At 45.3% G+C, this 72089-nt stretch overlaps 1 long non-coding RNA gene across 1 annotated transcript; it reads left to right on the forward strand.

The window, feature by feature from the left end:
* Positions 1-21160: 21160 nt before the first annotated feature.
* Positions 21161-54392, forward strand: LOC141056731 (uncharacterized). Its single transcript, XR_012221913.1, has 3 exons — positions 21161-21291; positions 22428-22577; positions 52663-54392. It is a non-coding gene; the product is annotated as an uncharacterized lncRNA (long non-coding RNA).
* Positions 54393-72089: the final 17697 nt, after the last annotated feature.

The following is a 72089-nucleotide window of genomic DNA, read 5'->3' on the forward strand; positions in this document are numbered from 1 at the left end:
GAACAGAATACCCAACAGGGTATTACCGCTGTCTGCCGGACACCCTGGTGTGAACAATGTCCGACATGACACTGCCACCACCGAGCATCATCATCAGAGGGATGACCCTCATTCCCTCTTTTTTGATTCAAGGCAAAGGTCCAGCAGCTCCAGGCGGTCAAGTGATTCCAGCCAGGAGACTCCAGTGACAAAGAAAATAAAAATAAAAATAAAGACTTTGTATGTGGCTCCCCCCTCTCCTCCTAATGTGTCTCACCCTGCCTCCAATTCTATCCCTGAGCTCCCTTCCCCCACTACATTCATTGCCCCTTCCCCTAGAACCCCTTCTTCACCTTCCAGCCATTCCTCATCTCTCCACACCCCCAAAGTGCACCCATCTTCCCCCAGCCATCATTCACAATAACCCTTTTTTTTATTTTTTAAAATAAAAGTCAAATTATGGTTTACCATAATACTGTTTGGTTACTGAGTCTTTTGCAGCCTACACACTGCGCCGTACACTTTGCGTTTTTGACACAACATAACTCCAGGAATGACACATGTTTCTTGTGTCATTCCTGGAGATATGTGTAGTCGAAAACACAAATATATGACTTGTATTTTCACCATCATTAATGTCTTCAGTCTGCTAATATTGCACAGACTGAATAAAGGATGGTGTTGAGTGCAAGGCATATCTATTGTTACCTTGCCAGGTATTATAAAAAAGTTAATTGAGGATGGTGTGTTTTACCATTATCAATTGACTATTTGTGACACAAGGCAAGGGGATTCTAGATATACCTTGTAATTAACCACATCCTCTATTCAGTGTGTGGTGAATGAACTGAGGAGATGATGGGGAAAATACACGTCATGTCATATCTACAATACCGTGGCCTGCTATCATAACTATTTATCACACCTGGGAAGGTGAATACACATATGAGTTTTAACCTGCAGCGTGGCTTCAGTCTGCATATATTTCATGCAGACTGTAGCAGTGCTGCAGTTTACCTCATGTGTATTCACCTGCCCATGTGTGATAACATTCTGAAGTCAGGATGCGTTATTTTGGGCATCCTCACTTCAGCATGACACCAGGCCTGGGTATTGTAGAAGTTGTATAACCTTTATAATCGCTCTAGTCTGCGTTCAAAGTCAAGCCACAGTAGTGATCCTACAAATAATATTTATAGTCACATGGTCAGGTGTCATGAAGAGTGAAGGATGCTAGTGCATCCCCACATCACTATTTGTAACATCAGGCCAGGTGACACAAATATTAGTTGTATCATCTCCACCGTCGCTATAAATTGAACACAAACTGTAATAATAATAATAATAATAATCTTTATTTATAAAGCGCCAACATATTCCGCAGCGCTTTACAGTTTAACAGTTTCAAAACACAAGTCATAAGTAACAACATTAACAATACAATAATTAAAGCAAAATAAGACGAAATAAGACCACCCTGCTCATGAGAGCTTACAATCTACAATGAGGTGGGGGAGATACAAAGTACAGGTGTGTATTTACAGTGATGTATTTACAATGATGGTCCAGCCATCTTAAGGGAGTGAGGAATGGATGGAGATAGTGAATGTGCTACTCATGCACACTTACACATAGAATGATTTTGATTAGTGAACGTGATAGGCCGCTCTGAACAAATGTGTTTTGAGGGAGCACCTAAAACTATGCAAATTGTGGATAGTCCTAATTTCTTGGGGTAGAGCATTCCAGAGGATTGGCGCAGCGTGGGAGAAGTCTTGGAGTCGGGAGTGGGAGGTACGGATTAGTGCAGAGGTTAGTCGAAAGTCGTTTGCAGAGCACAGCGGTCGGTTAGGCCAATAGACAGAAATGAGGGAGGAGATGAAGGGGGGTGCTGCACTGTGGAGAGCTTTGTGGGTGAGAACAAGTACTTTGAATTGGATCCTATAATGAATGGGCAGCCAATGTAAGGGCTGGCGAAGAGCAGACATGTCTGAGTACTGATTAGCCAGATAGATGACCCTGGCTGCTGCATTAAGTATGGACTCGAGAGGGGATAGTCGAGTAACGGGGAGGCCAATTAATAGAGCATTGCAGTAATCCAGGCGGGAGTGGATCAATGCTACAGTGAGGGTTTTTGTTGTTTCCATGGTGAGAAAAGGGCGGATTCTAGAGATGTTCTTTAGGTGTAAGCAGCAAGAGCTGGCAAGAGATTGTATATGGGATGTGAAGGAGAGATTGGTGTCAAACATAACACCCAGACAGCGTGCCTGCTGCCGGGGTGTTATTATAGTGCCACCCATGGAGAGGGAAATGTCAGATTTAGGGAGGTTAGTAGACGGCGGGAGCAGAAGAAGCTCAGTTTTGGAAAGGTTGAGTTTCAGATAGAGAGCGGACATGATGTTGGAGACTGCGGACAGACAGTCACTGGCATTCTGTAGTACAGTGGGGGTAAGGTCGGGGAATGACATATATAGTTGTGTGTCATCAGCATAAAGATGGTACTGAAAGCCAAATCTCCTGATAGTCTGTCCAATTGGGGCTGTGTAGAGAGAGAAGAGAAGGGGGCCAATGACTGAGCCCTGAAGTACCCCGACAGCGAGAGGAAGAGGAGATGACATGGAGCCAGAGAACAAAACACTGAAGGAGCAGTCAGAAAGATAGGAAGAGAACCAGGAGAGAGCAGTGTCCATAATGCCTAGTGACTGGAGCCTAGAGAGTAGGAGATGGTGGTCAACAGTGACGAAAGCTGCAGATAGGTCAAGAAGAATGAGCAGAGAGTGGTCACCGTTACGTTTTGCTGTCAGAAGGTCATTGGTCACTTTGATGAGTGCAGTTTCAGTCGAATGTAGGGGGCGGAAGCTGGACTGTGAAGGGTCTAGGAGGGAGTGAGTGGAGACATAACAGGTAAGGCGGGAGTAAACTAGGCGCTCCAAAAGTTTAGAGATGAAGGGGAGATTGGAGACTGGTCTGTAGTTGTTTGTGCAGGATGGGTCGAGAGTGAGTTTTTTTAGTAATGGAGTAGCGATGGCGTGTTTGAAGGAGGATAGGAAAATGCCCGAGGAGAGGGAGTTAGGTGAGTTGTGACGACTGGAGAGAGAGACTGGAGGAGATGTGAGGGAATGGGGTCGATAGTGCATGTGGTCGGACAAGAGGAGTCTGGAGACTTCTTCTTCTGTGATGAGATCAAATGTGGAAAGTGAGCCAGGGGAGATGCAGGTAGGGATGGGAGTCACAGCACTTGGTGGTTGGGAGCAGATTTCCTGACGGATATTATCTATTTTTTCTGTAAAGTGGGAGGCCAGGTCATCAGCACAAATGTCTGTGATAGGGGCTTGTGCTTTTGGCCTGAGGAGGGAGTGAAAAGTGTCAAAAAGTTTCTTGGGGTTGTTGGCTAGTGAGGAGATCAGGGTGGTGAAGTAGGTCTGTTTGGCGAGGTGAAGGGCAGCGTTACAGGTTCTTAACATGAATTTGAAGTGGATGAAGTCTTCTGATGTGCGGGTTTTTCTCCATAGGCGTTCAGCACTGCTAGAGCATCGCTGGAGAAGTTGAGTTTGCGGTGTGAGCCAGGGCTGTTTTAATCTGTGCTTAGAGGTTCTGAGGCTGAGGGGAGCTACTAGGTCAAAGGTGCTTCTAAGAGTGTCATTGTAGTGATGAACAGCCAGATCAGCACAGGAAAAAGAGGAGATTGGGGACAGTGATGAGTGTAGGGAGTTTGAAAGTGTCTGAGGGTTAATGGCTTGTAGATTTCTGATTGTGTGGTAGGTAGGAGTGAGCTGGGGTGGGCAAGGATTTGTGAGCGTGAAGGAGAGTATGTTGTGGTCAGAGAGTGGAAGTGGTGAGTTATTTAGGTGGGAGATTGAACAGAGCCACACAAAGACCAGATCAAGGGTGTTACCGTCGTTGTGTGTCTCAGAGGCTGAGAGCTGCCAGAGGCCTAAAGAGGTGGTTAGTGATAGAAGCTGAGATGCAGATGTGGAAGTAGGACTTTTGAAGTCTCCCAGGATAAGAGTTGGTAGTTCTGAGGACATGAAGTGCGGCAGCCAAGCAGAAAAGTGGTCAAGGAAATGGGTGGGTGAGCCTGGGTGCCAGTATAGGACCGCTGCTCTGAGGGAGAGGGGACGGAAGAGCCTGATGGTGTGGACCTCAAAAGAAGGGAATGAGAGTGATGGAACTGGTGGGATGACCTGGAAAGTGCATTGTGGGGACAGGAGTATGCCGACTCCACCACCATGTCTGTTTGTGTGTCTCGGGAATGAGAGAATTGTAAGCCACTATAGGAAATGGCAGCAGGAGAGACAGTGTCAGAATCCTGAATCCAGGTTTCAGTGAGAGCCAACAGATTAAGAGAGTTGTTCAGAAAGTAGTTGTGCAGGAAAGGAAGCTTGTTACAAACAGACCGTGGATTCCAGAGTGCACAATTAAAAGATGGAGATGAGGGAGTGCAAGTAATATTAATAAGATTATTATGGTTTCGATAGGAGGTAGGGTTGGGGTTGAGGTTGGGGGATGGTGGACCAGGGTTGGGGGAGATGTCCCCTGCAATCAGTAGGAGTAGGAAGATAAAGAGCAAATAGTTGTTGGAATTACAAGTAGTTTTTTTCTGCGATGTGTTGGGGCAAGATGGGCTGAGGTTTCTCAGGAAGGTGAGAAGTGCATGTGAGCTGTACATGGGAGAGGGAAGTGTTATGAATGGGTCACCGAGGAGGATAGCAGGCCCAAGCTAAGCAACAGAAAACCAGAGAGGTTGGTAACTAAGCGGATTGCAGATCCCTGATCCTGTCCACACAACTAACAGTAGCCATGAAGCGTACCTACGATGATCCTAGACGTCTCGGCACAGCCGGAGAGCTAACTAAGCCTAAAGCAAGAAAGGGGAAATCTAAACTGCCCCGGAGCAGACCCCAAAGGAATAGATAGCCCCCAAACATATATTGTCAGTGAGACAAGATGAAAATACAAACACAGGCAGAAAAATAGACTGAGCAAACGATGGGGCCTACACTGACTAGACAGGACAGGAAAGGAAAGACACTGCCTGCAATCACGCAAAAAACCCTGCAAAAAGTCCAGCACATCTGATGCACAAAAACACTGAAGTCGCACGACTTCGCCCCCACTATATCAGCATTCAGGTATATTCTGAAAGCAAAGCAAAAAGAGACCAATATAACAGGGGACAAAACAAACTGGCACATGCAGTAATATATGGGAGGTGATTCAGCACAGTCCCAGCCGGAGCTGGCTGACCCGCACAAAGCAGAGATAGACAAAACCAGATCAAATGCAAACAGAATAGCAAATGAACCACTTAGCTGAACATGCAGGGAAAGAGCAGGAGACATCAGAACTCAGGAGGCACAGGAAGAAAATCACCAGCAGGGATAGAGGGAGTCAGCTGTCTTAAATCCCAATCAGAAACCCCAAATCTCCAATCATCTTCCTCATTATCAGGTGGCAAGCCTCTGCCAACCAGATCAGCTCCACTACCTCCAGTAACCACCAGAGGGAGCCCAGAAAGAGAACTCTCAATCTGACCAGCTCCACTATCTTCAGTAATCACCAGAGGAAAGCGAGAGAGAGAATTCACAACAGGGAAGTATAGAGGGGCTTATGTGTATGTTGTGATGGAGGGGGATGGGGTGGTGAATGTGGATGGCAAGGGAGCACAGGAGGATAGAAATAAAGCACATGGTTAAAGCAAAGTGTGGGTTACCTGATTCCTGCCCTGATTAACTGTCATGGATAACTGTCATTTTCTTGATGCTTAGCTTCTGTGATGCTTTGCCTATGGGATGCCTGCGTGCACCCCACACTGCGTGCTTCCCCTTAGGAACTACTACATATATAGGCCACACTACAAGGTCAGGAGAAAGGGATTGTGGTTGCTGGTTGGGGATAATTTGGCAGCTGGGGCCAGCACACCAGGGGGTGGTTAGATGATCAAAGGCAGGAGACCGGGTTGCATCTATATGCTATAGAACCTTACACCTGATAAGATCTAGAGAGGCCCCAGTCACGGATATAAAGCAGTAAGTATTAAATACAGTGCAACAAATGAATTATACCAAAGCTTTAGCAGGCACATTAAAATATGTAGCAAAATGGTAAAGCATAAGAAGACAGACAGCAAGCTGAAGTATGGAGTTGTACCATTTGGTTTGGATATATTGCAGCAGAAATGACAGCCAGCAGAGGTGGGGCGTTCTACCATTCAGGCTGCTTGCTAACAGTGAATGGAGTGAATACATGCAGGTTGGATCAGTTCAGAAGTTCAATTATTTGAGTTCTACCATTCAGGCTGCTTGCTAACAGTGAATGGAGTGAATACATGCAGGGTGGATCAGTAGAGATGTTGGGATAATAAAGATGTAGAGATGATAAAGCTCATACAACTTGTGTGTATGTATAGTCACCTGGTTAGGAGTACTAGTAAATTCATGATGCAAAAAACACAGCATCATAAATTCCCTGGTACACCTGGGCAGTTGATTATTGCATTGGAGTGTATACAAAAAGAGTGCACTCGGTACAGGTATCAAAACAGGATTTTTATTAACAAACACACAAGAAAAAATCTTTACAACATTTGATCTTGCCATTCCACCCGTCCTACATCTGGGATAAAGTAGGCCACAAATTGGTCCCTCATTTGGCCAACTTCAACGGAAGAACTGAGAGGGTGCTGATTGAATTCAGGCAATGGGTTTGCAGCAGGTTCATCTAGTTCAAAGTTATCGTGCTCTTTAGCCATCACAAAATTATGTAGAACCACACAGGCCTTCACCACCTCACCCACTGTTTCCAGTTTCAGATTAATGGCTGTGGCGAGAATTCGCCATCTGGATACAAGAATACCAAATGCACACTTAACAGTTCTTCTTGCCTTGGTCAGTCTGTAATTAAAGATTTTTTTGGTGTGGTCCAAGTTCCGGCTGGAGTAGGGTTTAAGCAGGTTTTGGCACATTTGAAAGGACTCATCCCCAACCATTACAAATGGCTGTGGTGGACCTTCAGTGTTGGGAAGAGGCCGTGGCATGGGGGAATTGAAATGATTGCCATACAACCTCCGGCCCATGTCCCAGTTCATAAAAGCCTGAGAGTCATTCCCACGGCCAAATGCCCCAATGTCCACTGCAATAAGCACACAGTCTGCATCCGCAATGGCCATGAGCACTGTAGAAAAGTACTTTTTGTAGTTGTAGTACTCAGAACCTGTTCTTTTGTGTTTGATTATCCGGATGTGTTTCCCATCAACCGCTCCCAAACAGTTGGGGAAATTGCAGACTGTCCAGAATTTTTCAGCTATTTCCATCCACTTTTCGGCAGTGGGCAGGGGCATAAATTCTGGACAGAGAACGTTCCTCAAAGCCCTGCAGGTGTCTGCAACAATTACCGACAAGGTGGAGATTCCAATCCGGTACTGGAAGTGGAGTGAAGATAAGGTCTCTCCAATAGCCAGGAATCTGTGAAACAGAGAAGAAACAAAAATTAATATTTATGTATATGGTTTTTTGAAACAATAAAAGAAATAAAAAATAAGCACATGGCATAAAAATAATTCTGCAGACTTTTGTTTACTACATGGCAGAACAATAATTCTACCAGCTTTGGAATAGTAGATGTCACAGCAAAGAAAATTATGCAGCCATTGGTTTTGCAATATTACGTACCGCAATGTGACCAGGAGCCGTTCCTCAGGAGGAATCGCACGACGGAGCTGTGTGTCCTGTCTCCGGATGGCTTCTTGGACACGACCAAGCAAATCACTTTGTTGGGACATCCGGGTATAATGAGTAAATTTCTCCAGGTTTGCCTGGAACTCGCTGTAGAGGGTGTGGTACACTCCACAGCTCTCCCGGAGTTCAATAATCGGATGTATCCACAAACGCCGCTACCATCTTCGCTGTCTCTCTCTCTCCCTTTGTTGATGGCAAGCAACTGCATAAGCCTGAGCCATCCTGATGTCCAGATCCAAGTTGAAGTCAAAACTCTTCCAGCGCAGATCCATGTTTCACAAAGGAAAATGCAAGAAAATGTGAAGAATTCGGCTGTAATCGGTATATATAAAGAATTCCCATAACACCCCCCCACTGCTGTCCCATTGGTGGAGTCTGTTGCAAGAATTTTTCAAGGATTTTCCTCCTGTGAAATGTGACACCTAGACAACCCATGCGCATAAAAACCGCAAGCGCATGGAAAAACACTTGTTGTAATGCGCACGATGATGCAACGAAAAATCGCAGCGTTTACAAGCGTTTGCAAGCGTTTTTGCATGCGTTTCATGTGCGCTCAAAATGCTGCACAAAGCGGCGCAAGTGTGAAACTAGCCTTACTCTGATTAAATTCAACAAGGACTGAATAGCTGCACAGTTTGCAATCCCTCCAGATGACAGCAAGCCAACCTAAATTCTCCAAAAATGCTGATTCATGCTAGTGCTGTTAATGTCAACTCTTTCCCATAAAAACCCGTTTCCTTCCTTCGTCAACCATGACTCAGCCCATAGAGCCAATTTTTGCAAACCCTATGCACATTGTGCAGTGTACAAACCAGGACAGCATTCCTACTCTCCAGCCTAACTACTATTTGTGATTGGAGGCCCTTGGGATGGTGGCATCCTGCGTCAACCATGACTCAGCCCATAGAGCTAATTTTTACAAACCCTATGCACATTGTGCAGTGCACAAACCAAGACAGCATTCCTACTCTCCAGCCTAACTACTCTTTGTGATTGGAGGCCCTTGGTATGGTGGTTTCCTGTGTTAACCATGACTCACCCCTTGGAGCTAATTTTTACAAACCCTGTGCACATTGTGAAGTGGACAAATCTTGAATGTAGAGTGGTCCTACCAAACTAATATTTGTCATTGGAGGTCCTTTTGACAGGTTGTCCCACATTGTGACTGAGATAGGGGATACACATTCAATAGAAATCTAGGTTTGGTAGTTGTTCTTGTGTATAATAATAATAATCTTTATTTTTATATAGCGCTAACATATTCCGCAGCGCTTTACAATTTTGCACACATTTTTCATCACTGTCCCCGATGGGGCTCACAATCTGAATTCCCTATCAGTATGTCTTTGGAGTGTGGGAGGAAACCGGAGTACCCGGAGGAAACCCACGCAAACACGGGGAGAACATACAAACTCCTTGCAGATGTTGTCCTTGGTGGGATTCGAACCCAGGACCCCAGCGCTGCAAGGCTGCAGTGCTAACCACTGAGCCACCGTGTGCTGCCCTAATGTGTATCTGTAAAAGTGGCGTAATACTGCGACAAACTTATTCCCAGAAACCATATGTGAGTCAAAAATGCATGCAGGCATATTCTCAAGGCTCTTCCCATTCTGTTTCATCACTTTCCCATCCATTTCAGCCTTTTTCTCAGGTCCCCATAACCCTTTGTAGGATCCAGCAGAAAATTACTTGCATTTCCCATTGACTTGTACTCGCTATTTGGAACGAATAAGCAATTTTTACAAAGAACTTGTTATGAGAGTAACAAAAACTTGATTCTAGCCCACCCAGCTGCTCCATGCTCATCCACCTGGGGCTCAGGCACCAGCCTCGCCCTGGCCTCCCATCAAGGACAATAGAAAAAATTGGAATCCGGCTCAACAGGTCTGGACCCCTCCCTTCTTCCCATTTTTCAACAGAAAATAGTGTGTACAAAAGAAAATTTTCATTGTCGACATCACCCAGTTGACACGTTTCGACTGCACTAAGCAGTCATACTCAGTCATACTCGTTATGAGTATAGCGATTACGAATATTGCGGTACTCGCTCATCACTATTTATTTGTGATACTATGTCTCACCAGGTAGAGTTGAGTGAAACAGGTCGGTCAGATTCAAAAGTCATGGACTTTCGCCAAAGTCGGGTTTCATGAAACGAAACCCGACCACAGTGTGAAGTCGGCCATGCGGTTGGCGACCCAAGCGCCAAAGTCGGGTTTCGCGAAATGCTTGCACATGACTTTTTTCAGCCAGTGAGAGAAGCGGAGCGCAGCGTAGCGGGAACGTAGCTGGAGTGGGAGTGGGAATGGGAGAGAGAGAGGGAGACGGAGATGGAGAGGGATAGGGAGAGGGAGAGAGAGAAGAGAGAGAGATTTCACAGCCTCTAGGGTTAAAATTCATGCCAGGTGTGTTTACAGCCCTCCATTCACTGCCGACTTTTCTCCCCATTAACTTGCATTGGGTTTTATGTTTCACAACTTTTCCTGACTTTTCCCTATAGTTGGCCGATTTCGTTCAACTCGACTTTTCAGAAAGTCGGGTTTCATGAAACCCGACTCGACCCTAAAAAAGGCAAAGTCGCTCATCTCTACTCACCAGTAGAGTTGAGCAAAACAGGTTGGTCAGATTCAAAAGTCGCCGACTTTCACCAAAGTCGGGTTTCATGAAACGAAACCCGACCACAGTGTGAAGTCGGCCATGCGGTCGGCGACCCAAGCGCCAAAGTCGGGTTTCGCCGAATGCTTGCACGTGACTTTTTTCAGCCAATGAGAGAAGTGGAGCGTAGCGTAGCGGGAGCGTAGCTGGAGTGGGAGTGGGAGTGGGAGAGAGAGAGAGAGGGAGAGGGAGAGAGAGAGGGAGAGAGAGGGAGAGAAGAGAGAGAAGAGAGAGAGAGAAGCGAGAGAGATTTCGCCGCCTCTAGGGTTAAAATTCATGCCAGGTGTGTTTACAGTCCTCCACTCACTGCTGACTTTTCTCCCCATTGACTTGCATTGGGTTTCATGTTTCACGACTTTTCCCGACTTTTCCCTATAGTCGGCCGATTTCGTTCGACTCGACTTTTGAGAAAGTCGGGTTTCATGAAACCCAACTCGACCCTAAAAAAGGCCAAGTTGCTCATCTCTACTCACCAGTAGAGTTGAGCGACTTTTGGTTTTTTAGGGTCGCGTTTCGTTTCGTGAAACCCGACTTTTCCAAAAGTCGGGTCGAGCAAGATCGTCCGATTATAGGGAAAAGTCGGGGTCGTCCCGAAACACGAAACCCAATGTAAGTCAATGGGGAATAAAAGTCGGCAGTGAGAGGAGGACAGGAAACACACCTACAGTGCCCATTTGAATGCCAAAAGCATCAATTCTTCTTACTTAAGCTTGTCAACCTTAATTAACTTCATAATACAAGTTACGCACTGAAAAATGGGGGTTATTTGGCTAAAGTTGTGGGGGGGGGGGGAGGGCTGGCTGCAGGTTTTCATGTGCCCTGGGCGAAAGAGCGCCCCTTTAACACATACCACAACTCATCATGCTCCGATACGGCAGAGAAATAGCGGTATAGTACAATGAAAAATACCTCACTTTTTACATCTCATGACGAGGCCCATCTATTTCTCCATACAGAATTCTTGGTCCCATATAATGTTTGAAACAGTATATGATGAGCTCCACATAATGCTACAGTATATGTTGGTCCCCATGGATGAAGCTCCACTGTCTTATGGGCCCAAATAATTCTCCAAACATAATGGGCCCCATTTCTAATGCTCTAGTGAATAATGGGCCCTGTAAATGCTGCTCCAGTGTCTGATGTCCACCTTTGGAATGTTCCAGTGTATGGTGGGCCCCATCTATCATTCTCCAGATTATAGTGCTCCCCAAAAATTGCTGTCCCAACATTGAAAACAATCAAATAAGTCTCCTCGCTAGGGAATCCCTGTACTTGTCTGGACTCCTCATCGTCCCCATCTTCCATCTCACTGCACAGTATTTCAACTTTGCAAGTGCTGTGATCCTGGGCAAGCAGGGGGGGCCCACTCGTTGGCGACGGCACTGGCACAGGGCCCCTGATAGTACGGTGGTGTGTCTGATGGCGGGTGGGCCGAACCTGCACTTTCATCTGCAGCTTCCTCTTTGTCACCGTGTAAGATGGAACTGTATATGGGAAGGGTAACCTGAGTTTCATCAGGGTCAGATTCAGGTCGTGTAGCGTGCGAGGGGAATGTAGTGGTCTGGGTCAATGTACCAGCAGATTCATCGAGCAGTGGCTGGGCATCAGTGCACTTGTGTCGCCCCCAGGAGTACGGTCGCCACAGTGGCATTACCTTCTTCCTAGGGAGTGTGATGTCATGCTTGGGAGCAACGAAGGATCTCTCTAGCAGGTTAACTGATTGGGCGGCGTTATTTCCACGAGTCATGACCCTCCAAACAGCGTTCTTGAAGGCAAAGTGTTTGTTTTACGTGGGCAGTATGGTTGCAAAGCTGAACCTTAAAGGAATGTCCAGAAGGGCACCACCAGGAGTGGAGCCTATGGTTAAATTCGACTCCACCTGGGAAACCTCAACCATGCCAGCTACAGAACAGATGCACACATTGCAAGCTTAATTCCGTTAACGAACGAGACTCAGTCATGCCCCGCGGTCCGAGTCTGGCTTACTAGAGGGACACGTGAGGCTCTGGCACATGAGATTGGCCAATAACTGGTGTGTCATGCCCTTACATGTCCGTGGCTGCATGTGCGCTACACTGAAAAGGCCAGCGTTTGTCGCTTACAGGTGCAGATAACCCGCTGAACAACGTTAGTGATGGGGATCACTGATTACAATTATTACCCGCGAACAATGATTTCCCAGTAAGTGCAGGTCAACCGCAGTTCCGGAATTAGGCCTAACCGTCATTCCTGAAAAAATGAAAAACGTACGTGTGCAAACCACAGGTGCTGTAGCTTGCTTAACAGCTCGCCAGCCGTTCTCACGCCCAGTATGGATTACACGTGATTGCACAAAGGTGAGAAAGGGTACCGTATCCCCAGATAACATGTATGGATAGCGTACACATTCAAAATATATGTCTATACATCAGGAGGCAGGCTCAGATGGTGTTAGGCCAAGTATGGATTGCACGTGATTGCACAAAGGTTAGAAAGGGTACCGTTTCCCCGGATAACATGTATGGATAGCGTACACATTCAAAATATATGTCTATACATCAGGAGGCAGGCTCAGACGGTGTTAGGCCCAGTATGGATTGCACGTGATTGCACAAAGGTTAGAAAGGGTACCGTATCCCCGGATAACATGTATGGATAGCGTACACATTCAAAATATATGTCTCAGGAGGCAGGCTCAGACGGTGTTAGGCCCAGTATGGATTGCACGTGATTGCACAAAGGTTAGAAAGGGTACCGTATCCCCAGATAACATGTATGGATAGCGTACATATTCAAAATATATGTCTCAGGAGGCAGGCTCAGACGGTGTTAGGCCCAGTTTGGATTGCATGTGATTGCACAAAGGTTAGAAAGGGTACCGTTTCCCCGGATAACATGTATGGATAGCGTACACATTCAAAATATATGTCTCAGGAGGCAGGCTCAGACAGTGTTAGGCCCAGTATGGATTGCACGTGATTGCACAAAGGTTAGAAAGGGTACCGTTTCCCCGGATAACATGTATGGATAGCGTACACATTCAAAATATATGTCTCAGGAGGCAGGCTCAGACGGTGTTAGGCCCAGTATGAATTGCACGTGATTACACAAAGGTTAGAAAGGGTACCGTTTCCCCGGATAACATGTATGGATAGCGTACACATTCAAAATATATGTCTATACATCAGGAGGCAGGCTCAGACGGTGTCAGGCACAGTATGGATTTGACGGCCCAGATTACACAGCGGAGGAGCAGGGAGAGGTAAAGATTGCAAATGCTGGGGCCCTGCCCAAGCAAGGGGGGCCCACTCGTGGGCGTCGGTACTGGCACTGGGCCCCTCATAGTACAGCGGTGTGTCTGACGGCGGGTGTGCACCACCACCGTCAGAGACACTTGATTGCACTATGAGGGACCCTGTGCCAGTGCCCGCGCCCAAGAGTCGGCCTACCCACCTGTCCAGGGCAACGGCACTCGCACGGTGTCGTGCGCTAGGTGGTGACCCCGGCCATGGGGGGGGAGGCAGCACAGTTAGGGAGTTTTAGAAAGTGGCATATGTTGATGTTGGACATTCAGCTGATGCAAAAGGCGAAATAGGTGAAGTCCCAGGAAGAGGTGGACCAAAGCAAGCCATTTTTCTGTCACCCTATGTGTCATCAGGGGAAGGTGGGACAAAATCCTTGGAAACCCATGCATGGTTCATTTTAATGAAGGTTAGATCATCCACATTTTGGGTTGACAGACGGGTCCTTTTTTCTGTCAGGATTGATCCAGCTGCACTGAAGACTCTTTCCGATAGCACACTTGCAGCTGGGCAAGCGAGCTCCTGTAAGGCATATTGGGCCAATTCAGGCCAGGTGTCCAGTTTAGCGGCCCAATAGTCAAAGGGGAATGACCTGTGTGGGAGAACATCGATATGGGAGGAAAAGTAGTTTGTAACCATAGTTGACAACTGCTGTCTCCTGTCACTTTCCATCGATGCAGTATTACCAGTTGTGTAAGCGGTATTTGAAAAATCAGTCCACAACATTGTCATGAAACCCCTGTCTCCAACGCCACTTCTGCTGTGTGCACCACGAACACCTCTGCCAAGCTACCCCCGGCCCGTACGGCTCGTGTGAGAACCATCACCGCTGCTGTGTGCTGGGAATGCCTCAAGCAACTGATTTACCAGAGTTGCTTGTTTATTAGCCAATATTAGGTCAAGGTTCTCCTGTGGCATGATGTTTTGTAATTTGCCTTTATAGCGTGGATCCAGGATGCTGGCCAACCAGTAGTCGTCATCGTTCATCATTTTGGCAATGCGGGGTCCCTTTTTAGGATCTGCAAGGTATAATCTGACATGTGGGCCAATGTTCCCGGTGTCAATGATGCACTGCGAGTGCTGGGTGGAGGAGGACTTTCTGGCAAATCCACATCCCTCCAGTCATGCAAAAACCCTGTACCAGACCTTGCCACGCCAACATTTTCACTTGCCCCACGAGATGCATCCTCCTCCCCTAAGTAATCATCCCCATCATCATCCTCCTCCTCCTCTTCTTCCTCCACCTCGTCCAGGAGAGGTCCCTGAGCAGACAATGGCTGAATGTCATCAAGGATTCCCTCCTCCTCTTCCTCCTCATCAACATTGGCTGCAGACGCCTGCTCCTTAAGGTGCGTCAAAGTTTGCATGAGCAGACGCATAAGTGGGATGCTCATGCTTAGGATGGCGTCGTCTGCGCTTACCAGCCGTGTGCATTCCTCAAAACACTGAAGGACTTTACAGAGGTCTTTCAGCTTCGACAACTGCACACCTGTCAACTCCATGTCTGCTCTCAAAGTGCCTGGCCGTGTATCCTCCCACAAATGCATTATGGCCTGCCTCTGCTCGCACAGCCGCTCCACCATGTGCAGGGTGGAGTTCCACCTTGTTGCAATGTCGATAATGAGGCGGTGGTTGGGAAGGTGGAGCAATCGCTGCAGCTTCTGCATACGAACGGAGTGTACAGGCGACCGGCGGATGTGCGCTCACAGTCTTCGCACCTTCTGGAGCAGGGCTGTTAACTTCGGATAATTTTTGAGGAAGCACTGCACCACCAGGTTCAAGGTGTGAGCCAAGCAAGGTATGTGGCTGATATTTGAAAGGGCTATGGCTGCCACAAAATTACGGCCGTTATCACTAACTACCTTGCCTGCCTCAAGATGTACACTGCCCAGCCATGACTCAGTTTGTCGCTTCAAGTACTCGGCCAGCACCTCGGCGGTGTGTCTGTCGCCCAAACACATCATCTGCAACACAGCCTGCTGACTCTTTCCACTAGCTGCTCGATAGGGGGACACCTCGTGTGCAACAGTGGCAGCTGCAGATGGAGTGCTCGTACGACTGCGCTCTGTGGACGAGCTTTCGCTTCTGGAGGAGGAGGAGGAGGGTCGAACGCCTACAGCCAACTGTTTCCTATACCATGGGCTAGGCAGCACTGTCCCACCACCGCTGTCCCCTGTGGACCCTGCATCCACCACATTAACCCAGTGCGCAGTGATGGACACGTAACGGCCCTGGCCATGCCGACTGGACCATGCATCAGTTGTGAGGTGCACCTTTCCGCTCACTGACTGCTTGAGTGCATGGACAATGCGGTCTTTCACATGATGGTGGAGGGCTGGGATGGCTTTGCGAGAGAAGAAGTGGTGACTGGGTAGGTCATAGCGTGGTACTGCATAGGCCATGAGTTCGCGGAAAGCTGTGCTTTCCACCAACCGAAAGGGCATCATCTCAAACGAGATTAGTTTGGCAATGTGGGCGTTCAAACCCAGTGTACGCAGATGAGAGACTGAGTACTTTCTTGACCTACTCATAGTGTCTGGGAGGGTGAGCTGGACTTGAGAGCTGCATATGGTGGAAGTAGCGGTGGACAGGGCGGACTGAGAGAGGGTTGATGATGGTGATGGAGTTGGTGTTCTTTCTGATGGCCTAGAATCAGTCTTTCGTTGATATAACAGTGGGATTCCCTGACTGCTGTGGCCTTGCAACGACACCTCAACATTTGCTGCTGTGCTAACCGGTGGGCTTACAGTGGGGGAAACAATGTAGCGTTGCTGACTACCTTCGTTGTGATCAGTTGCACATGTGGCACTTGAGGTTTGGTGTTGTGTCCACGCTTGCAAGTGCATGCTGGTTCAATGTCTAAGCATGCAACTGGTATTCAAATTTTTCAGATTTTTCCCTCGGCTAAAGGTCTTTGCACACTTCTTACAGAGAACCTTGGCCTGATCATGAGGATTTTGTTCAAAAAAGTGCCACACTGCACTCTTCCTACTTTGGCAGACATTTTGTGGCCTAGCACGCTGTGATCTTTTGACCCTCTGGACAAGCTGTCCAGCAACTCTTTTGATGTTTGGAACCTGTCTTTGGAGTGCTCCGGGCCTGCCAGATAACAGCTGTTGCGATGTCGATGTCTGCTGTGGATGCTCCTCATCTGAGCTATTGGAAGCAGCACCCTCTTCCCCCAATGGATGCCAATCTGGGTCAACAACTGGGTAATCCATCACCTCCTCTTCTATGTCATGTGCACCTTCCTCTGTGTCACCGTGTATGGTGGTATAGTGTGCGGGAAGGGGCACCCGAGTCTCATCAGGGTCAGAATCTGGCTCTGTACACTGCGAGGACAATGTAGTGCTCTGAGTGAATGTACCAGCAGAATCATCCATCAGCGGCTGTGCATCAGTGCACTCCATGTCAGATTCATCTTGGCCTGGGTAATTCACCATTTCACTTGATAATCCAGGCATGGTATGTGAAAACAGCTCCATGGAGTAATCAGTAGTATGGCCTGCGTCATCCTTCAATCTTGGTTGGGGTGAAGGACACAAGGAAAGGTGTGGTTCATGAACATGAGCCTCCAATGACGACTCAGTGCTTTTACTTTTTACAACTGAAGAAGAGGAGGCGATAGACCTGGAGGCTGAGTCAGCAATGTAAGACAAAACTTTTTCCTGATGCTCTGGCTTTAAAAGCGGTTTGCCAACTCCTAGAAAACTAAGCGTTCGAGGCCTTATGTAGCCAGACGATGACGCAGGCTCAACACCTCCTGCATTCGGTCCTATTTTGCTCTTGCCACTACCATCAGATCCACCACCAACACCATCATTACCAGCTGCCAACCCCCGCCCAATTCCACGGCCTCTTCCACCAGCCTTCCTCATTTTTGGTAGAAATGTAGACAAAATCCAACAAACTATATAGTAATGTAAAACAACGTACAAGGTGTCTATAGGACAGGGGAGATTTTGAATTTCTGCAGACACTTGTGGACACTGGATACTTTTGGATTGTGTGAGGCCCACTGATATCTGAGCGCTATGTGACAGGCTTGATGGCATAGCTGTGACCAAAGTGACTAGAGGATAAGGGAGATTTTGAATCTCTGCACACACTTTTGGACACTGGACACTTTTGGATTGTGTGAGGCCCACTGATATCTGAGCGCTATGTGACAGGCTCGATGGCACAGCTGTGACCAAAGTGACTAGAGGATAAGGGAGATTTTGAATCTCTGCACACACTTTTGGACACTGGACACTTTTGGATTGTGTGAGGCCCAATGAATATCTGAGCGCTATGTCACAGGCTCGATGGCACAGCTGCTGTGACCAAAGTGACTAGAGGATAAGGGAGATTTTGAATCTCTGCACACACTTTTGGACACTGTACACTTTTGGATTGTGTGAGGCCCAATGAATATCTGAGCGCTATGTGACAGGCTCGATGGCACAGCTGTGACCAAAGTGACTAGAGGATAAGGGAGATTTTGAATCTCTGCACACACTTTTGGACACTGGACACTTTTGGATTGTGTGAGGCCCAATGAATATCTGAGCGCTATGTCACAGGTTCGATGGCACAGCTGTGACCAAAGTGACTAGAGGATAAGGGATATTTTGAATCTCTGCACACACTTTTGGACACTGGACACTTTTGGATTGTGTGAGGCCCAATGAATATCTGAGCGCTATGTGACAGGCTCGATGGCACAGCTGTGACCAAAGTGACTAGAGGATAAGGGAGATTTTGAATCTCTGCACACACTTTTGGACACTGGACACTTTTGGATTGTGTGAGGCCCAATGAATATCTGAGCGCTATGTCACAGGCTCGATGGCACAGCTGTGACCAAAGTGACTAGAGGATAAGGGAGATTTTGAATCTCTGCACACACTTTTAGACACTGGACACTTTTGGATTGTGTGAGGCCCAATGAATATCTGAGCGCTATGTGACAGGCTCGATGGCACAGCTGTGACCAAAGTGACTAGAGGATAAGGGAGATTTTGAATCTCTGCACACACTTTTGGACACTGGACACTTTTGGATTGTGTGAGGCCCACTGATATCTGAGCGGTATGTCACAGGCTCGATGGCACAGCTGTGACCAAAGTGACTAGAGGATAAGGGAGATTTTGAATCTCTGCACACACTTTTAGACACTGGACACTTTTGGATTGTGTGAGGCCCAATGAATATCTGAGCGCTATGTGACAGGCTCGATGGCACAGCTGTGACCAAAGTGACTAGAGGATAAGGGAGATTTTGAATCTCTGCACACACTTTTGGACACTGGACACTTTTGGATTGTGTGAGGCCCACTGATATCTGAGCGCTATGTGACAGGCTCGATGGCACAGCTGTGACCAAAGTGACTAGAGGATAAGGGAGATTTTGAATCTCTGCACACACTTTTGGACACTGGACACTTTTGGATTGTGTGAGGCCCAATGAATATCTGAGCGCTATGTGACAGGCTTGATGGCACAGCTGTGACCAAAGTGACTAGAGGATAAGGGAGATTTTGAATCTCTGCACACACTTTTGGACACTGGACACTTTTGGATTGTGTGAGGCCCAATGAATATCTGAGCGCTATGTGACAGGCTCGATGGCACAGCTGTGACCAAAGTGACTAGAGGATAAGGGAGATTTTGAATCTCTGCACACACTTTTGGATACTGGACACTTTTGGATTGTGTGAGGCCCACTGATATCTGAGCGCTATGTCACAGGCTCGATGGCACAGCTGTGACCAAAGTGACTAGAGGATAAGGGAGATTTTGAATCTCTGCACACACTTTTAGACACTGGACACTTTTGGATTGTGTGAGGCCCAATGAATATCTGAGCGCTATGTGACAGGCTCGATGGCACAGCTGTGACAAAAGTGACTAGAGGATAAGGGAGATTGGATTGCTTTTAAAAAAGCAGTTTGCGGAGCAGTGGGTAAACAGCAATGCCAGCCTGTCAGGAAGCCTTAAAAGGCAGCCCAACAACCAACACCACTGATACACCACAATATAGCCTCCCCTTGCACTGCACACACAGTGACTGGTGTGTTGTACAGGCCAAATTGCTAGCAGCAGAAGCAGTTTTTTTTTCTTCTCAGCAGGACAAAAAAAAAAAATTGGGATTGCTTTTAAAAAAGCAGTTTGCGGAGCAGTGGGTAAACAGCAATGCAGGAATGTCAGGAAGCCTTAGAAGGCAGCCCAACAACCAACACCACTGATACACCACTATATAGCCTCCCCTTGCACTGCACACACAGTGACTGGTGTGTTGTGCAGGCCAAATCGCTAGCAGCAGAAGCAGTTTTTTTGTCTTCTTCCCTGCCTAACGCTCTCCCTACAGAATCAGCAGCAACCTCTCCCTATACTGAGATCGGCAGAAGTAAGATGGCGGTCGGCGTGCACGCCCTTTTATACCCCCTGTGACGCCCACCAAAGCAAGCCAATCACTTGCATGCCCTTCTGAAAGATGGTGGTGACCCCTGCCTATGTCATCACGTTGCCCACAGTGTCCGTGGATCCTGATTGGCTGAAAAAGAGCGCAAAACAAACTTTTGAAACGCGACTTTGGCGCGTAAGTCGCCGACCTCGTGGCCGACCTCATCCTAGGGTCGGGTTTCGTTTCATGAAACCCGACTTTGCCAAAAGTCGGCGACTTTTGAAATTTTTCGACCCGTTTCGCTCAACTCTACTCACCAGTGCTATGGTTCCTGTGTAGTTTACAGTCTGATAATGTTTGATAACAATTCCCAACATCTCCTTACCATTGTTAAGGGCATACTGGGAGTTGTAGGTTCATGCGATACAATTGTATAAGGGGCTGACTTGACACTAAAATTGATTGCTGTACTAAATTTAGTTCTTGCATTCAAGTACCTATGATGGTTCTGGTGATGCATTCATGTACTGATTGTGGTTCTAACAATGCATTCATGTACTGAAGGTGGTTCAGGTGACATTCATGTACTGATGATGGTTCTGGTGACATAGCCATATACTGATGGAGGTTGATCTTGATTCCACAGCTTATACCATGTTGGGACTTCATCCTTATTGTCTTTCCCTCCTGGCACATTAGTAACTTGCATTATAACTGGGTAAACAGCAGCATTTGTTGTAGGAATTATTTTCCTGTTATGTCCACACTGAACACACCTATCAGTTTCTTTACTTTGAGACTGATTGCAACCACCACAAACCCTTGTTCTAGATCGGAGTGCTCTTGCAACCTATCCCTCAATTACTATATCCACCCCTGAATCACTGCCTGCTCCATTTGTATTTGATTCGGTTTCTGCAGACTTTGTTTCTCACACATCTCATTGTTTCTTCAAATTGAAAACAGAAAGCCTACCATGATCTGTGTGACATTGAGGAGTTGAGAATATTGATATTTTTAGTCTGAGGGCAGGCAGATCATTAGGAGTTAAACTCTGTCTGTGTGAACTTTGGCTGCACTCCCTCTTACTTCCCTCCTTCTTCCTTTAGCAGAGAAACAGTCCTATCCTCTGGATGGTAATCTGTGATAGTAATTTGTAACTGTATAATCCAGTGGGGTGTCAAGCGGACTAGTTGGTGCATATGAGAATGCCTGCTCTGGAGGCCACAGGGTAACTTGTCTCTTAACAGGTAAAAGTTGAAGCTTCCTGACTGTGGAGAGATCTCTGATCACCTGCTTCTGGTTGCCTTTCTCTATATCTTCTCCTTCTGAATTTTACTCCATCATCTTGGTCAATGCTATTAATAAGGGGATCATGTCTCTCAGAAGTTCTTTTCCACGCTGCAATCTGTGCACCATAGTCATGTTTCTCTATCCATCGGTTGTGATCACGATTAAACCGTTTCCATCTCTCAGCATCAATGCATTCTCTTTCCGGCAAACTTAAGCTTTTTAAAATATTAGCTGTATCTTTTACTGACCACTTTCATCATTTTAATTTCACCAGGTTTTGCATTTTAAGTCTCGGATCTGTGTTCTGCTTTGGTTTGGAGAAATTACGGTAGTTCCCGAACACTAGCCAAAAAAGCCTCCTTCCTGGAGAGAAAGTGTGAGTTAAAGGCTCACATACCCCAGGGATTTAACTTTTCTGTTAGGGATGAAGGGCTCTCTCTTTTTCAGTCCAGGACCAAACTCAAACATGAAAATATCTCGCTTCAGGAAGGAAGCGGGAAGTTTTTATATATCTGTTTGCTAAGTCTAGAAATCCATTCTGTGAAGCTCCAAGCGCACAGGTTTTGTGCTGATGTTAATGACAGAGAAGGCATCGCGTTTCGATCGCTTGTCATCTTCTGTCATCTGATCCTTCCCGGAGCATTCACGTTTTAAATAATTTTTCCAATAAAGGATTTACATTTTTTTTTCAATGAGCTGGAACACTACTTTTTTTCTATGGGATTATCTACGTCTGACCAGGACGGAGTTCCGTGCACCTGCCTTGAATCATGGGTGAACTGACTTTTCTCTTGTAAGTTAAGGCTGACTGCATGGCGAGGGGGTGTATTTTATACACAAGTATCAGAGAGACAGACAGAAAAACTGAAATTCATTGATTAAGACTTGTGATCTAATACTTTCTTTTTTTCGCATAGTGTACATTTGACCTAAAACCTATATTTAAACAATAAATCATTGTGTGATGACAAACTCCCTATTCAGCTTCTTTTACATGGTCCTCCGTACTCTAATGAGGCATTCTGTACTTTGCTAGAAAATTTACTTTTTTGGTATTGCTTATAATTGTATTTTCCTTTCTGCTTTCCGGCAGTGGGAGTATGAATATGAATATTATAACCTCCTTTCTCCGGAGCAACTCCACAGTGTGACTGAAGAAAGTGAAGTCCACAAGCTGCAAGTAGTCTTATTAGCAACAGCAAGCTCAGACGTCTGATTCCTCCAGATAAGGGGACAACATTATGTTAGTGTTTGTATTTATTTTATTTTATTACTTTTTTCTTTTATTTAACTCTGACTTATTTTTATTTAAATGTAGAAAAAAAATATAAAGTCTGCATTTGTGTGCTGTACAACAATTTCTATGGAAATGTCACTAAAAAGTTGCATATTCTATATGGATCAAGGCTGCCATGTAAAAGGCATGGAACAAAAAATTCATCCTGTACCCAATTTTTAACATGCAGAAAAGTTACAATATGTAAGTTTTAGGTTAGGACTGGGATACAGGACAGCTTCCTGATCACTGGGGCCATGGGGACCACCATCAATCCTGAGGATTGGGGCTCTGAAGAGCCCATGTGAATGGAGTGGATGGGCAAACGATCAGCTGTAGCTCCATTCACATGGACTTTTCAGAGCCCTGGTTCTTCGAATTGGTGGGGGTTCCAGTGATCAGAAAGTTATCCCCCATCCCATATACAGAACAACGCCACAGTCAAAGGTTCAGTATTTGGTCAGTATTTTACATCAGTATTTGTGAGCAGAAACCAGGAGAGGAACAATCAGAGGAAAAGTATAATAGAAACATGTCACCACTTCTGTATTTCTCACCCACTCCTGATTTTGGCTTACAAATTATGATGTAAAATCCATATAGGAAACATATAATCAAAGCAGAAAACATAACACCTAATAACCTATAGCTGACCCAATACCAAAATGGGCTGATCCAGTATAAGGCCAAGGGAGTACACTCCAATATATAATAAGATAAACTGAAACCACAAAGTATGTGTCCAGGAAAAATAATGTAAAAAAATGCCAATTTCTCCTGAGGAAGCCTAGGCGAAACACGAGTTGGGTCTAAGCACATGGCATCACCATCATCTGACCATGGGTAAGAGCATGAGTATGAGCATGTATGGACACGGCGGGATGATTATACAGGTAATATAACATTGAGCACATGCCTTAAAGGCGGAGCATTTTTTGCTCTCTCCCGCTGTCCTAGCCCTGGTACTATTTGACTTAAGCACTATGTACTTTTTTTATGAATATCTAAGTTTTCAGATTCAGCTAGTGATGTACATGCTGCCATCATCTACCTGATCACTATATTTGTATGTACTCTAATACCTTTCTATTTTGTTGTATTTATATATACACCGTATATATGTGATTATGTTCTTGTCCTTTAAATACATATTTTATACATTATTTTTTCTGGACATTTACTTTGTGCTTTCAGTTTATATTATTGTAAAATCCATATAGTAGAAAAATTCAAGTAACATATCCAAAAAGGTTAAAAAATATGTAAAAACAGCTATTTATTAGATCATATTAAAATTAAAATGGAAATTTTCCTGGGATCTAGACTTCACATTTTGAATAAACATGTACTTCTGATAGCATGATCCCGTATTGTTTAGACTACATTTTATAATGCCAAAAGGGAAGTGACATCAATGTGGTAATTTTATCAAGTATTAAACATAAAAACAAAAAAACAAAAAAAAACCTTGAAAAGTAGCAAATAGAATTAACAGATATGCATTATTTCTGAATTAATATTCATAACAGCTGGAGTTCTTGTGTTCAATATTAATAGACAAAATGCTTCACAATTGCAAATTATTCGCAATCTATCTCCTCCCGTTTTAGTTGCGGATATTTTTTTGAAATCATTAAGCCTAAAATAACTGACATTACCTTTGTGGATGTTTAGGAAATGCTGTGATGTACCTGAGAGAATGCGTGTGTTCCTATTCTGTGCATCATAAATATTTTCAGCTATTCACCTTCTAAGTGGACGTGTAATGCATCCCACATATTGCAACCTACATGTTTCACATGTTATTACATATATGATGAAGGTGCTGCCACAATTAATGAAAAACTTGATCCTTGGTCTTGCCAGTGGCAGTTGAAGTACATTCTTTGGTATTATATCTAATATATAAAGCTCAAAGTGTGTATGTATGTATGTATGTATGTATGTATGTGTGTGTGTGTGTGTGTGTGTGTGTGTGTGTGTGTGTCCGGGATTGGCATACGCACCGTCACAGCTACAGCCAAAATTTGGCTCAGTCAAACGTCTGGACCCCGAGAGTGTCCTAGGCTATGCTGTGAGGTGAAATTTTAACCCCGCGCGTTCAAATTTACCAAACAATTTTGCCCCTATCTACATAATGGGGAAAAAGTGTGTGCGTGTCAAGCCCCACCCCTCATTATGATGTCATAATGCCCCTATCTACATAATGGGGAAACAAGTGTATCAAGCCCCGCCCCTCATTATGATGTCCTAATGTTTGCCATGGCGACGCTGATGTCATCATAGGTTGCAAGCCCCACCGCTCATTATGATGTCATAATGGTTGACTATGGGATGGAGGATATGTATGATGGGTATATGGGTATGGGACTATGGGCTTGGGACTATGAGATGAAGGATATGTGATGGGTATATGGGGACTCGACTATGGGATGGCGAATATGTATGATGGGTATATGGGCATGGGACTATGGGATGGAGGATGTGTGATGAGTATATGGGCATGGGACTATGGGATGGAGGATGTGTGATGGGTATATGGGCACGGGCCTATGGGATGGTGGATATGTATGATGGGTATATGGGCACGGGACTATGGGATGGAGGATAATTATAATTTGTTATAACTAACCACAGTTAGTTACTATGCCCGGGCAGCGCCGGGCTCTTCAGCTAGTATATACATAAACAATATGTTTTTTGGACGTATTTATATGGTTAGGTTGCCAACTAGAGATGTCACTGGTGAGTCAATGTGTTACCTGCACACTAACACTATCTATATATATAAGAGGCATCGTGATTACTCGCTAATCCCGCCCCCTGCATTACCACACATAATCCGGCCCCCCACCACATTACCACACACAATCCCGCCCCCACCACATTACAACACACAATCCTGCCCCACCACATTACCACACACAATCCCGCCCCCCACCACATTACCACACACAATCCAGCCCCCCACCACATTACCACACACAATCCCGCCCCCCCTACCACATCAACACACACAATCCCGCCCCCCCACCACATCAACACACACAATCCCGCCCCCCCACCAGATCAACACAAACAATCCCGCCCCCCCACCACATCACCACACACAATCCTGCCCCCCACCACATTACCGCTCATAATCCCGCCCCCCAACCACATTACCGCACATAATCCCGCCCCCCCACATTACCGCTCATAATCCCACCCCCAACACATCACACATAATCCCGCCCCCCACCACATTACTGCACATAATCCCGCCCCCCACCACATTACCACACATAATCCCGCCCCCCCACCACATTACCACACACAATCCCACCCATTTAATTTAATTTACCACCTGCGTAAGCGCTATTGAATGTTGTCATTATTTACTTTAGTTTAATCACCAGCAGCGTTAATTAGATAGCAGTGAGCGTGCCGAGTGTTAGCATTTTTTCTCTTCTGCTCATCATTTGAAATGGAAGCTCTATTGGGGTGAGAAACGAACGATCACACAAACAATACTGTATGCGAAAACCATGAAAATTATTGAAACCATGCCCTATAGATGCAAAATCACTCCAATTGACTTAACTAAAAAAAATTATTAAATAATGCCTGGGCAAACTGTGTCCCGTGGACCACATCCATGATTTGTCCCTCTGACTAATTCTATCAGTCCCGCTGACAAGCACAGCCAGAGGGCCGAAAAGGTACTAATGTGCGATTCTGATTTTTCTCAGAATCTTCATTCTGATTGTAGCTCCGCCCCCCAGGAGCGCCGTCTTCTCACTGGTGGATGTGGGGCTGCTGAGCTCCTTATTTGAAGAGCTGATCAATCTTCTGCAGGAGCATTCAGGAGGAGGAAATATTTCACACATAATGGGCAAGTAGCTTCTAAGTGGAGCCCCATAGTGTATGAGATAACCCCTAGGAGGCAGCATTGTGTGTGTGCTGTGCTGATTAGGTCACTGCTAGTGTTGAGCATTCCAATACTGCAAATCGGGTATCGGCCGATATTCGCTGTATCGGAATTCCGATACCGAGTACCGATATTTTTTCAATATCGGATACCGGAATCGGAAGTCCCCATAATGCAATGAGCCACTGTTGTGGCTGTGATTGGCTGCTGAAATGACGTCATCATGATGGGCGGTCTGTGCGCATCATGATGCGCCGTCTGTGCCGACTGCCGGGGGTCTGTACGGGCCTGCCGGGGGCCTGTGCCGGCTGCCGGGGGTACGTACGGGCCTGCCGGTGGCCTGTGCCGGCTGTCGGGGGTCTGTACGGGCCTGCCGGTGGCCTGTGCCGGCTGTTGGGGGTCTGTACGGGCCTGCCGGAGGCCTGTGCCAGCTGCCGGGGGTCTGTACGGCCTGCCGGTGGCCTGTGCCGGCTGCCGGGGGTCTGTGCTGGCCTGCTGGTTGTCTTGTGTGTGTGCAGGCATAGTCGGATGGGACTACAAGTCCCATTGGGCTATGCCTGCTACAATGACAGTGATTGACACATTAGCCAATGATGGGACAGTAGTAGTCCCATCATCCGGCTAATGTGTTGAATGTAAAAAAACCAAAAACATACATACTACATACATACTACATACATACTACATATATACAACATTCATACAATATACATACATACTACATACTTCATATATACTACATACATACAGTACTACATATATACTACATTCATCATACTGCATATATACAACATTCATACAAGATACATACATACTACATATATACAACATTCATACAACATACATACAAACTACATACATACTTCATATATACTACATTCATACAACATACATACTACATATATACTACATTCATACAGCATACATACATACTACATACATACAACATATATACTACATTCATACAACATACATACATACATACATACATACTACATACATACTACATATATACTATATTCATACAAAATACATACTACATATATTCAACATATATACTACATTCATACAACATACATACTACATACATACTACATTCATACAACATATATACATACTACATACATATTACATATACAGTATACTATATTCATACAACATACATACATACTTCATATATACTACATTCATACAACATACATACATACATACTACATACATACAACATATATATTACATTCATACAACATACATACATACTACATTCATACTACATATATACTACATTCATACAACATACATACATACATACTACATATATACTACATTCATACAACATACATACATAGTACATACTACATACATACTACATATATACAACATTCATACAACATACATACATACTACATACTTACTACATACATACAACATACATACAACATGCTACAGACATACTACATACATACTACATACAACATACATGCTTCATACAATGCATTCATACAATACATACATACTACATATTGTGAGAATCATGTGGGAATAGTGGATGAGGGCAGGTATATCTCGCCCAGATTCCTTTCCTATGTGGCCTAGTCTGGTCAGTATCGCACCTGCTTGCTAATGAATAATGGGAGGTGGATATAAAAGGATGCCAGGTGGTTGTGTGAGTGTCTCAGCCTGGGAACACAGAGAGCCTGTCTGTGTGAGAGACACACGTGAGTGGAAGCAGTGCCCACTGCAACTGTGGTTTGGCTGGATGGGAGAAGCCCGCCAGTTGGTAGTTAGGTTGTCCATTGTTTAGTTAGTGCTGGACAGGCAAGGATTTGTTTTATGTTTTATTTCCTTTTTGCATTGCTTTCACCGTTAATAAACCTGACTCAGGGTCAGTTACACCCGAATCCCAGCTCTGCGCCTGAGTTTCATGCTGAACGCACGTGACCTTTGACCCCAGCAAAGGCGATCCCGGAGTGTTTTATCACATTGTGGTGGAGAATACGGGCATCACGTTGCAAGCATGAGCATGGAGGACGTGGTGAAAGCGCTGGTACAGTCCACCGCCGTCCAGCAAGAAGCTAATCGGGTGATGATGGCCCAGCTGAAGGAGTTGGTGGACATGACAGCTACCGATCGTTCGCTTCTCCAGCAGGTGGCGCAGCGCCTGGCAAGCCTACATGAGGTTAACCTGGAATGCCGGTCAAAAGGATGTGGAAAAACACTTGTGTGATTTAACTGTTGATGGCAAAAATGTGGTGGCATTGTTAGACTCGGGAAGTGTGGTGACTCTGGTGAAGGCCAGTCTGGTGTCAGCCCCGACTGGACCATCAGACAAATTTTCTGTAACGTGTGTGCATGGAGACACCTGTCCGTACCTCACCACAGTCATATGCATTACTACTTCCTATGGGTCTGTGCAACATAAAGTGGGACTCGTCCCGGCGTTATTGCATGATGTTATCCTGGGCCGGGATTTTCCCCACTTCTGGCAATTGTGGGAGAATCAGTTGATGCCCTCGGGTAATAGTGTACATGATTCTTCTCCCAGGGCGCGTGGGGGTCTCGAACCCCTGGAAGATGTCTCCCCGGAAGACTCGGGGGAAGAGTCTGCGGGAAATGACCTGCAGTTCCCGTTTTCAGTCATGGCGGGTGATACGGAGGAGACCGGGGAAGAGGAGGAGGCCGACAGCCGTCCACCTCCCCGTTTGCCAGATTTAGAAGTTCAGAAAGATGACTTCCAAAGCGAGCAAATAAAGGATCCTACCCTTTCTCAGGCTAGGACAAATGTAAAAGTGATAAATGGGGTACCCGTAGAACCTGGCTCTAGGCTGGCATATCCTTACATGGTTCTGGAGAATGATTTACTCTATCAGATAGAGAAAAACGGGGAAGATACGGTGCAACTATTAGTCGTGCCAAAACCCTACCGGCGGCAGGTGCTGGACCTGGCCCACGGACATGTGATGGGAGGTCACCTGGGAGTCCAGAAAACCACCGAAAGGATATTACACTGTTTTGTTTGGCCAGGCATGCATCACGATATTCGTGTATATTGTGAGTCTTGTCCTGACTGCCAAGCCTCTGCACCTAAGCCCCGGTTCTGTAGCCCTTTGGTACCCCTACCTATTATTGAAGTCCCGTTTGAGAGGATTGGGATGGATTTAGTTGGGCCCCTTCCATGGTCTGCACGTGGACACCAACATATCCTGGTCATCTTGGATTATGCCACTCGTTACCCGGAGGCCATCCCTTTGCATAACACGGCCACCAAGACGATTGCCAAGGAACTGGTGCATGTGTTTAGTCGGGTCGGTATACCAAAACAGATACTCACCGACCAGGGGACCCCCTTTATGTCCAGGGTAATGAAGGAGCTCTGCCGATTTTTACAAATCGAACCGTTACGCACATCCGTGTATCACCCTCAAACAGACGGGTTGGTCGAACGGTTCAATAAAACTCTGAAGCAGATGCTGAGAAAGGTGATAGACAAGGATGGGAAGAACTGGGACTATTTACTTCCATATTTGCTTTTTGCCATCAGGGAAGTACCCCAGTCTTCCACGGGATTCTCGCCTTTCGAGTTATTGTACGCCCGACGTCCTCGCGGACTGTTAGACGTTGCAAAAGAAACCTGGGAGGGTCAGGTCACACCGTTTAAAACAGTGATAGATCACGTCACACAAATGCAGGACCGTATTGCGGCTGTTATGCCTATCGTCAAAGAACACATGATACAGGCTCAAGGAGCCCAAAAAAGAATCTTTGATAGGGGCGCCAAGATCCGTACGTTTGCACCCGGAGATAGGGTGTTGATCCTGGTCCCCACGGTGGACAGTAAGTTCCTGGCAAAGTGGCAGGGCCCCTTTGAGATTAAGGAAAGAGTTGGTGAAGTAAACTATAAAGTATACCAGGCAGGTAAACGGAAACCTGAACAGATTTATCATGTAAAACTGATAAAACCCTGGAAAGATCGGTCTGCTTTGTCAGCGGAGCTGGCCCGTCCCGTCTGCTCACATACCGTACCGGAGGTATGGGTTGCAGAGACTCTCTCGGAGCGGCAAAAGACTGAGGTCAGGCAGTTTCTACTTCACAACCAAAAGTTTTTCTCAGAAAAACCCGAGCAGACTACGCTAATGAAACATGACATTGTAACGGAACCTGGTGTCACAGTTCTCGTAAAGCCCTACCGAATCCCGGAAGCGCGCCGTGAAGCCGTTTCCCGAGAAGTGAAGGCAATGTTAGAGTTAGGTGCCATTGAGGAATCGCACAGTGCTTGGTCCAGCCCGATTGTGCTAATTCCTAAACCGGACGGCACCATCCGGTTCTGCAATGACTTCAGGAAACTGAATGCGGTCTCAAAATTTGATGCCTACCCTATGCCCCGGGTCGACGAGTTAATAGATCGGTTAGGAAAAGCCCGGTATATTACGACCCTAGACCTAACAAAGGGGTATTGGCAGATCCCTCTGGCGGAGGCTGCCAGAGAAAAGACGGCATTTGCTACCCCAGAAGGTCTATTTCAGTATGTGTATATGCCGTTTGGACTGCACAGAGCACCGGCAACCTTCCAGAGACTGATGGATCGAGTCCTGAGGCCACATAGGCGGTACGCTTCGGCCTATTTGGACGACATTGTCATTTACAGCTTGGACTGGGACACTCATCTCCAGAAAGTACAAGCTGTGATTGACGACCTGGAGGCAGGTCTAACCGCGAACCCCAAGAAATGTCACATCGGGCTAGAAGAAGCCCGGTATTTGGGGTATGTAATTGGGAGGGGTGTTGTTAAACCCCAGGTTGATAAGATTCAGGCAGTTCAGGACTGGCCGCAACCTGTCAACAAGAAGCAGGTACAAGCCTTCCTGGGGATCGCCGGCTATTATCGCCGGTTCATACCCAATTTTGCAGCCATCGCTACCCCCCTGACGGATCTTACAAAAGGGAAAGACTCCGTCATGATTAAATGGAGTTTAGCGGCTGAAGAAGCCTTCCATAGCCTAAAACGGGCACTTTGCTCTCAGCCCGTACTGGTGACTCCGGACTTCTGCAGCGAGTTTGTGGTACAAACAGATGCCTCTGATACCGGTATCGGGGCCGTACTCTCACAAGTGAGGGACGGAGTGGAACACCCAGTCCTCTATCTCAGCAGGAAGCTGAATAAACACGAGCAAAGGTATGCAGTCGTAGAAAAAGAGTGCCTCGCCATTAAGTGGGCTCTAGAGGCCCTCAAATATTACCTGGTGGGCCGAAAGTTCAGGCTGATCACTGACCATGCCCCTCTCAAGTGGATGCACTTGAACAAGGAACGGAATAGCCGGGTGACCCGGTGGTTCCTTGCCCTGCAGGCCTACACTTTTACGGTGGAGCACCGCCCAGGGGTACAGAGGGGAAATGCAGATGCCCTGTCCCGAGTGCACTGTTTGGCGGGTGTCATTGCTCGACCAGAGTGGTCTGAGCAGAGGGGGGGGATATGTGAGAATCATGTGGGAATAGTGGATGAGGGCAGGTATATCTCGCCCAGATTCCTTTCCTATGTGGCCTAGTCTGGTCAGTATCGCACCTGCTTGCTAATGAATAATGGGAGGTGGATATAAAAGGATGCCAGGTGGTTGTGTGAGTGTCTCAGCCTGGGAACACAGAGAGCCTGTCTGTGTGAGAGACACACGTGAGTGGAAGCAGTGCCCACTGCAACTGTGGTTTGGCTGGACGGGAGAAGCCCGCCAGTTGGTAGTTAGGTTGTCCATTGTTTAGTTAGTGCCGGACAGGCAAGGATTTGTTTTATGTTTTATTTCCTTTTTGCATTGCTTTCACCGTTAATAAACCTGACTCAGGGTCAGTTACACCCGAATCCCAGCTCTGCGCCTGAGTTTCATGCTGAATGCACGTGACCTTTGACCCCAGCAAAGGCGATCCTGGAGTGTTTTATCACAATATATACTACATTCATACAACATACATACATAGTACATACTACATACATACTACATACATACAACATGCTACAGACATACAACATACATACTACATACATACTACATACAATACATTCATACATTCATACAATACATACATATAGACATACAGTACATATAACATAGAGTACATAGTCACCATTACTTGTCACTTTGTTTCCCGAAGTCAGTGTCATCTATGAAAAAATATGAAGAAAACAAACAACCGATATACTACCTGATCCGCAGAAATCCACGACTGTCCCACGACGATCTCCTGGTCTTACTTTATGGCAAAAGCTGCGTGGGAACTTTCTCACACAGCAATGCCAAAAGTGAGATTAGGGACTATTTTTTTACAGTGGCGGAGTAATACAGTGCAGAAGGATACCTACCTCTGTCATTGTATTCCTGGAGCCCCCTGGAGAGCGGTTGCATCAGCTGATGCTGCTGTTCTCCACGGGAGATCGGCGTGGGACACTCGTGGATTTCTGCGGATCAGGAAGTATATAGGTGAGTATATCATTTGTTTGTTATTTTCATATTTTTTCACAGATGACACTGGCTTCGGGGAACAAAGTAACAAGTAATGGTGAGTATGTACTCTATGTTATATGTACTGTATGTCTATATGTATGTATTGTATGAATGTATGAATGTATTGTATGTAGTATGTATGTTGTATGTATGTTGTATGTCTGTAGCATGTAGTATGTATGTATGTTGTATGAATGTAGTATATATGTAGTATGTATGTAGTACGTAGTATGTATGTATGTATGTATGTTGTATAAATGTAGTATATATGTATGTATGTTGTATGAATGTAGTATATATGTAGTATGTATGTAGTATGTATGTTTGTTGTATGAATGTAGTATATATGAAGTATGTATGTAGTACGTAGTATGTATGTATCTTGTATAAATGTAGTATATATGTATGTATGTTGTATGAATGTAGTATATATGTAGTATGTATGTATGTTGTATGAATGTAGTATATATGTAGTATGTATGTAGTATGTAGTATGCATGTATGTATGAATGTAGTATGTATGTAGTATGAATGTAGTATATATGTAGTATGTATGTAGTATGTATGTTGTTTTTGCTTTTTTTTAACATTCAACACATTAGCCGGATGATGGGACTACTACTGTCCCATCATTGGCTAATGTGTCAATCACTGTCATTGTAGCAGGCATCGCCTGATGGGACTTGTAGTCCCATCGGACTATACCTGCACACACACAAGACCCTCAACAGGCCCGCACAGACGCCGGCAGCCGGCACAGGCCACCGGCAGGCCCGTACAGACCCCCGGCAGCCGGCACAGGCCCCCGGCAGGCCCGTACAGACCCCCGACAGCCGGCACAGGCCACCGGCAGGCCAGTACAGACCCCCGGCAGCCGGCACAGGCCCCCAGCAGGCCCGAACAGACCCCCCGACAGCCGGCACAGGCCACCGGCAGGCCCGCTCAGACCCCGCCCGCACACACAGACACGCACAGTGTCCGCCCATGCACAGCCCACAGTCTTTCCCCCTACTGATCAGGATGTACAAGCAAAGAAAGTGTTTTTTCTTATTCTGATATTTCTGTCCCATTGACTTTAATGGGACTTCCGGTATCGGAATCGGCGATACCTGATACTTTTTTGGGTATCGAGCCGATCCAATATTTCTCAATATCGGATGGTATCGCTCAACACTAGTCATTGCACCAGCACTGCTTCCTTTCACCCTTAATCCTAAATGTCAGATAACTGCTCAGACTGCAGTTTATGTTGAGGGAGAGCCGCTAATCATCCACATCTCACTGAGTAAGGCCGGAGTCACACTAGAGAGAAATATGGACCAGTGCTATGCGAGAAAAAAATCGCATAGCACTCGTACCAATGTTAATGTATTGGGCAGCTCCCTTCATGTTTTTTTTTCTCTCCTTTATTATACTGTACGTGCAGGTGAAATCGCAGCATGCTGCAATTTGCGCTGTATTACGCCTGAGACTCGCCAATGCAAGTCTATGGGTGTGAGAAAAAAACTGTTTACACACGGACCATGCGTGTGACTTAGGAGAAATATGCACCGGTGTCCTTTAGAAAAGCCGGCAATTCAGTGCGCTATACTGTAAAATCACGCTGACATGTTAAAATAGAATAGATAGAATACATGTATACACATAGTATAGGTACACACATATATATATATATTTACATTTCATAGAGATATAGATAGGTGAAAATTCAATTGTCTGCATCTGTAAAATCATTACAGAACCCGACAGGATAGATTTATATATGTCCCTCACTAATAATGTTAGTAGTGTATGTGTAGGTGTTAAATTAAAAGATTAATTAATGGAAAAAACTTGCGTGGGCTCCCACGCAATTTTCTCCGCCAGAGAGGGCAAGCCAGTGACTGAGGGCAGATATTAATAGCGGCTAAAATATCTGCCCCCAGCCACCCCAGAAAAGGCCATCTGTAAAAATTCTGGCACTTACCCTCTCTCTTCCCATCTCCCTATAGTGGGCGGCATATGGGGTAATAAGGGGTTAATGTCACCTTGCTATTGTAAGGTGACATGAAGCCTGGTTAATAATGGAGGTGTCAAAAAGACACCTATCCATTATTAATCCACTAGTCTGAAAGGGTTAAAAAAAAAACACACAGACATTAAGAATAAAGACTTTTAATGAAATAAATAAACACACATTTTGATCCATCTTTATTTAACTCCCAATCCTGCGCAGCCTCCCTGCCTGAATGGAGATGAACTGATTTGCGTGGGAAAGTTTCTGATCTTTTACCCATGCTGTCAGTTCACTGTGGGTCAGGCGGGGAGTCTGCGCAGCCTCAATGACATTAGCGGTAGCGGGGAGGCTGCGCAGGCAGCTTTTCCTTCTTTCCTTCATTGTTTACAGCCTGGTTGGTCTCATTAGCACCGGTCCCAGTTGTAAACTATTTAACCCCTTCAGATGGATTGCAGAGTGGAATTTGACTGTACGGCTGACAGGTATGGGATATTGGTGCTTTTTTATTTTGGATTTTTTACAGGAGAACGATGGCTTCGATTGGATTGGGAGTCAACTAAAGATGGAAAAAATGTGTGTTTAGGCTACTTTCACACTTGCTTATTTTGCTGCGCGTTTTTTGCGCAAAAAACGCATGGAAAAACGCATACAAACGCATACAAATGCTGTGTTCTTTTCAAGCATTTTTATGTGCATGCAGGAAAAAAACGCAGCGTTTTTATGTGTTTGTATGCGTTTTTAGTGCGTTTGCATTTTTTTCAACATTGTTTGTCCTCACCAAAGAAATCAAGATAACAATTATTAGGGTTAGGGTTAGGGTAAGGGTTAGGGTTAGTTAGGGTTAGTAGTCCTAACCCTAACCCTAAATCCTGACTCTACTAACCCTAACTCCTAACCCTAACCCCTAACTAACCCTAACCCCTAACCCTTAACCTAACCCTACTAACCCCTAACCCTAACCCTTAACCCTAACCCTTAACCTAACCCTACAAACCCTAACCATAACCCTAAACCCTGACCATACTAACCCTAACTAACCCTAACCCTAAACCCTGACTCTACTAACCCTAACTCACCCTAACCCTTACCATAACCATTGTCTAACCAATGTGCAACAAAAAAACGCATGCGCAAAAAAACGCATACATGCGCATGCCAATGCGCACGTATGCGCACCCATAGACTTACAATGGGTGTCTTGCTGTAAAAAAACGCATTGCGTGCGCATGCGTTTTTTTGGGGCAAGTCGGACGCACAAAAAATGCACCAAGATGCATTTTGTGTGCCCGAGCGCACACTACAAAAAAACGCATGCACACAAAAACGCATACAAACGCATGGGTATGCGCACATAAGCGCATCCCATGCAAAATATAGGGAAAAAACGCATGCGTTTTTTAGCGCTAAATAACAGCGCAAAAAAAGCAAGTGTGAAACCAGCCTTATTTCATTAAAAGTCTTTATTCTTAATGTCTGTGTGTTTTTTTAACCCTTTCAGACTAGTGGATTAATAATGGAGAGGTGTCTTATTGACCCCTCTCCATTATTAACCAGGCTTAATGTTACCCTACAATAGCAAGGTGACATTAACCCCTTATTACTCCATATGCCACCCGCTAGAGGGCAATGGAAAGAGAGAGGGCAAATGCCAGAATTGGCACATCTTACAGATGTGCCTTTTCTGGGGTGGCTGGGGGCAGTTTTTTTTTAGCCGGGGGGCCCAAAATCAATGGTCCCTCTCTAGACTAGTAATTTCTGCCCTCAGTCTCTGGCTTGCCCTCTCTCGCGGAGAAGATTGTGCTGGAGCCAGTGATTTTAAGACTTTTTTTCATAAAATATTGTACTTCAGTGGTTTGGTAGATATTTTTGTGTTTATTTGTGAAAATATTGACATTTTTGAGAAATTTTCTCAATTGCTCAAGTTTTAAATCATTAATTTTTATGCCCTAGTTATATCACACCGAAGAGTTAATAAATAACATTTACCACATGTCTACTTTACATCAGCATTTTTTTTATTGTTAGAAAGTTATAAGGGTTAAGAGTTGGTCAGAAATTTCTCAATTTTCCAACAAAATTTACAAAACAATTTTTGGTGGAAAATAACATTTGAAGTGACTTTGAGGGGCCTAAATGACAGAAAATACCCAAAAGTGGCCTCATTTTAAAAACATCATTCCTCAAAGTGCTAAAAACCACATGAGTAATTATGAACCCTTTTGATGCTTCACAGGAATTAAAGGAAAGGAAGGAAAAAATGAAAATGTTACCTTTTCCCTCAAAAATGTTGATTTAATCCCAATTTTTTTATTTTCACAAGGGTAACAGGAGAAAATGGACCATACATATTTGTTGTGCACTTTCTCCTGAGTACACCGATACCTCATGTGTGGTGGAAACTACTGTATGCGAAAACCATGAAAATTATTGAAACATGTCGTATAGATGCAAAATCACACCAATTGACTTAATAAAAAAAGTACTAAATCAGACCTGGGCAAACTGCTGCCTGCGGACCACATCCGTCCCTCTGACTTATTCTGTCTGGCCCGCTGACAGGTACAGCCAAAGGGCAGGAAAGGGACTGTGATTCTGATTTTTCCAGGATTGTCATTCTGATTGTAGCTCCGCCCCCCAGGAGCGCCGTCTTCTCATTGGTGGATGTGGGGCTGCTGTGCTCCTTGTTTGCAGAGCTGCTCAATCTTCTGCAGGAGCATTCAGGAGGAGGAAAGATTGCACACACAATGGCCAAGTAGCTTCTAAGTGGAGCCCATAGTGTATGAGATAACCCCTAGGAGGCAGCATTGTGTGTGCTGTGCTGATTAGTTCACTGCACCAGCCCTGCCTTCTTTCACCCTTAATCCTAAATGTCAAATAACTGCTTAGACTGCAGTATATTTTCAGGGAGAGCCGCTAATTATCAGCAGACAGTGCTCACTGAGTCTTCTCCAGGCAGCTGGGGCTGATAGGAGATAATACACATTTATTCCTAGTGAATCCTGGCCCCAATAGTGCAGTGCCCCCTCACCTTCACTACAGGCAGCCTATAGATGGGACATTTTATGTGCTTCCCAAACTGCTCTTCTACTGTAACCATGTGCTCGGCTGTCCCCTCACCTTTTTGTGAAGGTTAACCCTTCCCTCCCCCTTTGCACTGAGCTTGACTGAGCTTGTGTTTTATTCTACTGTGCAAGTGAGGAATGGGTTAAGCCCTCCCACTGAGCCCCCTTCTGTGATCTGTTACTTATGGTACCACTCCATAGGCTGCAATAAAGATTTCTCACCCCTCCTTATGTGGAGCAGGGGTGGTCAAACAACATTTTTTTCCAATCTCCCAATGTATTTATTGATTGATCAGCTGCTAATTCAAGTTACAATAAACTTTATTATAACAAGTATTATCAGGCTATGTTCACACAACTGTATTTTTGGTCCCAGTGCTGTCTGTGAAAGAAAATAAATCTGACCTCACACAGACAGCACTAGGAGCAATGTTATGAAATTGAGCTATTCAGATTACAGATTAATACAGACCAAATATCCAGGTGAAAAAGATAACAGCACGCACCGGTCTTCTGTATTTTGGATAATACTCACCTATTGAAATCTACGGGTGTGCAAAAAAATTGGATCCCATATGAATCATCCATGTAGCATTCATTGTTTTTGGGCCCCCCGGCTAAAAAAAAAATCTGCCCCCAGCCACCCCAGAAAAGGTGCATCTGTAAGATGCGCCAATTCTGGCATTTGCCCTCTCTTCCCATTGCCCTGTAGCAGATGGCATATGGGGTAATAAGGGGTTAATGTCACCTTGCTATTGTAAGGTAACATTAAGCCTGGTTAATAATGGTGTCAATAAGACACCTCTCCATTATTAATCCACTAATTTACATCAGCATTACTTTTTTTATTGTTAGGAAGTTACAAGGGTTAAGAGTTGATAAGAAATTTCTCAATTTTCCAACAAAATTTACAAAACAATTTTTGAAGGGACTGCATAACATTTGAAGTGACTTTAAGGGGCCTATATGGCAGAAAATACCCAAAAGTGGCCTCATTTTGAAAACATCACCCCTCAAAGTGCTCAAAACCACATAAGTAATTATGAACCCTTTTGATGCTTCACTGGAGTTAAAGCAATATGGAAGGAAAAAATGAAAATTTTACCTTTTCCATCAAAGATGCTAATTTGGCCACAAATTTTTCATTTTCACAACTTTAACAGGAGAATATGGACCAAACAATTTGTTGTGCACTTTCTCCTGAGTGCACCGATACCTCATGTGTGATGGAAACTTCTGTTTGAGCGCCCGGCAGGGCTTGGAAGCGAAGGAGCTTCAACTGAATTCTGGAGCTCAATTTTGGCTTGGATTAGATTGAGGATGTAATGCCATTTTTGATGAGCCCGTGACATGCGAAAACAGCAGAACCCCCCCACATTTTGTAAACGACACCTCTTGAGGAATTAATCAAGTGAACATTTTCAACCTGTAGACGATTCTCATAATTGTATTACATTAGGCTGAGTAAATGGAAAATTACCACTTTTTTCACTAAAATGTTGCTTTGGCCCCAAGTTTTTAATTATCAAAAGGGATAATAGGAGAAAACAGTACAATGTGTTAAACGATTACTCCTGAGTATGCCAATACCTCATAAGTGGTCGAAAACTACTTTTCAAGCACAGTGCAAAGCTCAGAAGGGAAGACGTGCCATATTGGAGTTCAGATTTTACTGGACTGGTTTAAGGGTGTCATGCTACAATGGTAGACTACATGAGGTGCCAAAACAGTAGAAACCCCCCAATAGTTGGCGTCATTTTACAAACTATACACCCCCGTGCAATGAGCATGTTGACACCACATGTGCCTCATAGAATTTTATACTATTGGGCGGTGGAGAAAGAATAATTACATTTTTACAACTAAAATGTTGCTATAGCCCCAAGTTTTTGATTTTTTAAAAGGGAAAATAGGAAAAAATGGACCTCACAGTTGGTTGAGCAATTTCTGCTGAAAGTGCCAATGCAGGACATGTAATCAGGAAATTGTTTTCAGGCACAGGGGAAAGCTCAGAAGGGAAGGAGCGTCATATTGTACTGCAGATTTTACAGCTATGTTAGCGGGTGCCATGACCCACTGGAAGGGCCCCTGAGGTGCCAGAACAAAAGAACCCCCACATAAGTGACCTCATTTTATAAACTACACCTCTCAATGAGATTATCTACGGGTGAAGTGATCATATTGACACCACGGGTGTGTCACAGAATTTTATATCATTGGGCAAAAAAAAAAGTAATTACATTTTTACCACAGAAATTTTATTTTTGCCCCAAATTTTAAATTTTAACAAGGCGGAATTGGTGAAAAGGGCACCACAATTTGTCACACAATTTCTGCTAAATGTGGAAATACCTCATACGTGGCTGTACACTACTGCTTAGCCACACGGCGCTAATTGGGAGCTAATTGCTAATTGCAAATTACTAATTGCTAATCTGGGAGCGCTAATTGCCTCCCAGAGCACACATTTTCCTACAATAGTTTGTAGACTATACAGACCCATAAGTGCTAGAAGAGCACAATACTCCCCTCAAGTGACCCCATTTTGGAAATTACACCCCTTTGGGAATTTATCTACAGCTCTAGTGATGATTTGACTCCAAGGGTATTTTCTAAAAACAAGCAGCAGTGGATGTTGCTGAGTGAAAATTGCAAATCTGCTATTGTAGTGCCCATACATTGTAGTGCCCAGTACATTATGCCCAACTCGTGCTTCTGGAGCAATGAATCTGTAAATTATGCAGGCTCTCATTGCTAGAGAAATGCCAAACATGTAGGCTAGATGACGTTTTCAGAGACACCATTTTTATTTAAATTTGTCTTTTTGATCGTGTTTTATTCCACTTTTTGTTAGGTGTTATGATTAAAAAGCATATTTTTACTTGTTTTTCTCTATAGTGTTCACTGAAGGGTTTAACTAGTATGACAGTTTTATTGGTTTGTTCGTTCTGGACTCGGTGATACCAAATATGTGTACTTATTTTGTTTACTTGATTACATAAAAATATGTATTTTATTATTATTAATATTAATATTTATTTATATAGCGCCATTGATTCCATGGTGCTGTACAAGAGAAGGGGTTACATACAAATTACAGATAGTAAACAAACTAACAATCACAGTCTGATATAGAGGGGAGAGGACCCTGCCCTTTCAGGCTTACATTCTACTGGATGACGGGGAAGGAGACAGTAGGTTGGGGGGTTGCAGCAACTCCAGTGATGGTGAGGCGGTAGCTCCAGTAGTGGTGAGGGGGCAGCGGGGATCATTGCAGGCTGTAGGCTTTCCTGAAGAGATGGGTTTTCAGGTTCCGTCTGAAGGATCCGAGTGTGGTTGATAGCCGGACGTGTTGGGGCAAAGAATTCCAGAGGATGGGGGCTATTCGGGAGAAGTCTTGGAGGCGGTTGGGTGAGGAGCGAATAAGTGTGGAGGAGAGAAGGAGGTCTTGGGAGGATCGGAAATTACATGATGGAAGATATCGGGAGATTAATTCAGAGATATATGGAGGAGACAGGTTATAGATGGCTTTGTAGGTTAGTATTACAGGAAAGATGTATATATTTGTACCGTGTTAGCCAGTAGATAGAAAAATATTCAGGATTGAGAGTCCTCAGTAGTTGATACCTTTTAATGGCTAACTGAAAAGATGGTAATACATTGCAAGCTTTCGAGACTACTCAGGTCTCTTCATCAGGCTAGACTAATACAAAATCTGAAGTCACATATTTATGCACAATACAGCCTAGAAAAAATGCAATAGATAAGACAAGTGACGTGAAGCAGAACTATCAATATGGGAGAGGGAGAAACATAAATATAAACATTGGACCAGTTCATAGATAAGGAGTCTGGATGTTTTATGGTCCTCTGATTGGGGTCTAGTTCTGTGTTGTGATGCCCCGCAAGGTTTTAAAAGGAAATTCCTTAATTGATGTAAAAAGACATAAATCCATGCGACACATTCATTCCAGCACTGAGAGTGCTGGAATGAATGTGTCGCACTTTGACACTCTCAGTGCTGGAATGAATGTGTCGCATGGATTTATGTCTTTTTACATCAATTAAGGAATTTCCTTTTAAAACCTTGCGGGGCATCACAACACAGAACTAGACCCCAATCAGAGGACCATAAAACATCCAGACTCCTTATCTATGAACTGGTGCAATGTTTATATTTATGTTTCTCCCTCTCCCATATTGATAGTTCTGCTTCACGTCACTTGTCTTATCTATTGCATTTTTTCTAGGCTGTATTGTGCATAAATATGTGACTTCAGATTTTGTATTAGTCAAGCCTGATGAAGAGACCTGAGTAGTCTCGAAAGCTTGCAATGTATTACCATCTTTTCAGTTAGCCATTAAAAGGTATCAACTACTGAGGACTCTCAATCCTGAATATTTTTCTTAGGTTAGTATTAGTAATTTGAATTGGATACGCTGAGGGAATGGAAGCCAGTGAAGAGATTTGCAGAGGAGAGAAGCAGAGAAGTAGCGAGGAGAGAGATGAATTAGTCAGGCAGCAGAGTTAAGGATGTACTGGAAAGGTGCGAGGGTGTTAGCAGGGAGGCCACAGAAAAGGATGTTGCAGTAGACAAGATGGGAGATGATGTGTTATCATAAGTCACCGAAGGAGGAAAAAACAAAATACAAGCTAAGTCCAGAAAAACCAGAGAGGTTGGCAGCTATCGGATTGCAGACCCCTGAACCTATCCACAACAACTAGCAGTAGCCATGGGGGGTTCCTACGGTGCCCTAGACCCCTCGATCACAGCCGGAGAACTATATAGCCTAAAGACAGAAAGGGGAAAAACTAAACTGCCCCAGAGCAGGCCCCAAAGAAATAGGCAGCCCCCAACATATAATGACAGTGAAGCAAGATGAAAACACTAACAGATAGAAAGATAGGTTGAGCAAATGATGGGGCCCAAGCTAACTACATAGGACAGGATAGGAAAGCTGCTGTCTGCCATCCGCAAAAACCCTATCAAAATGAGCCAACCGACTGATAGGAAAAACAGGCCCTGAAGTCGCTAGGCTTCAAAAGACTATATCAGCACTCAGGTATATTCTGAAGACAGAGCAAAATATCAACAGACCAGAGACAAAAATGGAGTTCAGCTCATCCCCGGCCGGGGATGGCAGAACTCCAAAAAAAACAAGGCAAAACAAAAACAAAACAGAAGAGTACAAAGAAGAGCAGAAAAACTTAGCTTTGAGATGCAGGAATCAGACTGGTCTCCAAGAATCCAGCAGGAAAATCACCAGCCAGGAAGAAGGGCGTCGGCAGCCTTATATCCAGTCCTCAATTCCAGCCACCCAGTCATCATCTAGCTGCCCAGGTGTTTGGTAATCAGCCTCACTACCTTCCTTCACCAGAGGAGGGAGTTCATCAGACCTCAATGGTGAAGGGAAAAATGAACTCACAACAGTACCTCCCCCTTGAGGAGGGGTCACCGAACCCTCATCCATGCCACCAGGGCGATCCGGGTGACCCGATGAAAGGCACGCACCAATCTTTCGGCATGAATATCAGAGGCAGAGACCCAGGAATTATCCTCCTGACCATAACCCTTCCACTTAACCAAATACTGGAGTCTCCGTCTAGCCAGACGGGAATCCAGTATCTTCTCTACCTCATATTCCATGTTACCTTCAACCAATATAGGGTCAGGAGGTGCCACCACAGGAACTACTGGTTCAACAAACTTCTTCAACAAGGACTTATGAAACACATTATGAATTTTAAATGTGACAGGAAGAGCCAACCGAAAAGAGACTGGATTAATAATCTCCAAAATCTTGTAAGGTCCAATAAATCTAGGCTTAAACTTAGGAGAAGCCACCTTCATAGCGATATTTTTTGATGACAACCATACCATATCACCCACCTTAAACTGGGGACCAACGGTCCTACGCCGGTTGGAAAACCGCTGGGCCTTTTCCTGGGAGAGAGACAACTTATCCACTACTTGGTCCCAGATCTGGTGCATTCTCTCCACCACAGTGTCAACACCTGGGCAGGCAGAAGGCTCCACCTGTCCTGAAGAAAATCGAGGGTGAAAAACAAAGTTACAAAAAAAAGGTGACATCAAAGTGGCAGAACTAGCTCTATTATTTAAAGCAAATTTGGCCAAGGGCAAAAATGAAACCCAATCATCCTGATCGGCAGAAATAAAACATCTCAAATACTACTCCAAAGTCTGGTTTGTTCTCTCCGTCTGCCCATTGGTCTGAGGGTGAAACGCAGAGGAGAAGGACAACTGAATTCCCAGCTTGGAACAGAAAGTCCTCCAAAATCTATACACAAACTGAACTCCTCTGTCAGATACAATGTTCTCAGGAATCCCGTGCAAGCGAACCACCTGTTGCAAAAACAAGGGCACCAACTCAGAGGAAGATGGCAACTTAGGGAGTGGTACAAGATGGACCATCTTAGAGAATCTATCACAAATCACCCAAATAACAGTCATTCTCTGAGAGACAGGCATATCAGAGATAAAATCCATTGAAATATGGGTCCATGGCCTCCTGGGCACCGGCAAAGGCATCAACAAGCCTCTAGAGCAAGAACAAGATTTAGACCGGGAGCAAGTCCCACAGGACTGCACAAAATTCCTGACATCATGAGACAAGGCGGGCCACCAAAAAGACCGACTCACCAGATCTCTAGTACCAAAAATACCTGGATGACCAGCCAATGCAGAGCAATGAACTTCAGACATCACTCTCTTCCTCCACTGGTCAGGAACATACAACTTTCCACTGGGACAACGCTCAGGTTTGTCCTCCTGAAACTCTTCCAGAGCACGTCTCAAATCGGGCGAGATGGCAGAAAGAACTACCCCCTCGCCTAAGATGGTAGCAGGCTTAGTCACAACAGGAGAATCAGCAAGGAAACTCCTAGAGAGGGCATCTGCTTTGACATTCTTAGTGCCCGGAAGAAAAGAGACCACAAAATCAAAACGTGTGAAAAACAAGGCCCACCTAGCCTGTCTAGGATTCAAGCGCTTGGCCGACTCCAGGTAAATCAAATTCTTGTGGTCAGTAAGGACCACGACTTGGTGTTTGGCTCCCTCCAACCAATGTCTCCACTCCTCAAATGCCCATTTCATGGCCAACAGTTCCCGATTCCCCACATCATAGTTACGTTCGGATGGGGAGAACTTTCTGGAAAGGAAAGCACAAGGATTCATTTTAGATGTCACAGGATCTTTTTGGGACAACACCGCTCCTGCACCAATCTGAGAAGCGTCCACCTCCACCTGAAACGGGAGTGAGACATCAGGTTGCCGCAAAACCGGAGCAGAAGTGAATCTTCGCTTCAGCTCCTGAAAGGAAGAAACAGCCTCCGGAGACCAATTCAGCACATCAGCACCCTTCCTAGTCAAATCCGTCAATGGCTTGGCAATACCAGAAAAATTAGCTATAAATTTCCGATAAAAATTAGCAAAACCCAAAAACTTCTGGATGGCCTTCAAAGAAGTGGGCTGAACCCAATCATAAATGGCCTGTACCTTGGCCGGGTCCATTTCAATAGTTGACGGAGACAAAATAAATCCCAAAAATGAAATCCTCTGTACCCCAAAAAGGCATTTCGATCCCTTGACATACAGGGAATTCTCCCTCAAAATCCGGAACACAGTCCGAACATGTTCCACATGAGAGTCCCAATTCTTGGAGAAGATCAAAATATCATCCAGATAGATAATCAAAAATTTATCCACAAAGTCCCAGAATATATCGTTCATGAAGCACTGGAAGACAGAAGGGGCATTAGTGAGCCCAAAAGCCATCACCAGGTACTCAAAATGTCCCTCCGGAGTATTAAACGCCGTCTTCCATTCATCCCCATGCTTAATGCGAATAAGATTATACGCCCCCTGAGGTCAAGCTTGGTAAACCAGCAAGCACCTTTAACTCTGGAGAATAGATCAGAAATCAGGGGTAACGGATACTGATATTTAACAGTAATTTTGTTGAGGGCACGATAGTCAATACAAGGCCTTAATGAACCATCCTTTTTAGCCACGAAAAAAAACCCAGCACCTAAGGGTGAAGAGGATGGACTAATATGACCCTTCTCCAATGCCTCCTTAATATAAGATCGCATAGCCTCGTGCTCGGGTACAGATAAATTGAAAAGCCGACCCTTGGGGAATTTACACCCCGGGTTCAGCTCAATTGCACAGTCATAACTCCTATGAGGAGGCAAAGACGCAGACTCATTCTCACTAAATACATCATAAAAGTCAGCCAAATAGTCAGGAACATCTGGGGAGAGGTGGAGAAAACAGGAGCATCACTAAGGGCACACCGACAACCCCAACTCACCACAGACAAAGATTTCCAATCCAGAACTGGATTATGGATTTGCAACCAGGGAAACCCCAGAACAATGGTATCATGCAAATTATGCAACACCAAAAATCTGCAATTTTCTTGATGGTCTGGGGCGACCCGCATTACCACCTGGGTCCAAAACTGAGGTTTATTCTTCGCCAAAGGAGTAGCATCAATACCCCTCAAAGGGATAGGCGTCCGCAGAGGTGTCATAGGAAATCCACAACGTTTAGCAAAATCCAAGTCCATCAGGTTCAGAGCTGCTCCTGAATCCACAAAAGCCTTGGCGGAAAATGTGGACAGGGAGCAGATCAGAGTAATTGCCAGAAGAAACTTAGGTTGAACACCACCCACAGAAAACGTGTGTGCACAACGTTTCTCTCGTTTAGGGCAGACAGAAATAATATGCGAGGCATCTCCACAAAAAAAACACAGCTTATTACGCCTTCTGAACTCCTGACATTGCGCCCTAGACAAAACTCTATCACATTGCATAGGCTCAGACATTTGTTCAACAGGTTGTAACATGTCTCGTGTAGTTTTGCGTTCACGTAAACGCCGATCCACCTGAATGGCTAATGACATAGAATCGTCAAGACCAGAGGGAACAGGAAATCCCACCATAGTATCTTTTACAGTTTCTGACAAACCCTTCCGAAAGAGGGTTGCCAAGGCACCATCATTCCAGGTAGTAAGGACCGCCCACTTTCGGAATTTTTGACAGTACAACTCTGCAGAATCCCGACCCTGGCTTAATGCCAACAGGGTCTTTTCAGCCTGATCAATAGCATTAGGTTCATCATACAACAACCCCAAGGCTTGAAAAAATGCGTTCACATTATTCAGAATAGGATCATCAGGTTTCAAAGAAAACGCCCAATCCTGGGGATCGCCGCGCGGCAAAGAGATGACAATTTTAACCTGCTGCGCGGAGTTCCCCGACGAGTTAGGCTTCAAGGCAAAAAATAATTTACAATTATTCTTGAAATTCAAGATTTTAGACCGATCCCCCAAAAATACATCAGGAGTAGGAATCTTTGGTTCAGCAGCATGTGAATGAGCAAGATAGGCGGAAATTGCCCGCACTTCAGCAACGAGCTGCTCCACACGATCAGACAATTGCTTCATCTCCATTGAGAGAAAAATTCCCCCTACGGCCTCAGAGACATAGAGGAAACAATATGCACACAAAAAAAAAAAAATTCTGACACTTTTCCTTTTTTTTTTTTTTTACAATTCTCTCCTGCTATTGAGTACCCTAGGATCTGCGGTATGGCTGGTGATTCTGTTATGATGAGTCACCGAAGGAGGAAAAAACAAAATGCCAGCTAAGTCCAGAAAAACCAGAGAGGTTGGCAGCTATCGGATTGCAGACCCCTGAACCTATCCACAACAACTAGCAGTAGCCGTGGGGGGTTACTACGGTGCCCTAGACCCCTCGATCACAGCCGGAGAACTATATAGCCTAAAGACAGAAAGGGGAAAAACTAAACTGCCCCAGAGCAGGCCCCAAAGCAATAGGCAGCCCCCAACATATAATGACAGTGAAGCAAGATGAAAACACTAACACAGATAGAAAGATAGGTTGAGCAAATGATGGGGCCCAAGCTAACTACATAGGACAGGATAGGAAAGCTGCTGTCTGCCATCCGCAAAAACCCTATCAAAATGAGCCAACCGACTGATAGGAAAAACAGGCCCTGAAGTCGCTAGGCTTCAAAAGACTATATCAGCACTCAGGTATATTCTGAAGACAGAGCAAAATATCAACAGATCAGAGACAAAAATGGAGTTCAGCTCACCCCCGGCCGGGGATGGCAGAACTCCAAAAAAACAAGGCAAAACAAAAACAAAACAGAAGAGTACAAAGAAGAGCAGAAAAACTTAGCTTTGAGATGCAGGAATCAGACTGGTCTCCAAGAATCCAGCAGGAAAATCACCAGCCAGGAAGAAGGGCGTCAGCAGCCTTATATCCAGTCCTCAATTCCAGCCACCCAGTCATCATCTAGCTGCCCAGGTGTTTGGTAATCAGCCTCACTACCTTGATTCACCAGAGGAGGGAGTTCATCAGACCTCAATGTTGAAGGGAAAAATGAACTCACAACAATGATGAGGGCATGCACAAGCATTTTAGTAGAGTGAGGGTTGAGGAAGTGACGGATTCTGGAAATATTTTTGAGCTGGAGGAGGCAGGAGGTGGAGAGAGCTTGGATGTGCAGTTTGAAGGACAGGGCAGAGTCAAGGGTTACTCCGAGGCAGCGGCCCTCCGGTACAGGGGAAAGTATGATGTCGTCAATTGTTATAGATGGGTCAGGTAAGGAGGATCCTGAAATGGGGGAATGTTATGAATGGGTCACCGAGGAGGACAACAAAAAGCTAAGTCCCAGAAAACCAGAGAGGTTGGTAACTATGCAGATTGCAGATCCCTGATCTTAACCACACAACTAGCAGTAGCAGTGGAGCGTGCCTACGATGAATCTAGACGCCTCGTCACCGCCAGAGGACTAAATAAGCCTAAAGCAAGAAAAGGGGAAAATTAACTGCCAAAGAGCAGTCCCCAAAGGAATAGACAGCTCCCACACATGTATTGACGGTGAAACAAGATGAAAAAACAAACACAGGCAGGAAAATAGGCTGAGCAAACGATGGGCCCAAACTAGCTAGAAAGGATAGGAAAAGGAACACACTGTCTGCAATCTGCCAAAAACCCTACCAAAATAATGTCCAACACTTCTGATAACAAAATTAACCCTGAAGTCACTAGACTTCTCCCACTATATCAGCACTCTGAAATATTCTGAGACAGAGCAAAAAGAGGCCAATCTAATAAGGGACTAAAAAGCAAATTGGCAAATACAGATAAATAAGAATTGAAATTCAGCACAGCTGGCTGAACACACAAAAAACTGAATAGACCAATAAAATCAAGTGTGAACATTAGCAAAAACACTTAGCTCGAGAAGACTGAAACAGAGCTGAAAACCAAGACCTGAAAAGCCAGAAGCAATCACCAGCACCAGACTAGGGTGTCGGCTGTCTTAAATCCAGTCTAAGATTCCTGAGGTCCAATTGTCATCCTCATTATCAGGTGGCAGACTTCTACTGATTAAATCAGCCTCATTACCTCCTGTTACCACCAGAAGGAGTCTGGAAGGAGAACTCACAACTGGTGGCCCAGAAAATGAACTCTAAACAGGGGAAAGATAATCAGTTCAGATTTGTCCACATTCAGTTTGAGGAAGCGGGAGGAGAAGAAGGAGGCTATGATTGATAGACACTTCAGGATTCTGCACAGCAGAAATGTGACGTCTGGGCCAGAGAGGTAGATCTGAGTGTCATCGGCATAAAGATGGTACTGGAATCCGTGGGACTTTATGAGTTTCCACAGGCCAATTATATAGATTGAGAAGAGTAGGGGTCCTGGAACAGAGCCTTGGGGGACTCCCAACAGAGAGAGGGTGGGATGAGGAGGTAGTGTGGGAGTGGGAGACGCTGAATGTGCGGTTGGAGAGGTTTGAGGAGATCTGTTGTGAGTTCATTTTCCTCTTCACCGTCGATGTCTGATGAACTCCCTCTTCTGGTGAAGGAAGGTAGTGAGGCTGATTACCAAACACCTGATCTGGTAGATGATGACTGGGTAACAGGAAATTCTGACTGGATATAAGGCAGCCGACGCCCTTCTGAGTCGCTGGTGATTTCTCTGCTGGATTCTTGGAGACCAGTCTGATTCCTGCTTCCCAAAGATCTATTGAACTTATTAGTTTTGTTTTGTTTACCTTGTTTTTTGGAGTTCAGCCATCCCCGGTCGGGGGTGTGCTGAGTTCCATTTTTGTCTTTGATCAGTTTGTCTCTTTGCTCTGTCTTCAGAATTTACCTGAGTGCTGATATAGTCTTTTGAAGTCCTAGCGACTTCAGGGCCTGTTTTTCGTATCAGACGGTTGGGACATTTTTTGGTAGGGTTTTTTACGGATTGCAGACAGCAGCTTTTATATCCTGTCCTTTTTAGTTAGCTTGGGCCCCATCGTTTGCTCAACCTATCTTTCTATCTGTGTTAGTGTTTTCATCTAGCTTCACCATCATTATATGTTGGGGGCTGCCTATTGCTTTGGGGTCTGCTCTGGGGCAGTTTAGATTTCCCCTTTCTTTCTTTAGGCATATTTAGTTCTCCGGCTGTGTTCGAGGGGTCTAGGGCATCGTAGGAACCCCCCATGGCTACTGTTAGTTGTTGTGGATAGGATCAGGGGTCTGCAATCCGATAGCTACCAACCTCTCCGGTTTTCTGGACTTAGCTTGTATTTTTGTTTTTTCCTCCTTCGGTGACTCATTCATAACAGAGATCCAGGATAGGGCAATTTCTTTGATGCCAAAGTAAGAGAGGATCTGTAGTAGGAGGCAGTGTTCAACTGTCGAAGGCAGAGGACAGGTCTAGAAGGAGGAGTACTGTCACGCTCCCCGCCTGTCATACTTACCAGCGCGGTCCCGCTGCTCCTCTGTGTGCCTCCCGGCGCGCTCCTGCTCAACGTCGCGTCCTCGCTCCAGACATCCGGGCTCCCCGTCGTCGGGCCTGCGCGCCTGCACCTGTCTTCCCTCTTGGTGCTCGGACCTCTGAGAGCAGTGACGTAGTGGCTCCACCCCCAACATGGCGGTGCCCACCGGCTATTTCAGCAAGGCATCTTGTCAGGTAAGACGCCTGATTATCTTATGCAGTGACGCTATCCCTGTGTTAGCGTTTCCGCCATCCTCAGGCCCCTGTATCCTCTGTGCGTTCCTTCTGTCCGTCTGCATTGCCTCCGGTAGCCCCTCTGCTCCGTGTCCTCCTCCTGCCTAGCCCTGTGTCTCAGCCTTGTCCTATCTGCCTCTCTGGTCCGTCATCCTGTGCTATCTGTCTGGTCGCTCTGTGTTTTGTCCGTACTGTGCTCATGTTCCTCTCTCGCCTGCAGCCACCCACCTCCGTCAGCCTCCAGTGCCTCCGGACCCGCTTGCCTCTATTTTTCCTTGGTTCCTGAAGTCCTCCGTACATCTGGGCTCCATATTTCCTCGCCACTGACTCTCTTATTTCTAGCCCTGGTTGCCCCTTTGGCTTCGGCTCTTGCGGTTCCATCCCTCGTGGGCCTGCCCCTAACGCTCCCTGTATAGGGGGTGGTTCCACCTGGGTCAGCTCGCCCTCGGGGGCTCTGGAGCCGTGACCCAGAGGGTCCACTTCCAGGTACCTCCGTTTTCCCACACCGTAACAGCATCATCAGGCCATGGATCCCGCTGGAGCCGCGGCTGCTCAGAAAGAGTTAGTGTTTTTACGGGAAAAATATTCAGGATTGAGAGTCCTCAGTAGTTGATACCTTTTAATGGCTAACTGAAAAGATGGTAACACATTGCAAGCTTTCGAGACTACTCAGGTCCCTTCATCAGGCTAGACTAATACAAAATCTGAAGTCACATATTTATGCACAATACAGCCTAGAAAAAATGCAATAGATAAGACAAGTGACGTGAAGCAGAACTATCAATATCCCATATTGATCCCTAGTTTCCAAAATGGGGTCACTTGTGGGGGGTTTCTACAGTTTAGGCACATCAGGGGCTCTCCAAACGTGACATGGCGTCCAATCTGAATTCCAGCCAATTTTGCATTGAAATAGTCAAACGGCGCTCCTTCCCTTCTAAGCTCTGCCATGTGCCGAAACAGTGGTTCCCCCCCCACAAATCAGGTATTGGCGTACTCAGGACAAATTGCACAATAACTTTTGCATCCAATTTCTCCTGTTACCCTTGGTACAATAAAAAAATTGGACCTGAAGTAATTTATTTGTGAAAAAAAGTTAAATGTTCATTTTTTTTTTAAACATTCGAAAAATTCCTGTGCAACACCTGAAGAGTTAATAAACTTCTTGAATGTGGTTTTGAGCACCTTGAGGGGTGCAGTTTTTAGAATGGTGTCACTTTTGGGTATTTTCTATCATATAGACTCCTCAAAGTAACTTCAAATTTGATGTTGCCCGTAAAAATAAAATGGTGCAATTCTTTGCTTTTATCCTCATCATCATATCAATAACTCAAAACTGAAAATAAAGATTAAACAACAACCACAAGACGGACTTAATCACCCAAGGTATCATTGTAATCAGTATAACGGCGCTGACTTGATACTGCCTGTAGGTTACTCAGCACAATCCTGCTGACAGGTTCCCTTTAAGTACCAAATTAATGCTAACTGAGCGATCTATTCATTAATTATGAATTTTCTTTTCTATTCCAGAAACATTTTATCTATACCAGTTTAGCATTTTGATTCTGTACTTCAAGACATTCCAGAAAGAAGATGTCAGTTATCAATATGGAGATGGCGTCTTTTGATGAGGCATGTTGGCCAATAATGTTGATATGGGAGAGAATTATTCACGCATATTCATCAGATATTTCCCCGCGGACCCTAGGATTACAAAAAGGGGATTATGGATTCCAAATATGGGCTTTTAATTCATTTAATGAATTATATTTTGTGGTCTGGGACACTTTTCGCTCATTCTGGAAAGTGAAAACACCATTCGGACCGGTTTTATATTTCATTGGACCTCTGTTTATTGATGAAACAAGTACAGGATTATATGTACCGCCATCATTTACTGTCATTGTATCAGATACTGATGTGTTAATGCCTGCCCTATACCCAGGAGTGGCTGAACAAATGTCAAATATGCTTCGTTTTGTTGTACATTCTACATAATTCCGTGATTACTGGTGATAAACACATTAAAAAAAGTAGAACAAATATTTTGTTATAAATTTACATTTTCCTAAATGGCCCAGCATTCTTGTTCCTTAAAGAGGTATTTCGTATTAGAAAACAATTGTTAATAGCATCACAAAAAGTTTGTCATTTATCACCTTCACGAAACATGACGAACAGTTACGTCATATGCCTTGTCCGTGACTTTGATGCTCGCAAGCCGAGCCCACATCTTTCTGGGCTGATGATGGCTGAATTATTCAGCCATCAATTGCCTCTAACAGCTGCACGTGGAGCAGAGCTCAGTGCTGTTGCACTGATATGTATAGTACAAATATGAAAAAAAATACAAATCAACCTCCATACCTTTTGCCCCATTAAAAATAAATCAATTAAAAAATTAAAAAATACATATACTTGGTATCGCTGCTTTCGTAAAAGTCCAAACTATTAAAATATAAAATAAATTAATTTGATCGGTAACCTACGTAATGAGACAAAAATAGTAACACTGAAATTATGTTTTTTTTGCCTGCCGCAACATTGCAATAGAATGCATTGAGAATTGATCAAAACTTTGTATCTACCCCAAAATGGTATCAGTATAAAGGTCATCTCAGGGGCAAAAATAAGCCCTCACAGCTCCATACACTCAAAATTAAAAATGTTACGGGATCTCGTAAAAAGGCAACAAAAGAAAGAATTTATTTTTTTTGTTTTTTTTTTACAAATCTACCGTATTCAAAATTACAACTCATCTCGCAAAAAAACAAGGCCTCATACGGTTATGTGGATGTAAATTAAGAAAGCTGTGGCTCTTGGAAAAAGAGGAGGAAAAAATAAAATAATGGAAAATTAATTGGTCATGATGGGGCTAAACACTGTTAAAAAATGCACTTAAGTCAATTACATATATAGTATGGTGTCACCTTTCATTTAGCCCCTTCCTGCTGCTAACATTTTTCGATCTTATATTTTCATTTTTTCCTTTCCTTTTTTCCAAGTGACTTAATTTTTTTTCATCTATATAGCCATTCGAGGGTTTGTTTATTGCAGGACGAAAAGTAGTTTGGGATGACACTATTCATTTTACCATACAGTACGGGTAAAAAAAAAAAAGAGCGCATTAAACTACCAAAGAAAATTCAATTCCCCCTTTGTTTTTGAGATTTTCTTTTTACTGTGTTCATTATAGGGCAGAAATGACCTGGCAATATGATTCTCCAGATCAGTGTGATTACGATGATACCAAACTAAGTTTTCATTAAAGTTTTCCATCAGTGCAGTTGTGTGAGGGCTAGTTTTTCTTTCACGGAAACTTGATGTTTTTATTGATACCATTTTGGGGAGCATACAATATTTTGATTTTTATCTAATTTTTCTGTAAGTGGGGTTGGGTAAGGATGGCTGAAACTGAATAGTAGCAATTTTGGAAAATTTTCTGTTATTTTTCTAATATTTATAAATTTAAAGGGGTGATGTCAACTTATTGGCACCCCATGATCTGGTTGTGAGGGGTAGATAGGTTCCCCAAATGGCGTGAAACTTACCACCTTAAATGCTGCCGTCACAGGTTCACAGCGGCATTTAACTGGTTAACAGCTCTGTTACGATTGCTGCTGTTTAAAATTAAGCAAAAAAATTTGCAGATTGCTACTCCAGTGGACAAGTTGGCAGTCTCTGGACGCTGGACAAGAGCCCTGGGAACCTTGTTGTACCTGCTAGCATGCCTATCTACTCTTCTAATTAGCAGGTCTGGGTCAAAGTAATTGGTGGCATGTCTTATTTACGAAGTTAAATTGGTCTTACTAATCAGAAGAGGTATTGGGGATGGCAGGAGATAGGTAGAGATTCACAGTGTACTGGTGCGGTAGTCATGGACTACAGACATGGCTGATGGACGGGGTCCTGCAAATCTTTTTGCTCAACTCTAGAGATGAGCGACTTTGCCTTTTTTCGGGTCGAGTCGGGTTTCATGAAACCCGACTTTCTTAAAAGTCAGGTCGAACGAAATCGGCTGACTATAGGGAAAAGTCGGGGTCTGACTGAAACCCGAAACCCAATACAAGTCAATGGGGAAGCAAAGTTGGCAGGGAGTGGAGGACAGTAAACACACCTACAGTGCCCATTTCAATGCCATCGACATCAATTCTTATTACTTAAGCTTGTCAACCTTAATTTACTTTATAATAATAGTTCCGCATTGAAAACTGGGGGTTATTTGGCTAAAGTTGTGGGGGGTAGGGCTGGTGCCAGGTTTTCGTATGCCCTGGGCCAAAGAGTGTCAGTGCACCCTTTTAACACATGCCACAATTCATAATGCTCTGATACGGCACAGAAATATAGGTATAGTACAATGACAAATACTTCACTGCTTACATGACATGACTGATATTATCTATTTTAAATTCATCAATAGCTCAAAAAACGGACAGTATAGTACTCCATACAGTATTATGGCCACCACCTAGTGCGCCATTAAGAATAATGAGCCCCATATATGTAAAAACCCTGCTGGCATCACTGCATGGCCTCCCATTCCTCGCACATCAACTTACTCACTGCTCCGGGTCATGCTGTGAATTCTGTCTATTGCCAGCCCTGTGCTCTGTGCCTCTGCTCTTCTGTAAGTTTCCTGGCTATGTGTGTATAGGGGAGCGGCGCCAGAACTCTCTGGTTCTTATGCAGTCAGGGTGCACTTGTCTAATCTATCCCTGACCAATCACCTAGAGCCCTTGACTATTTAGTTCCACCACACCCACTGAAACATTGCCTGTGCAATGTCTATACTCAGTTAGTGTCTTGCTGCTGAGGAAGCCAGGCCCTGTTCTGTGTATCTCCTTCTCTGTAGGAATACTCTTAGCCTTGCTTTGTGTTCTTTGTCTGCCTGCCAGGAGGCTGAATATCCTGGCCCTTGAGTCTTGGTCCCAGTACCTTGTCTGTACTCTGTCCTCCCTTAGTCTACCTTTCTCCTTGTCTGTGGCTTCCTTCCCTGCTGTGTCTATCCTTGTGTCCTCCCTGTCTGTGCATCTGCACCCTTGCATCTCTGTCTGTGCATCTGCACCCTTGCAGCTCTGTCTATGCATCTGCACCCTTGCAGCTCTGTCTGTGCATCTGCAGCCTTGCAGCTCTGTTAGTGCATCTGCTCTATTGCAGCTCTGTCTGTGCATCTGCTCTCTTGCAGCTCTGCCTGCTCGGCTCCCTTTCCGCTCTGCCTGCTCGGCTCCCTAGCCACTCTGCCTGCACGGCTCTCTAGCCGCTCTGCCTGCACGGCTCCCTAGCCGCCCTGTCTGCTCGGCTCCCTAGCCGCTCTGCTGCTCTGCTCCCTAGCCGCTCTGCCTGCCCGGCTCCCTTGCAGCCCAGCCTACTCTGCACTCCTGCGGCTCCGCCTACTCCCCACTCCTGCCTATATCCGTACCTGCACCTCCTGTGTGAACTGGTCCAAATCCTGTTCCAACATACACCACTCCCTCCTGCCTACACCTGCACCTGCTGTGTGAACAGGTCCCTACCTGTCCTTTCTTACACCGTGCCCACCTGTCCTGTGTCTCCAAGCCGTGCCCGCCTGTCCTGTGTCTCCAAGCCGTGCCCGCCTGTCCTGTGTCTCCAAGCCGTGCCCACCTGTCCTGTGTCTCCAAGCCGTGCCCGCCTGCCAGTGTACCAAGCCGTGCCTGCTTGCCCTGTGTCTCAGCCGTGTCCACTTGCCCTGTGTCTCAGCCTGCTAGTCACTTGCACCTGTCCAGGTGTCCTGTTCCCGAGTGGGATCAGCAGCCACAGCCAGACACCACCCTGGAGTGGCACACGGCAGGTACCTGCCACACAAGCCTGACCTCACCATCAGAGGCTCCAGTGAAGACCGAGGTAGCTGCCGTAGTTACGCCCCTTCCAGGGTAGTCTGGTTTGTGGCACAGTGGGGCCACAACCCCCCGGTTCGCGCCACTCAGCCAAGGCGCGAGCGTGACAATATATTTCTCCATACAGAATAATTGGTCCCATATAATGTACCATACAGTATATGATGAGCTCCACATAATGCTACAGTATATGTTGGTCCCCATAGATGATGCTCCACTGTCTTATGGGCCCAAATAATGATACATATATAATGGGCCCCATTTGTAATGCTCCAGTGTATAATGGGCCCCGTAAATGCTACTTCAGTGTCTTATGTCCCCCATTTGGAATGCTCCAGTATATGTTGGTCCCCATGAACGATGCTCCAGTGTGTTATGGGCCCAAATAATGCTCCATATATAATGGGCCCAATTTGTAATGCTCCAGTGTATAATGGGCCCCGTAAATGCTGCTCCAGTGTCTGATGTCCCCCATTTGGAATGCTCCAGTATATGTTTGTCCCCATGGACGATGCTCCAGTGTGTTATGGGCCCAAATAATAATCCATATATAATGGGCCCCATTTGTAGTGCTCCAGTGTATAATGTTCCCCGTAAATGCTGCTCCAGTGTCTGATGTCCCCCATTTGGAATGCTCCAGTATATGTTGGTCCCCATGGACGATGCTCCAGTGTTTTATGGGCCCAAATAATGCTCCATAGAGTCCATATATAATGGGCCCCATTTCTAATGCTCCAGTGTGTATTGGGCCCCGTAAATGCTGCTCCAGTGTCTGATGTCCTCCATTTGGAATGCTCCAGTATATGTTGGTCCCCATGGATGATGCTCCAGTGTGTTATGGGCCCAAATAATGCTCCATATATAATGGGCCCCATTTGTAGTGCTCCAGTGTATAATGGGCCCCGTAAATGCTGCTCCAGTGTCCGATGTCCCCCATTTGGAATGCTCCAATATATGTTGGTCCCCATGGACGATGCTCCAGTGTTTTATGGGCCCAAATAATGCTCCATAGAGTCCATATATAATGGGCCCAATTTGTAATGCTCCAGTGTATAATGAGCCCCGTAAATGCTGCTCCAGTGTCTGATGTCCCCCATTTGGAATGCTCCAGTATATATTGGTCCCCATGGACGATGCTCCAGTGTGTTATGGGCCCAAATAATGCTCCATATATAATGGGCCCCATTTGTAGTGCTCCAGTGTATAATGGGCCCCGTAAATGCTGCTCCAGTGTCTGATGTCCCTCATTTGGAATGCTCCAGTATAGGTTGGTCCCCATTGATGATGCTCCAGTGTGTTATGGGCCCAAATAATGCTCCATATATAATGGGCCCCATTTCTAATGCTCCAGTGTATGATGGGCCCCCTATATCATTCTCCAGTGTATATTGCTCCTCAAAAAATGCTCCCAACATTTAAAAAAATTAAATACCTCTCCTTGCTGGGCACTGCTGTACTCTGGACTCCTCAGCATTGCCATCTTCAAGCTCCCTGCACTTGTACTGTTTCGGTAGAGGGCATCCAGATGTGATGTAAACGCGCTCTCTAACCTGAATGTCACTGTCAGGAAACGCGGCAGACATCACGGTGGTGGAGCAGGGAGAGATGAGTATTGCAAGTGCTGTGGCCCTGAGCAAGCATGGGGGGGGCCCACTTGTGGGCGACAGCACTGGCACAGGGCCCCTCATATTACGACGGTATGTCTGACGGTGAGTGGGCCCTCCCACCGGCAGAGACACTTTTGCGTGCTATGAGGGGCCCTGTGCCACTGCCGTCGCCCACAAGTAGGACCCCCCCACCTGCTCAGGGAACTGACACTTATATCTGCACCTTCCTCTGTGTCACCGAGTAAGATGGTATAGTATGCAGGAAGGGGCACCTGAGTTTCATCTGTGTCACATTCTGGCTCTATAGAGTGTGAGAGGAATGTAGTGCTGTGGGTGAATGTACCAGCGGAATCATCTAGCAGTGGCTGTGCATCAGTGCACTCCATCTCCGATTCATGTTGGACTGGGGAATTCAGGATTTCACTTGATAAAACAGGCATGTCATGTGAAAAGAGCTCCATTACATAATCTGAATTGTGGGCTGCCGCATCCTGCACTTTGGGTGGGGGTGAAGAAGTCAAGGAAAGGGGTGGTTCCTGACCAGAAGCCTGCACTGACGACTCAGTGCTTGCATTTTTGTAATCTTCAGAAGAGGAGGCGATAGAGCTGGAGGCTGTGTCGGCAATGTAAGGCAAAACCAGTTCCTGATGCTCCGGCTTTAAAAGCAGTTTACCTACTCCCATAAAAGGGAGCCTTAAAGGCCTTCTTGTGCCAGACGATGATGCAGGCTCAACACCTCCTGCCTTTAGCTGCTAATGTGCTTTTGGCACTACCAGCAGATGCACCACAACCATCAGTACCAGCTGGCCCCCCACACCCACGTCTGCGGCCTCTTCCACCATACTTAATAATTTTTGTGAAAATGGACTCAAAATACAAGCAGATATATGGTACTGTATCACAAGTGGACAGCTCTATACAGTCTAGGGATAATTGTAAATCTCTGTATATATTTCATGAGTCAGACACAGATGGTCACAGGCTCAGTATGGATTAGACAATAAACATTTGCAAGAGGGTACAGTATCACTAGATACAAGATATATATAGTATAGTTTAAACATACTGATTATCCGTATACATTTCAGGAGGCAAACACAGACACTCTCAGGCCCAGTATGGATCAGACAACAATCTAAAAAGTTGATAAAGGGTACTATAGCGCCCCTGAGGGTACGGTCGCCACAGAGGTACTGCACCTCATCCAAAGGTGTGATATCCCACCCTCAGGTAAGGAAGGATCACCATTCAGGACTCCTAACCCTGCACTCAACACACACACTAGTTAGTCAGGGCATCTGGGTGTACCTGGCGGTAGGATGGCCTCATCCCAGACTGACTAGGAAAGGGTGTTGGGGGTTAGTGTGGAAGGTAGGTACCATGGGAGGAGCTTAGGTAGTGGAGTGATTGTAGCCATCCAATGAGAGAGAGCAAGGTGACAGTTGGTGTGTGTAGCTAGTCTGAGGTAAATGGATCTTTCTAGAGAGTTGTCAGTCGGTGATAGGACAGATTAAGAGCAGAATTGCTGTGAGAGGGCTGAGGGTGTTGGGCGTCGGGTTCCTGCAGCGGCTCATCAGGAATCCAGAGCCACACATTCTGCAGTCTCCCATTATCTATCGACCGCAGAGGACTTTGCTCAGCAGTCCTGGCATCCCAGACGCTCTGCCCAGACCTGCTGTTTGGGTCTGGCTGTTGCTGCCACCTTTGGGTCAGCAATACCAATGCAGGCTGCTCAGCAGCAAATCGCTCCAGAGGCTAAGTCCTTCTGTCGCTCCACTGAGCATGCTCATGAGACGATCTCCCATTGGAGATCGGGAGTCACATGTCCAGGTCCTTCTCCAGATCTGATTGGTCCATCTCAGGGATCTGGAAGCTTCCGGCAGGTCCTGGCTATAAAAGGTTTGCATGGCCGCTTGGCCTTGCGCTAGTATAGTCTCTAGTTGCTAACTGTGTGAATGATGCTAGATGCATGAATCTGCGAATGACTCACTAAGATCCACTCTCTCTGATATTACGAATGTGTATAGGGACTTGGCTATAGAGTCAGCGCCAGCCAGTGGCAAGCTACAAGCCACTACAGCATCCTCCACAGTGCTAGCGTCCGACAGTGCACCTACTTCCGGGCATTGTCGACTAGCGGCAGTGTCTGTCGCGGTGCTGCAGTCTGCAGCTCCTCTTGGCATCCGCAGTTGCAACGCCGCACGCACGGTAGGTCTAGACGGTCGCTGACCCTCTGTCTAGGGCCCAGCTCCTGTGACCATATACCGTGCGTGCACTTCTCTGAGTCCTGTGATGCTAACAGGCTTAGCCCTTTTGTGTTTTGCACTTAAGGCATCTCTGTGAGTAAACAGAGATCGCTCAGCGCACCTGGGTGACGTTCAACCCTGTTATACCGCCATATTGTACGTCCGCCATTAGCTAGCAGCAGTGTTAACACCTTCTGCATGGTGGACCCCGGGTGGCGAACGCACTTTACGTTATTTTATATTTAGTGCGTTCCGCCGTCCCTAACAGAGGGTCAGAGAAGAGAGAAACATCTTGTCCAAGCTCCGAGACTGGACGGAATGGGTCCTTGGGGCACGGGAAGTGCAATAAGCCACCTGTGAAGCCCGTTTCTGGAGAAGGAAGGACCAGGCCTTGTTCAGGAAGGTGGCTCCTGAAGGTAGTGGAGAAATACAGGGCTCAGCTAGAAAGACGGAGGCTGAGGTAACTTTAAGTGCCTCAGTCGCAGCCGCATTCAATACTCAAAAAGGCAGCAATTGGAATAAAGGACCCCGGGGCCTGACCCACGTCGCCCGGTGTGATCCATGGTTGCCGGCTTGGGACACTGTTTGCGAAGGCACACAGCAGGAAGGAAGGGAGAGATCAGCGCAGAGACACGGCCTAGAAAGGATACACAAGGAGGAGTCTTGAACAGGTGTTCCTGATCTACCTTGGAGTTTGCCGGACCCCTCCTTCGGAGGACACAGTACCAAGCGGGTCATCTTGTGCACAAAACTTTTGAGGAAAAACTCAGAAACTGCACCCAACTGTGTCCTTGGTGTCTTTTACAACTCGCCTGCTACACACGCTACACTCACCATCACCGTCAACGGCTCACAAGCACCATCTCAACTGCCCTGGGATACAGCTGTTCCCGTGGAGAGCTTCATCATCTCGGATGCTTTAACACTGTCCCAGAGGATATGCATTGCAGCATCGGCTACCCTAGCCGAGTACCATGGGTGGCGTCACAATCCCACTTTTCCAAATTAATTATCATACCATCTTCCCCTTCATCTGAACTGTCATCTTCTTTATTGGACACCCAGGGCCACGGACCGGGTCCCAATCACCACCATGACATACTTCCCCCTTAAAAGAGCCTGAAAGTCCCGGTACTGAGTAACCCCCAGCCCTGCGTGGCGTTTCATTTTAACACCAGATACCAGGGATATATAGTATAGTTTCAACATTCTAAATCTACGTATATATTTCAGGAGGAAGACACAGACACTGTCATGGCCAGTATGGATTCGACAACAATCTAAAAAGTAGAAAAAGGGTACAGTATCACCAGATACAAGGCATATATAGTATAGTTTAAACATTCTAAATCTCCGTAGATATTTCAGGAGGCAGACACAGACGCCCTCAGTCCCAGTATGCATTAGCCAAGAATATAAAAAGTAGAAAAAGGGTGCTGTTTCACCAGATGCAAGGTAGATATAGTATTGTTTAAACATTGTAAATCTCCCTATTTATTTCAGAAGGCAGACACAGACGCTCTCAGGGTCAGTATGGATTACACAATATAAAAAGCAGTAAAAGGGTAATGGATCAGAAGCGTACAGCTGTATACAGTGTAGGGGGCATTGTAAATCTCAGTATATATTTCCAGAGTCAGAAACAGACTCTCACTGGCTCAGTATGGATTAGACCACAATACAATATAAAAAGCAGTAAATGGGTAAGGTATCAAAAGCATACAGCTGTATACAGTGTTGGAGTAATCTTAAATCTACAAATATAATTATGGAGTTACAGACAGACGTTCACAGGCTCAGTATGGATTACACCAGAATATAAAAATGAGAAAAAGGAAAATGTATTTGAAGCGTACAACACTATACAGTGTTAGGGTACTTTGAAATCTTCGTATATATTTCTGTTAGGGCTGGCGGACCGCACCAAATTATAAAATAGTAGTAGGTGCGTTCGCAGCCCAGGGTTCATCGTGCAGAGGTTGTACACTGCTGTTAGATAATGGTGGAAGAATTAAGCCGTGTGAAAACAGTCACGCGTGGGTTACGTCACCCAATGTGAACAAGAGCGAACTCTGTTAATTCACAGAGCCGCACGACCGCTGAACATAGATGCCGAAGCCTGTTTAGCTCGCAGAGCCCGGCCAAAAGAGCGCACAGTGTACAGTCACAGAACTCTACCCCAAGGACACAGGGTTAGAGTCCCTCTAGGCCCACTGAGCTTGCGGCGTCGCTGCCACGAACGCCGCTATAGATGCTGGCTAAGGAGTGTGGAGCATGTGCACTGAGGCGTGCCGAGTCACTGGTGAGGACTAATGCCTGACTCAAACTCTGACCTACCTACGCTTAGGCCTAGGCGCTAGCAGGCTAGGCTGCACAACACATGCTTACCAAGGGTAGGGGTTTCTTAATGAGTCATTCACCAGAGATATTCATACGTGCATACATCACTCACTCCTCATAGTCTGAAAATACAGTCTATCCTAGCGCATGGCCGAGCGGCCATGTGAGCCTTTTATAGCCGAGAGCGTCCGGAACCTTCCTGGCTTCTCGGATGGGCCAATTCGAACACGAGCAGGACCTGAGCACGTGACCTTCAATCTCCAATGGGAGATCACTCCACGGGCATGCTCAGCGGCCCGACATGGGGACTTAGTCCCTGGAGAATCTCGCTGCTGAGCAGCATGCATTGCCATAGCTGTGCCAGAGGTGGCAACATCAAGCAAACCCACGGAGCTGGTCTGGGCAGAGCGTCGGGACCGACGAGTTTGCTGAGCAACCTCCTCTGCGGCTGGAGAGGAATGGGAGACCGCTGGAAGCAAGGCTCGGGATTCCCGCTGTGCAGCTACAGGAACCCGACGCCTAACATATTTCAGTCTCAGTAAGCCAGTCCAGACTCTCTGCTACAGGAAGCTAGATGGATAAAAGTACAGACGGAAAGTCGAATGATTTCAGAAAAGTTTGAATTAATAATCACGGGAAAACCTACCGGGAGAATTAACAGAGGCAATGCTGACCCTCAATTACTTTTACTGTGAATACAGCTAAAACGGAAATTAGTGAAAAAAGGATTGCTGTATCGCAGTAGCGTCGATCCCATCACCATTACTCATCTCCATCAAATTGTGATCATAGGGAGAGCTGTAGACATGGTCCTCACTGCCTATCATGATCTGTCTGGTCACTTTTGAGTGCAAAACACAGAAGCCACAGGCCGTAGGGGATTCTATTGGATTGCCATGAGAGGAGACATTGAAAAATTTGTGCAGGAATGTCACATGTCTATGATTATGAAAACTGTGAAAGGTGATCATAAAGCACCACTACATCTGATTGTGAGTTGACGTCCATTACAAATTGTAGCCATTGATCATCTGAAGGTAGAGGCCAGCAGGACAGGACATAGCTACATCTTAACCATCATCGATCAGTACACCAAATTTGTAGTGGCCATCCCTGTGAAGGATTTAAATGGCCAGACTACACAGCGGTTGAGCAGGGAGAGGTAAGTATTGCAAGTGCTGTGTCCCAGAGCAAGCAGGGTGGTCCCACTCGTGGGCGCCGGTACTTCCACAGGACCCCTCATAGTACGACAGTGTGTCTGACGGCGAGTGGGCCCCCCACCATCAGAGACACTTTATTGTACTATGAGAGGCCCTGTGCCAGTGCCGTCTCCCAAAGGTGGGCCCACATACCTGTTCAGGGCAACAGCAACAGCACTTGCCCGTGTGCACCAGGTGGTGGCCCCGGTCCTGGCGGGGGGGGGCAGCACAGTTAGGGAGGTTTAAAAAAATGGCATATGTTGATGTGTATGCTGGATTTTCAGCAGCTCAAATGGAGGAATTGGAGAAGTCCGAGGAAGATGATGACAAAAGCGCGCCTTTATTCTGCCAACCTATGTGTTATCAGGGGAAGGTGGGACAAAATCCTTGGAAACCCATGCATGGTTCATTTTAATGAAGGTTAGATCATCAACATTTTGGGTTGACAGACGGGTCCTTTTTTCTGTCAGGATTGATCCAGCAGCACTGAAGACTCTTTCAGATAGCACATTACCAGCAGGGCAAGCGAGCTCCTGTAAGGCATATTGTGCCAATTCAGGCCATGTGTCCAGTTTTGAGGCCCAATAATCAAAGGGGAGTGACCTGTGAGGGAGAACCTCGATATGGGAGGAGAAGTAGTTTGTAACCATAGTTGACAACTGCTGTCTCCTGTCACTTGCAATCGATTCTGTATTAGCTGTCGTGTGCGCGGTACTTGAGAAATCAGACCACAACATGGTCAGGAAACCCCTGTCTCCAACGCCAGTTTGGCTGAGTGCACCACGAACACCTCTTCCATTTTGCCCACTACGGTTCGTGGGAGAACCAGCTCCACTGCTGTGTGCTGGGAATGCCTCAAACAAAAGGTTTACCAGAGTTGCTTGTTTGTTAGCCAATATTAGCTCTAGGTTCTCCTGTGGCATGATGTTGTGTAGTTTGCCTTTATAGCATGAATCGAGGATGCTGGCCAACCATTAGTCATCATCCTACATCATTTTGGCAATGCGGGGGTCCCTTTTTAGGATCTGCAAGGCATAATCACACATGTGGGACAATGTTCCATGTGTCAATGCTGCACTGCCAGTGGTGGGTGGAGGAGCACTTTCTGGCAAATCCACATCCCTCCAGTCATGCACAAACCCTGTACCTGACCTTGGCACGCCCACATTTTCTCTTGCTCCCTGAGAAGCATCCTCATCCTCAAAATAATCATCCTCCTCCTCATTTTCCTCTTCTTCCTCCACCTCGTCCATGAAAGTTCCCTGACCAGACAATGGCTTCTCCTCCTCCTCCTCCTGTTGCTCCTCCGCTGCAGATGATTGATCCTTAATGTGCGTCAAACTTTGCATGAGCAGATGCATAAGTGGTATGCTCATGCTTATGATGGCGTTGTCTGCGCTTACCAGCCATGTGCATTCCTCAAAACACTGAAGGACTTTACAGAGGTCTTTCAGCTTCGACCACTGCACACTCGACAACTCCATGTCTGTCCTCAAACTGCCTGCCCGTGTATCCTCCCACAAATGCATTACAGCCTGCCTCTGTTCACACAGCCTCTCAACCATGTGCATGGTGGAGTTCCATCTTGTAGCAATGTCTATGATTAGGCGGTGCTTGGGGAGGTGGGGTGATCGCTGCAGCTTCTGCATATGACTGGAGTGTACGGGCGAGCGATGGATGTGCGAGCACAGTCTTCGCACCTTATGGAACAGGGCTGTTAATTCAGGATAATTATTTAGGAAGCACTGCATCACCAGGTTCAAGGTGTGAGCCAGGCAAGGTATGTATGTGAGTTTTGCAAGTGCTATGGCTGCCACAATATTCCGCCCATTATCACTGACTACCTTGCCTGGCTCAAGATGTAGACTGCCCAGCCATGACTCAGTTTGTCGATGCAAGTAGTCAGCCAGTACCTCCGCGGTGTGTCTGCTGTTGCCCAAAGACATCATTTTTAAAACAGCCTGCTGCCGCTTACCACTAGCTGTTCGATAGTGGGACACCTCCTGTGCAACACTGACAGATGTGGATGGAGTGCTCGTGCGACTGCGCTCTGTCAATGAGCTTTCTATTCTGGAGGAGGAGGAGGGTTATACGCCTACAGCCAATTGCTTCCTATACCGTGGGCTAGGCAGCACTGTTCCACCGCCGCTGTCCCCTGTGGAGCCTGCATCCACCACATTAACCCAGTGCGCAGTGATGGACACGTAACGGCCCTGGCCATGCATCTGTTGTGAGGTGCACCTTTCCACTCACTGATTGTTTTATTGCATGGATAATGTGGTATTTCACATGCCGGTGGAGGGCAGGGATGGCTTTTCGAGAAAAGAAGTGCCGACTGGGTAGGTCATAGTTTGGGACAGCATAGGCCATGACCTCTCGGAAATCTTCGCTTTCAACGAAACGGAAGGGCATCATCTCTAATGAGATCAGTTTGGCAATGTAGGCGTTAAAAGCCAGTGTACGCGGATGAGAGGATGTGTACTTTCTTGTCCTAGTGAGAGTGTCAACTCCGATGATACACTGTGGGAGGGTTATCTCCGGTCAGTGTGTCATCGGAGGTCCTATAGAGCGGTCACATCTGCTGATGGGACTGCTCTATAGGGGAGATAGTCGTGGGACATTTGTTAATAAAGGGATTATGTCGAACCAGGGAGTATTTGTGTTTGTTTATTATTTTACATTTTTTTACAGGAGATCGATGGCTTCGGGGAATTTGGCATGCAATAAAAAGATGGAAAACCCTTGTAGTGTTTTATTTCATTAAAATACTTTTTTCTGGCTGTCTTTTTTTAAACCATTAATAACTATAGGATTCATAATGGATAGGTGTCTTATTGACACCTCTCCGTTATTAATCGGGCATAATGTCACCTTACAATCAAAGATGACATTAACCCCTTATTACCCCATATGCCACCACTACATGGCAGTGGGAAGAGAGAGGCTAAGTGCAGGAATTGGCGCATCTTAGAGATGCGCCATTTATGAGACATCTGCGGGCTGCTTTTTGTAGCTAATGGGCGGCCAATATCCATGGCCCCTTCCTAGGCTATTAAAATCAGCCCGCAGCTGTCTGCATAGCTTTTCTGGCTATTAATTAAAGGGGGACCCCACGTCATTTTTTTGGGGGGGTCCCCCTATTCTAATAGCCAGTAAAGGCTGTGCAGACAGCTGCGCGATGATATTCATATCCTGGGAAGATCCATGTGTGTTAACCCCTTCCCCGGCTATAAACAACGACCCACAGTCGCTGGCTTTCCCTTTCTGGTGCAGAAAATTGCACGGGAGCCCACGCCATTTTTTTTCTATTTTTTTTATTAAAAAGATATTGCGTTAGGCCGGGGTCACACTTGCGAGAAACTCGCATGAGTCTCGCACCTCAATACCCGGCACTGCCACCAGCACTCAGGACCTCAGTGTACGGCTGCATGTATTTCTATGAAGCTGAACGCTCCGGTCGAGTGCCGGTGGCAGTGCCGAGTATTGAGGTACGAGACTCGTGCAAGTTTCTAGCAAGTGTGACCCCGGCCTAATGCAGATTTTTTCTATCTATAGATATACTGTATCTAGCTATAGCTAGACATATATCTATAGATAGATAGATCTATGTATCTATCTATACATCTATCTATTGATCAATCTATCTATCTATCTATCTATCTATCTATCTATCTATGTAATGGAGTATTCAAAATAAGAGGTTGGACAAGCAAATGACATCAAAACTTTTTTTTTGTTATATTATAGATCTTTATTTAGATTACAGAAACACATACAAATCCGCATGAAACAACACATCAAATCCACATCAAAAACACATAAAAACGCACAGATTTTCACCTGCTTTTTCTGGCAAGAGATGCAGATTCTGTACAGAAAATTCTGCAGGAAAATCTGCAACATGTGCACATACCCTTATATAGCGCCATTAATTCAACAGCACTTTACAGACATTCTTGGTACACGTATAAAGAAAAATATAACTAAAATTATCCAAGACCACTGGTATATTCTCTTAAATGATCCTGTTTTGACCAAGTTGTTACCTGATAACCCCTCCCTGACTTTTAGAAGATCTCCTGCACTGAAAAATGCACTTGCACCTAGTAGAATTAGAGAGAAGGACATGGAGCCGTGGGGCCATAGTCAGCAATTATTTAGTGTAAAAAAAATTGCCTCTAAAAATTGTTTGAGTTGCTTTGCCATATGTGATAGCTTAACACATTTTTTCACCAACAGGCTGGGGAAACTTTTTATATCAAAAGTAATATGACATGTGGATCCAGTTATGTGATATATGTCATCATATTTCCTTGTCAAAAGCTATATGTAGGAAGAACTACTCAACTGCTACACAAGAGGTTAAATTCACACGGCTCAAATATTAAGAAAGGATTCCTCAAACATTGGCTTTCACGACATTGTACTCTTGCACATAATAAAGAATATAAAGAACTAAGGATTCTCCCGAGAGAAGAAATTCCTGCACATAACCATAATCGTATTGCACAGCTGAATCGTAAAGAGATTTTTTGGATATACAAATTGGGCACTCTCACCTCTATTGGTTTAAATGAAATTACGGACACTTTTTTTATAGATAATTCCCACAGATTATTTGCTAAAATTTATATTTGTGAGCCAGACAGTATAGCTATATATTATTTCTCTTCTTTATTCTTTATGTGCTATATAAATTAGTATTAATCAATTCTGGGATTATTGATTGACAAATAATTCACAGTATTCTCTAATTATTATCATTAAATAATCAATTGAAATAATCAATTGTTATAATTATTTCTATCGTGCATCTACATTAACCAGTATTCTATTAGTATCATGATTCATATTTTTCATTCTTCTCTTTTTCTGTCATTTGTTTTCACTAGTCTGTTCCTAGCAAAGCACATTAAAAATTGTTCTGTTTCTCTTATTATGTAAACTACAGTACTATTTCTTTCTCATCTCTGTTACTGTCATTTGGATTTATTTCCCTACTCTTAGTACAGATATCTCCTCTGACTTCTAATGTTTTAATGCTGTTTTAATGATGAGCGAGTATACTCGTTGCTCGGGTGTCCTCCGAGTATCTTGGTGTGCTCGGAGATTTAGTTTTAGTTTTTAGTCTCAGCTGCATGATTTGCGGCTGCTGGACAAGCTGAATACATGTGAGAAATGCCTGTTTGTTAGGTAATCTCCACATGTGTTCAGGCTGTCCAGCGGCCGCAAATCATACAGACGGAAACTAAATCTCCGAGCACGCCAAAATACTCGGAGGACACCCGAGCATGCTCGGGAAAACCCGGGCAATGAGTATACTCGCTCATCACTAGCCGTGTCCTCTCCGTGGGGTTAATCTTCTCTGTTGTTTTTTTCCTTTGGTCCTCTTCAGCAATCACCGTGTCCTCCATTGGTATTTCTGAGGAATCCTCATGTGTATTTAACCCTTTTCTGACATCAGACGTACTATCCCGACAATGGGACCTGGGCCCCTATGCCCATGGACGGGATAGTACGTCTAGCGCGATCAGCGGCGCACACGTGGTGAGCGCCGCTGATCGCGGCCGGGTGTCAGCTGATTATCACAGCTGACACCAGGCACTATGTGTCGGGGGCGGTCACGGACCGCCCCGACACTTTAACCCCTTGCACACCGCGATCAAACATGATCGCGGTGTACCGGGGGTTAAAGGGAAGCATCGGCAGGGAGGGGGCTCCCTCTGTGCTTCCCTGAGCCCCCCACAGCAGCGCAATGTGCAGCGCTGCTGCGGGGGGCTCTTTCCCTGCAGGCCCCCGGATCCAAGATGGCGACGGGGACCTTCCTCAGTGCCTGCAAAGCGCAGGCATGAGGAAGTCTGCTTCTATGCCTGTGACAGATCGCTGATCTGTCACAGTGATCTGTGATGTGACTGATCAGCGATCTGTCACAGGACAGTGATGTCCCCCCTGGGACAACCTAATAAAGTAAAAAAAAAAAAGTGTAAAAATAATAAAAACAAAATCGCTAAATTAATTAAGAAAAAAAAATATTCCCTAATAAATTCATTTTTTGGAAATAAAAAAAAACAATAAAAGTGCACATATTTGGTATTGCCGCGTCCGTAACGACTGGCCCTATAAAACTGTCCCATTAGTTAACCCCTTTAGCAAACCCCTTAAAAAATAAAAATAAAAAACAAAGCAAAAAATAATGATTTATTATCATACCGCCGAACAAAAAGTGCAATAACGCGAGACCAAAAAGACGAATATAAATATCCATGGTAACGCTGAAAACGTCATCTTGTCCCGCAAAAAACGAGCTGCCACATAACATCATCAGAGAAAAAATGAAAAAGTTATAGCTCGCAGAATAAAGCGATGCAAAAATAATTATTTTTCATATAAAATTGTTTTTATTGCAGAAAAGCGCCAAAACATAAAAAAATGACATAAATGAAGTATTGCTGTAACCGTACTGATCCAAAGAATAAAAGGGCTTTATCAATTTTACCGCACGCGGAACGGTGTAAACGCACCCCCCAAAAGAAATTCATGAAACGCTGGGTTTTGTTCATTCTGCGTCCCAAAAATCGGAATAAAAAGCGATCAAAAAATGTCACATGCCCAAAAATGGTACCAATAAAAACGTCAACTCGTCCCGCAAAAAATAAGACCTCATATGACTCAGTGGGGAAAAATACAGAAAAATTAGAGCTCTCAATCTGTGGTGATGCAAAAACTATTTTTACAATAAAAAGCGTCTTCTAGCGTGTGACAGCTGCCAAAAATAAAAACCGCCATAAATAGTAAATCAAACCCCCCGTTATCACCCCCTTAGGCTAGTTTCACACTTGCTTTTTTTTGCAGCGCGTTTTTCCCGCAAAAAAACGCATTGAAAAAACGCATACAAATGCATACAAACGCTGCGTTTTTTTCAAGCATTTTTATGCGCATGCAGGAAAAAAACGCAGCGTTTTTGCGCATTTGTATGCGTTTTTTGTGCGTTTGCGTTTTTTTTACAGATTTTGGAAAAACCCCACAAAAAAGAAAAAACAACCATTCAACAACACACAAGACCAATGGGACTTCATTGTGGGTGTGGTATGTTAATATATAGACCCTGTCTACAGTATTCTTCACATTTGCTTGATTCTTCTCGTGACCATGGATCTGCGCTGGAAGAGTTTTCACTTCAACTTGGATTTGGACATCGCGATGGCTCAGGCGTATGCAGTTGCTTGCCATGAACAAAGGAAGAGAGAGAGGCAGCGAAGACGGCGGCGTATGTGGATACATCCGATTGTTGAACTCCGGGAGAGCCGTGGGGCATACCACACCCTCTACAGCGAGCTCCAGTCAAACCCGGAGAAATTTACAGATTATATCCGGATGTCCCACGAAAGTTTCATGGATTTGCTTGCTCGTGTCCAACAATCCATCCGGAGACAGGACACACAGCTCCGTTGTGCGATTCCTCCTGAGGAACGGCTACTGGTGACATTACGGTATGTTTTAAAAACCAAGGGGTGCAGTCTGATGTTTTTTTTTTAAATTTAGTATTCAAAACCTTGGGTAATTAGTTTTCGTGAATGTACTAATATTTTATTTTATAGTTTTTTAAAATAATATACATAAATATTAATTTTACTTCTTTGTCTGTTCACAGATTCCTGGCGACTGGAGAAACCCTATCTTCACTACACTTCCAGTACCGTATTGGAATCT

The sequence above is a fragment of the Dendrobates tinctorius genome, unplaced genomic scaffold (genome assembly GCF_039654945.1).
Source record: "Dendrobates tinctorius isolate UK_male_01 unplaced genomic scaffold, ASM3965494v1 ptg000199l, whole genome shotgun sequence".
NCBI lineage: Eukaryota > Metazoa > Chordata > Amphibia > Anura > Dendrobatidae > Dendrobates > Dendrobates tinctorius.